This window comes from Heterodontus francisci, unplaced genomic scaffold, assembly GCF_036365525.1.
Source record: "Heterodontus francisci isolate sHetFra1 unplaced genomic scaffold, sHetFra1.hap1 HAP1_SCAFFOLD_319, whole genome shotgun sequence".
NCBI classification, from domain to species: domain Eukaryota; kingdom Metazoa; phylum Chordata; class Chondrichthyes; order Heterodontiformes; family Heterodontidae; genus Heterodontus; species Heterodontus francisci.
Genome location: NW_027142010.1, coordinates 1,156,234 through 1,228,322, shown reverse-complemented (window position 1 = coordinate 1,228,322; position 72,089 = coordinate 1,156,234). Strand labels below are relative to the sequence as shown.

General features: G+C 43.6%; 2 protein-coding genes across 2 annotated transcripts; both read left to right on the top strand.

Moving 5' to 3' along the window:
- The first annotated feature begins 20,989 nt into the window (after positions 1-20,989).
- On the top strand, positions 20,990-50,486 carry LOC137366195 (deleted in malignant brain tumors 1 protein-like). Its single transcript, XM_068028186.1, has 9 exons — positions 20,990-21,078; positions 29,832-29,864; positions 31,201-31,515; positions 39,988-40,020; positions 40,774-41,082; positions 42,541-42,795; positions 45,835-46,149; positions 47,094-47,408; positions 50,356-50,486. Exons 1-9 carry the CDS (start codon positions 21,033-21,035, stop codon positions 50,475-50,477), a joined length of 1,743 nt encoding a protein of 580 aa, XP_067884287.1. The 5' UTR covers positions 20,990-21,032; the 3' UTR covers positions 50,478-50,486.
- LOC137366196 (scavenger receptor cysteine-rich type 1 protein M130-like) lies at positions 50,486-64,892 on the top strand. Its single transcript, XM_068028187.1, has 11 exons — positions 50,486-50,669; positions 51,762-52,079; positions 52,163-52,219; positions 52,300-52,617; positions 52,770-52,811; positions 53,209-53,319; positions 55,273-55,380; positions 56,591-56,701; positions 62,007-62,138; positions 63,930-64,086; positions 64,357-64,892. Exons 1-11 carry the CDS (start codon positions 50,660-50,662, stop codon positions 64,358-64,360), a joined length of 1,368 nt encoding a protein of 455 aa, XP_067884288.1. The 5' UTR covers positions 50,486-50,659; the 3' UTR covers positions 64,361-64,892.
- The last annotated feature ends 7,197 nt before the right edge of the window (positions 64,893-72,089 follow it).

Sequence of the window (72,089 nt, the reverse complement as noted above, 5' to 3'; positions counted from 1 at the left end):
TGCAGAGCATCTGCTCTCTGCAGCCTCTGCTCCATTTGTTGGTCATATTACAGACCCAGAGACACAGAAACTACAGTCCCCATAACTGGTCCAGAGTTGGAGTATCAAATCCTCTGTCCTCCCTGAATATCTGCATCAGCTCACAACACAACCAACCAGAAAACCATCCACAGCACCTCCACTAAGTTTACAAAAGCAGGAGCAGGACGAAAGTCACTCACCTGTAATTTGGATGACTGGTCCTTTTCAATAACACTAGAGGGGGCTCCTCGTGCAGTTAAGCGAACGTTCAGCTGAGAGTGACTAACACAGGCAGCCAGTGGACACCCACAGTCCAAGTTTCAAAGACGTGTATCGAAATTGTCTGAATTGTACATTCAAGCCCCTCCTCATATGAGCAACGCACACATGGTACGACTGGACGATCGCCCTGCCCAGCATGGGACACTGTGCAGACCACACTAGATGTGGCTGGCCATGTAGATCACACCGGCAACACATGTCCAGTGTAGCCAGGCTGGACCTCTGCCCAGCATGTGTCACTGTGCAGATCACACTAGGAGTGGCTGGCTTTGTGTTTTTCATCATTTTTTGGATCCTTGCTTCCATACCATCTGCGCCAGTGGTGCTACAGAGTAGAAAATTATGGCTCAGGACAGAGGGAAAGATATTCACTTGAGAAAGAATATTGACAAACATATTGAAAGCAAAAGATTTTTAGGAATATTTAAATTGAAAGGTAAATAGGACTAATTAGAGGGTGAAGTCATGGAGGGATTCAAACACAAGAATGAGAATATTAAAATCAAGGTGCTGCCAGACCGGGAGCCAATGTAGATCAGTGAGCACAGGGTGATGGGTGATCGGGTTTTGGTGTGAGGTAGGATAAAGGCAGCCGAGTTCTGGATGGGCTGTGGTTTATCGAGGTTTATAACTGGGAGGATGACCAGGATAGAATTGGAATAGTCAAGCGTGGTTTAACAAAGGCACAGATGAGGGTTTATGTTGCAGATGGGCGGAGGCAGAGTGGAAATAGGCAATACTACAGAGGTGGTAGTGGGCAGTTATGGAGAGAATATGGAGATGATTTCAGCTCAGGTTTAAATGGAACACAGATGTTGTCAGCAGTCTGATTCAGCCTCAGACATTGGCCAGGTAGGGGTATATGTTTCACAGATCCGGGGTGGAGTTTGTGATGGAGACTAATGACACTGGCTTCACTATTCCCGAAAATTACATAGCATAACAGTATTACAGAGAAACAGGGTTTACAGATCTCCTAGCTGGAAATAGAGACAGTCGCAGCAGCAAAGATGAGACAGCAAATTACAGGAACTGTAATATAGTTAACAATAGTTTATAGAGCTAATAGCTGGAGATAGAGCTTCACCAGGGATTACAGCAGCAGCAAGGATGGCAGAGTAAATAACAGGAACAGCAATGCAGTTAAACATGGTTTATAGAATCAATAAAGGTCTAGAGAGACTTATCAGGGACACCAATAATGGCGAGGATGGGATAGTAAATGTTGCTCGCAATCTAGTGTGATGCAGATCCGAGTTGTTAATGATAGCCAATCATAATATGTAGAAATATAATGAAGATCCGAGGAGAAACTCCTGTCCATTGTTTTAACATTCCAGACTATTTTTCTCAGGTTCTGACCCATTGTTGCAACATTTCAATCAATTGCGCTCAGATTGTGATTCTGATCTATCCACTCCCTCTCTTTGCAGCCGCTGGTCACTGTTTATGCTGGGGGTGATAATCCCGCTGCTAACATGCAGAACAAATTGAAAAGAATGCTGAATTAATAGAAGATAGAAAGCCTCCAGAGATACAATTAGTGTCCATGAAGACTGACATTAATTACAATCACTGAACAAACAGGTTCGGTTCACGCCATTCAAAGCAACACTTTTTGTACCACAATAAATTGGAATATGACCCGGTCTGAATGGAATGTATGAGGGCTACTGAGGGAAGCAATGGTACACATAGCAGAGGAACTGGCCAGAATCATCCAATCCTCCTTAGATATGGGAGAGGTGACAAAGGACTATAGGGTTGCAAATGTTACAGTCAGACAAAAAGGTCAGATGCGGCAAAGCCTGTAATTACTGACCAATGAGACTAGTGTCACTACTGGGGATATTTTTAGAGGTGCCAACGAAGGGGAAAAATATTTGTTGCTTGGAAAGACAGTGGCTAGCAACACAGTTATGCTAATGACAAATTATGGCTGGCAAACTTCAACAACAACTACTTACACTTTTCTAGCGCCTTTAACGTTGTAAAACATCCCAAAGTGATTCACAGGACACTGAGACACAACAAGAGATATGATTTCAGATGACCAACAGCTTGGTCAAAGAAGTAGGTTTTAAGGGGTGTCTTAAAGGAGGGATGTGAGATGGAGAGGCAGAGAGATGTAGGGAGGATATTACAAAGCTTGGGGCCCGGCAGCTGAAGGCACGGCCGCCAGTGGTGCAGTGATTAAAATCCCGGATGCAAAATAGAGCAGAATTAGACAAGCGCACATATCTCAGTGGGTTGTGGAGCTGGAGGCGATTACAGAGATAGGGAGAGGCGAGGCTGTGGATGGATCTGAAAACAAGGATGAAAGTTTGAAAATTAAGGCATTACTTAACAGGGAGCCGAAGTCGGTCAGTGATAGATGAACAGGACTTCGTATGAGCTAAGACATGGGCAGCAAAGTTCTGGATGACCTCATGTTTACAGAAAGCAGTATGTGGGAGATCAGCCAGGAGTGAATTGGAATAGTCACATCTGGAGGTGACGAAGGCAGGAATGAGGTTTCAGCAGCAGATGGGCTGCAACAGATGTCAAGTCGGGCGCTGTTGCTGAGGTGGAGATTGGCTGTTGTAATGATATGCTGAAAATGTGGTTGTAAGCTCATTCTGTGGTCAAAGGTGACATCAAGGTTGTAAGCAGACTGTCTAAATCTCAGACTGTTACCGGGGAGGGGAATGGAATGAATAGCAAGGGAACAGAGCTGGAATGGGTAGTGAAATCAATGGCTTCAGTCTTCCCAATATTTAATTGGAGGAAATTTCGGCTCATCCTGTACTGAATGTCAGATAAGCAGTCTGATAATTTGACAACAGTGGAGGAGTGGAGAGAGGTGGTGGTGAGGTAAACCTGATGGAGTTCTTTGATTAAACACTTGAGAGTGTTGATGAGGGTGGTGTGATTGAAGTTATATATATGAACTTTCAGAAGGTGTTTGATCAAGTGACATTCAATGGAAAGGTTAGGAAAACTGAACCCTATGGATTAAAGAGTGGATATAACATTGTGGATATAACAGTGTGGATATAACATTGGCTAAGGAACAGACAACAGAGGGAAGTGGGGAAAGTTTGTTGTTCAGACCCGATGGGAGTATGCAGTGGTGTTCCCCAGGGTTCGGTATGAGGACTACTCTCTTTTTGCTCTTGTAAAACCAGGGGTGGGTAGGGAAGAGCCCCCTCCTCCTGCCTCTTTACAGAACCTCCCCTCTCTGCAGCCTCTGTTCCATTTGTTGGTCATGTTACAGACCCAGAGACACTGAAAATACTGTCCCCCATACTTCGCCCAAACTTGGGTCGCCAAATCTTCTGTACTCCCTGAAGCAGCTCACAAGAAAACCTCCAGAAATCTATCCACTGCACCAACACTAAATTTACAATAGCAGAAGAAAGTCAAAAGCCTTCACCTGAAAGTTGGATGCCTGGTTCTTTTAAATAACACTAAAGGGGGTTCCTCGTACTGCTGAATGTATGTTTAGCCGACACTGACTTACGCAAGTGGTCAGTGGACATGCACAGACCAAGTTTCAAGACTTGTGTTAAAGCTGTCGGAATGGCTGAATGATTCCATAGTCGAACCCTTGCCATACGAACAGAACCTACCTGATATGACTGGTCTCGAGACTTGTCCAGCATGGGGCACTGCGATGACCACACTGAGGACCTGCCCGGAATGGGACACTGTATGACCACACGACAGCGCTGCTCAGCGTGGGGCACTGTGCTGATCACACGAGAGCCCTGCCCAGCATGGGGCACTGTGCTGAACACTCTAGAGCCCTGCCCAGCGTGGGGCACTGTGCTGACCACACTGGAGCCCTGCCCAGCGTGGGGCACTGTGCTGACCACACGAGAGCCCTACCCAGCATGGGGCACTGTGCTGACCTCACTAGAGCCCTGCCCAGCGTGGGACACTATGCTGACCACACGAGAGCCCTGCCCAGCGTGGGACACTGTGGTGACCACACTGGAGCCCTGCCCAGCGTGGGACACTGTGGTGACCACACTAGAGCCCTGTCCAGTGTGGGAAACTGTGCTGACCACACTAGAACCCTGCCCAGCATGGGGCGCTGTGCTGACCACACTGGAGCCCTGCCCAGCCTGGGCCTTGTGTTGACTTCACTCGAGCCCTGCCCAGCGTGGGGCATTGAACTAGCAATACTAGAAGTGGCTCGCTGTGCGTTTCACATAATTCCATGGATCCCAGCTTCTGTACCGTCAGCACCAGTGATGCAGCAGAGTTGAGTATCATGGCTAAGGACAGACACAGAGGGAAAGAGATTCACTTTAAAATGAGAATTTTAAAAAATGAAGGCATAAGATTTGCAGGAATATGGGAATGGAAAGGGGATGGGACTAATTGGCGGGTGAAGCCATGGAGGGATTCAAACTCAAGAATGTAAAGATTAAAATTAAAGTGCGGCCAGACCGGGAGCCAATATAGATCAGTGAGCACAGGGGTGATGGGTGATCGGGATTTGGTGTGAGTTAGGTTAAAGGCAGCAGAGGTCTGAATGGGCGATGGTTTGTGGAGGTTTATAACTGGGAGGGTGACCTTGATAGAATTGGAATGGTCAAGTGTGGATTTAACAAAGACACGCATGAGGGTTTATGCAGCAGATGGGCTGAGGCAGAGGTGGAGATGGATGATATTACAGAGGTAGCTGTGGACAGGGCTGGTGATGGAAAGAATATGAAGTGGAAAGTCAGCACAGGTTTAAATAGAACACAGAGGCTGTAAACAGTCTCAGACACTGGCCACGAAGGGGTAAATGTTTCAGAGATACCGGTTGGAGTTTGTGATGGAGACCAACCACACTGGCTTCAGTCTTCCCAAAATGTAAATTAAAGAACAATATTTCAGTGAAGCAGGGTGTACAAATCTGCAATATTCAAAGCAAGATACTACAGATTCTGGAAATCTGAAATAAAACCAAAAACGTGCTGGAAATGCTCATCAGATCTGGCTGCATCTGTGTAGATGGAAGCAAAGTTAACCTTTCAGGCCAGTAACCTTCCATCAGAACTGACAAAGGTTAGAAATATAATAGGTTTTAAGCAAATAAAGTGGGAGTCGAGCAAAAGATGAAAAAATTAATCAAAACAGTGGGCAAGCACACGGCAGAAAAGTACAATGATGAAACAAACCAAACTAAAATGAAATACAAATAAAAAATACAAAGTTAAACTAAAAAAAAGTGGCGAGGGGGGCGCGCAGTCATGCTCACAACTTACTGAACTCAGTGTTCAGTCCAGTAGGCTGTAGTTGCCTAATCGGTAAATTAGATTAGATTAGATTAGAGATACAGCACTGAAACAGGCCCTTCGGCCCACCGAGTCTGTGCTGACCATCAACCACCCATTTATACTAATCCTACACTAATCCCATATTCCTACCAAACATCCCCACCTGTCCCTACATTTCCCTACCACCTACCTACATTAGTGACAATTTATAATGGCCAATTCACCTATCAATCTGCAAGTCTTTTGGCTTGTGGGAGGAAACCGGAGCACCCGGAGAAAACCCACGCAGACACAGGGAGAACTTGCAAACTCCTCACAGGCAGTACCTGGAATGAGATGCTGTTCCTCGAGCTTGTGTTGATGTTCACTGGAAAACTGCAGCAATCCCAGGACAGAAATGTGGGCATGAGAGCGGGGCTGTGGGGGGGAGGGGGGGGAATGGAGTTTCGGTGAGGTGTGTTGATTTGGCAAGGGTAGAGCTGTCGTTGTCTGGCATACCGACCTCGACCTTGCAGAGCCTCAGCGCCCACTCTCACACACTTCGTTGCACCTCCCCCTGGACCATGACCCCACCACAGGTCTCTCACTGACCTCATCTCATCCAGAGATCTTCCTTCTGCAGCTTCCAACATCATAGATCTGCAATCCTGGACAGCCCGCGTCTACCTCCTTCCTAAAAGCCACAAACAGGACTGTCCTGGTAGAGCGAACATTTCAGCCTGTTCCTGCCCCACTGAACGTATTTCTTTCCGTCTTGACTCTCTCTTTTCTCCACTGGTCTAGTCGCTTGCAACCTACATCCGTTACTTTTCTGACTCCCTCCGTCATTTTGACAATTTCCAGTTTCCTGGCTCTAACTGCCTCCTCTTCACTATAGATGTCCAATCTCTCTAAACCTCCATCCCCCACAAGGACAGTTTGAGGGTTCTCCAGTTCTTCCTTGCACAGAGACCAAAGCAGTCCCCATTCACCACCACCCTCCTTTCATTTAGTTTCGAGATACAGCACTGAAACTGGTCCTTCGGCCCACTGAGTCTGTGCCGACCATCAACCACCCATTCTCCTGGATGAACTTGTTCTCACATTGAACAACTGCTTCAACACCATTCACATCCTTCAAATAAAAGATGTTGCTATGGGTTCTCTGTACGGGTGTTAGTTATGCCTGTCTTTTTGTGAGACATGTCGAACATTCTTTGTTCCAGTCCTACTCAGGCCCCATACCTTAACTCTTTTTCCAATGCATTGATGACTGTATTGGTGCCGTTTCTTGCTTCCGCCCCAAAGTGCAAAATTTTATCAACTTTGCTTCCAATTTCACCATTCTCTGATCTTTGCCTGGTCCATCTCCAGCACTTCCCTTCCCTTCCTCGACCTCTCTGTCTCCATCTCTATGGATAGACTGTCTACTAATATTCATTAAAAGCCCACTGACTACCACAGCAACCTTGACTACACTTCTTCACACCCTGCCTCCTGAGTTTCTCCAACTCCGATTCATCTACTATGATGATGCAACCTTTCACAACTGCACTTCTGATAATTCTTTTTTTCCCATAACCCAGGATTAACCCCCACCCCCCGCACCCCACTATTGTTTACAGGGCCCTCAACCATGTCCAGTCCATTTCCCGCACCTCTACCCTCTCACTTACCCCTCCCTCCCAGAACTGCGACAGGATTCACCTTATCCTCACTTTCCTCCCACCAGCCTCCACATCCAAAGTATCATCCTCTGCTATTTCTGCCTCGTCCAGCGTGATGCCACTACCAGATGCATCTTCCCCTCGCCTCCCTTGTTTGCATTCCGAAGGGATTGTTCCCTCTGTGACGCCCTTGTCCACTCCTCCATTATCCTGACCTCTTGGGCCCTTCCCAGGTCACCTTCCCATGCAATCACAGGAGGTGTAATACCTGCCTTTTACCTCCTCTCTCCTCACTGTCCAAGGCCCCAAACATTCCTTTCACGTGAAGTAGCGATTTATTGTATTTCTTTCAATGTAGCATACTGTATTCGCTGCTCACAAGGTGGTCTCCTCTACATTGGGCAGACCAAACGCAGATTGGGTGACCGCTTTGCAGAATGCCTCTGCTCAGTCTGAAAACATGACCCCGAGCTTTGTGTCGCTTGCCAGTTAAACACTCCCCCTGCTCCCATTCCCACTTGCCCATCCTGGGATTGCTGCAGTTTTCCAGTGAATATCAACGTAAGGACGAGGAAGAGCACCTCATTTGACAATTAGGCACACTACAGCCTGGCCAACTGAGCAGCGAGTTCAATAATTTTAGGGCATGACGGCCCTCCTGACCCCCCTCCCCCTTTTTTTATAATTTGAAAACTTTTTTTTGTTTTGCTTTGTATTTTTCATTTTTTTATTTCAATTTATTTCAGTGTGTTTCTTCATTACACTCTGTCTTATCATATGCCTGCCCATTTTTTCGTGCGAAGTCTTTCATTATTCTATCATTTAACACCCTCTCTGCACTAACGCTTTGTATTTCACCATAACCATTTAACACACTCTTTTTTTTTTTGCCTTTGCCCCATGACTTCCTTGACAGTTATTCTCTGTGACCCTCTGTCCTATCAACACCTTCCAATTTGTTCTCTTTTGTCCCACTCCCATTTTATTTGCTTAAAACCTGTTACATTTCTAATATTTACCAGTTCTCATGAAAGATCGCAGATCTGAAATGTTAACTTTGCCTCTGTCTCCACGGATGCTGCAACACCTGCTGAGTATTTCCAGCACTTTTTGGTTTTATTTCAGATTTCCATTACCTGCAGTATTTTGCGTTTATTTTATGTTAGCACTCCCTTTCGGTCGTATCACTGTTATTTAATAAAACTGGAATTAAAAGCAAGTCTAATGGTGACCATGAAATCATTATTGATTGTTGTCCTTTCGTGAAGAAAATCTGCAATACCTACCGGTCTGGTCGACATGAGACTCCAAACTACAGCAATCAGGTTGGCTCATAAAATATCCTCTGAAATGGCCTAGCAAGCTACTCAGTTTTATCAATCCTCTATTAAGTCTAAGGAAAGGAACGAATCCAGACGAACCACCCAACGTTGACCTATGCACTGGAAACCCAGCCCTATCGACCGTGCAAAGTCCTCCTTACTAACATCTGGGAGCTTGTACCAAATTGGAAGAGCTGTCCCACAGACTAGTCAAGCAACAGCCTGACATAATTATACTTCCGGAGTCATACATTACAGGCGATGTCCCAGAGACACCACCATCAGCATCCCTGGGTATGTCCTATCCCACTGGAAGGATCGACTCAGCAGAGGAGTTGACATACTGGTATACAGTCAGGGTGTGGTTAGCTTGGGAGTCCTCAGCATTGACTGTGGACCCCATGATGTCTCATGGCATTAGATAAAACATGCACAAGGAAACCCCCTGCTGATTACCACCTACCAACGCCCCCAACCTCGCCTCCCCCGTCCCCCACCATTGGCTGATTTATCATTGCTTCCCGATGTTGAACACGAATTGGAGGAAGCACTGAGGATGGTAAGGGCACAGAATGCTCTCTGGGTGGGGGACTTAAATGTCCATCACCAAGAGTGACTCGGTAGCACCACTATTGACCGAGCTGGCTGAGTCCTAAAGGACATAGCTGCTCGACAGGGTCTGTGGCAGGTGGTGAAGGAACCAACAACAGGGAAAAGCCTGCTTGACCTATTAATCACCAATCTACCTGTTGCAGATGAATCTGTTTGACAACATTGGTCGGAGTGACCACCGCAAAGTCCTTGTGGAGAAGATGTTCTGTCGTTGCATTGAGGTATACCCACTATTGTATTGTGTGACCACCGTGCTAAATGGGGCAGATGTCGAACAAAGCTATCAACTCAAAACTGGACATCCATGAGGAAATATGGGCCATCAACAGCAGCAGAATTATATTCAACCACAATGTGTAAATTCATGGCCTGGCATATCCCCCACTATACAATTACCATCAATCTGGTGGATCAACCCTGGTTCAATGAGAGTGCAGTAGGGCATCCCAACAGCAGTGCCAAGCATACCTACAAATGAGGTGTCAGCCTGGTGAAACTACAGCACAGGACTACTTGCATGACCAAAAGTGGTAGCAGCATGTGATAGACAGAGCTAAACAATTCCACAGCCAACAGATCAGCTCCCAGCTCGATGCCTCCCCACCCATCCTGCCAGCCCTCCTGACTTCTAGGCTATCTCCAAATGACTTGAAACATTCAGCCTGTTGAATCAGGAAAGGCTTCCAGCCACATGACATACCAGATAAACTAAATTGTAGATAGAACAGGTAAGTTTTCTGGTCGATTAACTCCATGTTCGACCACAGTTCATATAAAACTACTCCACCCCCACCCACTAGCTTTTTGTACTTTCTTCAACCTACAAGCTAACAGTTAAAAGTCGTTCTTCATACTCTCACCACTCAATTGTCTGGATGAGTGCAGCTCCAACACCACAGAAGAAACTGTACAGTCCTTCTGCATCCAATCATGAATGGTGGTTGACAAATTAACAACTATCAGGAGGAGGAGGCAGCACAAGTAGTAACATCTCAAAAATGGGGGAGGCCAGCATCTCAGTGCAAAAGAAAATTCTGAAACATTCACATCCATCTTCAGCCAGAAGTGGCGAGTGGATGATCCATCTCGGCCTGCTCCTGAGGTGCTCAGCATCACAGATGTCAGTCTTCATTCGTGATAGCAAGAAATCGCAGAAGGCAGTAGATACTGAAAAGATTATGGGCTATGACAATATTCTAGCAATAGTACTGAAGGCCTGTCTACCAGAAGTGACCAGTCCCCGAGCCAAGCTATTCCAGTACAGCTACAATACTGACATCCGCCTGACAACGAGGAAAATTGACCAGATATGTCCCGAACACGAATTGCAGGACAAATCCAGCCCGGCCAATTACCACTCTATCAGTCTATTTTCGATCATCAGAAAAGTGATGACAGGCGTCAATGTCAGTGCTATCAAGTGGCGCTTGCTCAGTAATAATCTGCCCACTGAAGTTCAATTTGGGTTCCGCCAGAGCCACTCAGCTCCTGAACTCATTGTAGCCTCTGTTCAAACATTACCAAAAGCACTTAACTGACGAGCCGAGGTGAGAGTGACTGTCCTTGACAACAAGGCAGCATTTGACCGAATATGGCATCAACGAGCCCTAGCAAAACTGGAGTCAATAGGAATCAGAGGGAAAACGCTCCACTGGTTGGAGCCATACCTAGCACAGATGAAGATGGTTGTGGTTGTTGGAGGTCAATAATCTCAGTCTCAGGACATCACTGTAGTAGTTTGTGAGGGAAGTGGCTCGATCCAACCATCTTCAGCTGCTTCATCAATGACCTTCCCTCATTATAATTCAGAAGTGGGGATATTCGCTGAAGATTGCAGAATGTTCAGCACCATTTGTGAGACCTCATATACTGAAGGAACATGTGTTCATATGCAACAAGGCCTGGGCAACATGCAGCCTTGGGGTAGAAACTGGCAAGTAACATTCACGCCACACAAATGCCAGGCAACAACAATCTCAAACAAGAGAGAATCTATCCATCTCCACTTGATGTTCAATGGCATTATAATTGATGAATCCAGCGCTATTAGCATCCTGGGGTTACCATTGACCAGAAACTGAACTGGATCAGTCACATAAACACTGCAGCTGCAAGAGCAGGTCTGTCCACCATCTACAAGATGCAATTCAAGAGAGTGACGGAATACTCTTCATTTGCCTGAATGAGTGTCGCTCCAACAACACTCAGGAAGTTCAACACCATCCAGGACAAACCAACCCGATGAACGGCACCCCATCCATACTTTCAACATTCACTCCCTTCACCATGGATGGCAACACAATGGCAGCAGTGTGTACCATCTATAATATCCACTGTTGCAGCTTACCATGACTCCCTCGACTGCAGCTACAAAAACCGTGAGCACTACCACCTATTAGGACAAGGGCAGCAGATGCACGTGAACACCACCACCTGCAAGTTCCCCTCCAAGCCACACACCTCCCTGACTTGGCACTATGTTGTCGTTGCTTCTCTGTTGCTGGGTTAAAATCCTGACACTCCCTTCTTTACAGCATTATGCGCTACACCCCAAAGACTACAGCAGTTAAAGAAGTCAGCTCACTGCCAAGTTCTCAATGGCCATTAATGATAGGCAATAAAAGCTGGCCTAGCCAGTGACGACCACATCCCATGAATGAATAGTAAAAAATCATCTCTCCTGCTCTCCATCCTATCACACAACTTACCTTTCTTTCTTCTTTATCCCTCCTTTTCACTTGCTGAAAACCCTTCTCTGTTCTGATGAAAGGTCACAGACCTGCTATGCTGACGCTGTCTCCACAGATACTGTCACGACTCCTGAGTATTTACAGCACTTTCTGTTTAACGTCAGTATTTATTGTGTCACCTTAACGTCACATTATTAACAGGAATTCCAGGAAATGACAGTGTTGGCAGAGAGAATCTCAGATCTCTACTTTTATACTGCATTCTCTTAGGTATCTGAGAAATTATATATTATATATAGCTTCTTTGCTGAGTATCAGTGATTGCTGAAAGTTTCTTGCTTCGTGTTACCATTTTCACTATGTTCATGTGTAAGTGTCATTGTTTACAGGATTGATTAGCTCCTCACAGAAACAAGAGATTGACTCAAAGACCTGAATGCTCCACCATTCTGGGTGTGCATTTCCAGTTTCTCCTACAACCGGTTGCTGTCAACGCCCATGGCTCATACTGAAATTGTGACACTGTGGTATCTGCAAAACACAGCTCAGGGGGACGGGTCAATCAGATTGGGAAAGGACCGGATACACCTGCAGAAACCAAAGAGTGTGAGAAAGAGTTATGGGGGGCTTTGCCTTGTTTCAAATGATTTTCGTCTAGTTTGACAATACAGTTCGTGGAATTGTTTATTAAATGTCCATTTCTGGAGGGCTTTTATTTCATTCTACGTGGCATCTGGGGAGTGAATTATTTGAAGGTGTTCTTACTGTGCTAACTTTATCGTGGCATCTCAGCTGTGTTCATTTATTGACCTGTTTTAGTTCTTCAGACTTTTTCCATTGCCAGATCTACATTCAATCCCAGAGAAATTAGGCTGACATTCAATGTTATTTATTGAGTTACAGTGGACAGTTTATTGAAGCAACCGTTTACCTTCAGATCCCCTCTTTGAATTGAATCACAACTGACATTGACACAGAATGCATTTCCGAAGATCGGATCACAGCGAGTTAACGATTTACATTTACACAGTTTCAATCCTCCTGATTGTATTTGAATCCTAACAGTATTCCTGCAGCCTTAACCTATACAGGAAATAGCCTTAATATCCCATGCGTTCTTCTATTTTACTGTAAAATCACAGGGAGAATTGATGCTCCTGGTGGATCTGACTTTGCTGATTGATTTGGACTAAGCCGACTTTATCTCGAACTGCTGATATTTTGTGTTATACATCAGGGAAAGTGTACACAGATTACCGTAATTGTCTACTGTTATTCAGTCTTTGTGGTAAGTGATACGTTTATGTCAAACCTTTCCAATAATTATTGATATTGCACAGACATGCTTCCCCCGATACTGGATTTTATGCAGCAAAGTTCAAATTCTGAGGTGAAATATACTGTTGCAGGATCTTGATATTGCAGAGCAGCAGGCAAGAAAAACAGAAGCACAGAACTAACAACAACATGCCAGGTGCTTCCTGTCAGTTCAACAGAACGGAAAAACACGCAGTGACTGTTCTGAGGCTCTGCAGACTGTGAGCTGCTTTCCCCATATTTCGGTAATGGAAAGCCGTTCTTGACTCCAAATGGTCTACCTTCAAGAAAACAGACTACTTTTTCTTTTAGAGGGAAAACTTCACATTCCTCCCCATGTCGCTCAATTGTACAAAATCGAAACTTGTGATTCCCAGTCAGTCTGTCTGTGTGTTCTGCGTCTCTCGACAGACTCGATCAGTGATCACATTTCCTCACATATTTGGCAGGTTTCCCAATAAAGCTACACAGTCCTTATATGGAGTGTAAATGTGCAGCATTTTTGAGAGTTATGGCTCAGACACTCTGCCGCTCTACGGAGGGCCAATACAGCAAAACCGGGCAAGAAAAACAACGATTGCTGTTTTAGTGGTAGCGGTGGGAATGGTAATCGAGTTGACTGTCCTCACCATCAAGGCAGCATTTGACCAAGTGTGAGCCTAAGGAGATCACTTTCCTAATCCCATCATATTACCTTTTGCCAGCCTCTTCCAAAGTTATTTAACTATGTTGTGTATGTCTTTGTCTTTTCATTCAATTACGACCTCACCTCATTTATCAAAGACATCATCTTCTTTAAAAGGCAAATACTGTGAATGCTGGACATCTGAAATCTGAACAGAAAATGCTGGAACTACTTGGTAGGCGAGACAGCATTTTTAGAGAAAAAGACTTAAACATCCCGGCTGAAGAATATACTTCCGAACTGGAAAATGATGTGCTGTGACTGTGTTTAAATAAGCACAGAGGCTGGGAAAGGGGGACAGGAGGAAGGATTGAAAGAGAGAAACTGTGATCGATTGGAAGGGAGAGTGGTTAAATGAAAAGCAGGATCATTCCCAATGCCTGCTATCAAAAACAAATGGGAGCAATAGTTAGCAGCTTTGTTTTTGGTTTTGAAGTTGACGCTGAGTCAGGAAGATGGAAACAGTGAAGGAGAACGAGAACCAAGAGATCAGTTGGGAGTGGGATAGGGAATTAGAATGGCAAGTGACCGGAAGCTAAGAGACTTAATGTCAGTGCTCATTAAAGCAATTGAAGAAAGTGTGTTTGGTCTCCGCTGTGCAGAGGACAATGCATTATTAAGAATGAATACAAGGGATTAAATAAAAGGCACAAGTAACTCACTGTTTGCGAGCCTGACGGTTTAAAGAGAGGAGGTGAAAGGGCAGTTAACGCATCTCCAACACTTGCATTGGAAGGTGACAGTGGAAGAGTAGTGGGTGTTTTGAGTGAAGGAAGAGTGGGTCAAGCTGTACCTTCAGAAGTCTGAAAATGGAGAGGAGGATGTCTGGTGGTAGAATTGTGGTGAAGTTGGCAGAAGTGGCGGAGGATAGTTCATTGAATGTAGAGGCCAGTGGCGTGAATGTTGAGGATAAGGGAAACTTTATTATAGTGAAGGGAAGAATGGAAAGAGTGAGAGTGGAACTGTGAGCAATGGAATGGAGAGGTTCAAAGGCCCTTTCAACCATGGTGGAACATAACTCACAGGTGAGAAAAAGGAAGTCACATCAGAAGCACTGCAGTGAATGTTCAGCGTTGTAAGGATAGAGGTGACAGAGATGGAGAAGCTGGGAGAATAGAATAGAGTCCTTACAGGAAGCAGGATGTGAGCAATTGTAATCAAGGTAACTGTGACAATCAGTGGCTTATAGCACAGATTGCTGGCAGATTGCTCCAAAAATGAAGACATACTTCCCTCCCTTCCTTCATTTCTGAGTCCCCATTCTCCCAGTGTTCTCTGTCCCTGTCGCACCTGTTCTGGTGAAGCCGCCACCAAACACATCTTCCCCTCCCCTTTACTTTCCTTCTGAAAGGACAGTTCTCTCCGTGACAGCTTGGCAATTTTCCAACAACCCAAATTCTCACAAGCCTTTCCATGGCATCATCCCATGCAATTGCAGGTGATGCACAACTGCTCTTTTGGTGCACGGGCTGTATCACTGTCCTCATCTTCCCAACACAATCTAACAGGAAGAACTATCTAGAGAAAATGGCATGAGCTGAAATCTTTCCTGCAATCTCCCTCACAATCCAACAAGAGCTAAATACACTTCATTCTAAAGCGCACTTATAACTGGAGAAGAATAATCCCTTTTGCTTTACAATGTCTGTTACATTTCGAGTAAGATGTCATTCTTATACAGGCTTGGGCAGATAAGTGGTAAATAACATTCGCGACACACCCATGACAGCTAATTGCCTTCTCCAACAGGAAAGAGTATAACCAACGCTTCTTTACATAAAACGACGTTAACATCGCCGAATACGACAACAGTAGCATCCTGGGGTTTACCATTGACCAGACTGTTTACTGGACCAGGCATTCAAATACTGTAGCGACAGATGTAGGTCAAATACTAGGTATACTACGGACAGCAACTCATCTATCGGCTCCGCATTCATTTCACCATTAACATAGCACAAGTCAAGAGCTGGGAGAATACTTCCCACTTGTCTGCAGAGTGCAGCTTAAACAATTTACAACAGCAAGATGGATGACACCCATCCCGCGGTTCTGTGTAACTCCATCCATCTTGATGAAGGTTGTTGTCCCATTTTATGGCTAAAGGGAAACCACTTGTGTTTTGAGATGACAGGCGCTAGCAGTGGTAGCACTCTTAGTGCTCTGTTCTGGGAACCGAGCCCAGTCTGCTGGTTAAACTGCAGTGGGACACTGAAGAAACACAAAGGTCCCAAAACCTTGGTTCTATCAAACTGCACCTAGCCTGTCTGCAGTCAGGTCAATACAATCTGTCTGCTAGAGAGAGTTTTGGAAAGCACATCTCGACTTGTACTTCTTTTCATCTGATTTACTGGAAACATTGATCACTCATTTGTCACTTCCCCATTCTGAATTTTACCACTGTCTCTCAGACACTGTCGTGCCCAGCTATAAGTGAGATTTAACGGTCGGAGTTCCTGCAAAAAGCTGAGACATACGAGTTTATGCATTATTTTCCCTCGATATGTTGCATTCCTTTGTGTGGAGTATTCCTGAGAATCACACTAATTGGAAAGGGTCACTGGGTTTGAAGGCTCCTGTTCCACTGTTGTGTATGTTTGGGAGATTGAGTAGTTGTGTGAAACTTGATTTCACTCACCTGTGATTTTAAATGTTATTGTTCTGTTGCAGGTACTTTACAGGGAGGCAACTGGGATGGGCAATAAATGTTGGCCTAGGCAGAGATGCCTTTCATCAGTGAAAGAATTTGAAAAAAAATTAAAAACTGGTATTTCGTGTTGAATATCCGTAAGAACGATGACAGCACGAGAGAATGCAGACAGAGACAATTCCAAGGCACTGTGCGGGGCTCGGCTGTACAGGAGGGCACAAGAATGGGTAGCAATCCATTTGCTATTGGGGATTCGATAGTAGGGGTGTAGAAAGGTGTTTCTACAACTGCAGACATGAGACTGGAATGGTCGATTGTCTCCCTGGTGCCAGGGTAAAGAATATCACTGAATGGGTGAAGAACATTATGTGGAGGATTGGGGAACAATCAGAAGTCCTGGTCCATATGGGAACCAATGACACTGGTAGGGAAAGGACTGAGGTCTTACAGGCAGAAAAAGATGAAAGAGCAGGACCTCAATGGTAATAATCTGTATTACTGCCAGTGCCACGTTCCCGTGAATACAGAACCAGACGATAGTGCAGGTGAATGTGTGTCTGCAGAAATCGTGGAAGGAGGAGTCCCGGGGAACTACGACCAGATTTGGACCAGGAAGGACCTGGACAAGACACAAAAGTCGCAACAGCACAGGGCTAGGACCAATGTACTGGAGGGAAGTTTAACTAGTGTTGTGAGGGAGAGTTTAAACTAATATGACAGGTTTGGGACACCAGACTCAACAACAGAGAAGGAACAGGGTACATGGATAATTAAAAGGGAGAAAAAAGCAACAACACAAAGAATAGTGCAGTAAGAGCGGGAAGTAAAAGGCCAAAACGCAAAGCCAACTAGCATGGTATGAAATGCATGAGGGTTAATGAAAGAAGTGGCAGAAATAGGATTGATGAGCTTTCATCCGCAAGTTGCCACATAGTGTTATGATAAAATAGGTTTGACGGAGATCTGTCTTAAACATCAGCAGTATCAGGAACTAAACATTGTGTTCAGCAGGGATAGAGAAGGGGAAAAGAAATAAGTGGGAGACAGCATTGATCTGGGATAATATTACAATTCTAGAGAAGAACAAAATACTAGGGGATTCAACGATTCCCTCATCCATTCAGAAAACGATGCGTTAAATAGCTCAGTGTTTATTTTGCACACCCCCTAACAGTGAGCACTCGATTATGGAGTTATTCTGTCACCGAAGTTCAGAGAAATATAGAAATGGTTTCACCTTCAATTGCGCTAATGCAGTCTGTGACAAACCATAGTAAAAGGGGAAAGAGGAGAAACAAGAGCAACAACCTGTTATTTATGTAGTGTCCTTAACGTAGTTAAAATATTCAAGTTGTATTATCAGACAAAATTTGATAGCGAGCAGCGTAACAAGATATTATGGCAGATGATCAAATGCATTGTCAAGGTGTTAAGTTTTAAGCAGCATCTGAAAGAAGGAAAAAGATGTAGCGAGGCAGAGGTTTATGGAGGGAATTCCAGAATTTCGGATCTTGACAAATGAAAACAAGACCATCAGCGATGGAGCGATTAAATTTGGGAATGCTGAAGATTTCAGAATTGAAGGAGCACAAATATCTGATAGGGCTGAAGGAGATTGCAGAGGTAGGGAGGGAAGCGGTCATTCAGAGATTAGAAAATATGTGTGGGAATTTCAATATTGTTAAGATGCATAACCAGAAACTAATGCGAGTGCAGCAGTGATGGATGAATGGGACCTGGTGTGAGTTTTAAATAGGCAGCAGAGCTTTGGATGTCCTCGACTCAACTAAGGATGCAAAGAGGGAGACTAGCTAAGACTGCATTGGAATAGTCAGTCTCGAGGTAAATATGGAGCATTACATGCTAAACTGTCTGGATGAAAAAAAAAGTGTTGTCAGTTAAAGTAAACCAGAAAGAAGAGATTCATTACAAATGCCATATAAAGAATATAATCTAAAAACAAACAGAATGCAGAGTGTGTCGGAGAAATAGTAAAAGAATACAAGAAGGGCAAAGAAAGGGTATAAAAAATGAACAATTAACAGAAAAGGGGATCACAAATCTTGTCAAATATGTAACAGTAAAAGGGATAGTTAAAGGAATGATGGGGCAGATTATGGACAAACAAGTAAATATTCCTGTGGAGGCAGAGGGTATGACTGAGGTACTGAATGAGTAATTTGCATCTGTCTTCACAAAAGAAGAGGTTCAAGTTAATGTCGCAGTCGAGGAGAGGGAGGTAGAGATCTTGCAGAGGATAAAATAGATGGGAAGGCGGTGACAAAAAGTTTAACATCACTAAATGTCGACAATTCCCCTGGTGCAGATTGGATGCATCCTAGGTTGCTAAAGGAAGCTAGGTTGGAGATAACAAAAGCTCTGACCACAATGTTACAATACTCCTTGCATATTGCACTGGTGTCATAGAACAGGAATTCTGCAAATGCTAAACTCCTGTTAAAAAAAAAGAAAGAGGAGAGTGTAAGCCTTGCAACTACAGCCTAATCAGTCTAACGACAGTGAAGATTGAGAGAACAGCGAGAGACACTCATCAAGGGCAACAATTGATTCTCACTTGCAGAAAAATTACCTGATTGAGTTATATAATGAAGTAAGAAACTACAGTAGGCCTTGTGTATGTGGCATCCAATTTTGACCAAGTATCTCACAACAGACGTATTCAGAAAGTAGGAATACATATTATTAAAGGGGCGATGTCAGATCGAGTAGTCGATTGGCTATGAGATAGGAGGCTGAGACCAGTAGAGAATGGATGTTCTCCTGACAACAGAGAGTGGGGATCACCCGGGGGTTGGGTTTAAGACTACAGATTTTTCTTGTTTCCTACAAATGACATAGACTTGGGGAGAGAATGTGTAATTTTGACATTTGCGGATGGTACAAACTTGGCTCTGCAGTAAATCATGAACATTATAATAGCAGACTTCAGGAGGGCATGCACAGTCTGGTGAAATGGGCAGATCCATGGTGGATGCAATTTATTGCGGTCAAGTCAGAAGTGATTCTCATTGGGAAACATCATGTCAGTATAATATGAATGGTACCATTTTCAGGGGATGCACGATCAGAGGGACCCGGGGAATGCATGTCCATAAATCTTCGAGCCTTGCATTGCAAGTAGCGAAGCTGATTGAGAAATTGTATGGGATACTTGTTTTGAAAATCGAGGTATTGAATGTATAAAGGAAATCAAAGTAAACCTTTACAAATCAATTGTTATGCCTCAGCTGGTGTCATGTGTGCAGTTCCGGGCATGAATACCTTGGAGGAATGTCAAGGCCCTGGAAAGGGTACAGAGGAGGGATAGTAGGAAGACACCATGGGTGAGGGATTTCATTTAGGTGACAGAATGGAGGAGCTTGGATTGTTCTCATTACAGCAGAGAAGTTTAAGGAGATTTAACAGAGTTCAAATTGATGAGGGGTCATGATAGAGTAAGAATGGTGAAATTATTTCCCGTCACAAATGAGTCGGTCATCAGTGATCACGGCCGGGATTTTAATGGCCCCCAGAGGCGTGAACGAAAGCCATGAGGGGAGAGGGTAGTGGGCATGGAGAAATACGGCGGGTGGCAGGGGATGTGACAGGATGAAGATCCCATTGCCAAGTTATGGGATCCTTCCACCGCCACTGGGATCTTACCAGTGGCGGGGTCCTCCGCCACATGGAGAGGAGACCTTCTGAAACAAAGCACTCTCCCTGCGGCCTTGTCGGTGGGGTGGGGCGCTGCCTCATTCTTGGGAAATGAGTGGCCCACAGAGCACCCCCACCAGGAGCCACATCATTCCCCGGGACCTCACTCCGCCGGGACCACAATAACACCACCCAAACCCTCTCACTGGGGCCTTACGGGCTGGCTCCGTGACCCCGACTCATCTCGCTCTTCTCTGGGGTTCCAGCGCTGGGCCTGGGTCCGAGGCCTTCTGTAGAACCGGTAGAATAACTTAAGGGATGATGAACAGACACTTGTTCACACAGTGGCTTGTTATGATCTAGAAAGCACGACCTCAAAGAGTGATGAAATTAGATTCCAGAGGAACTTTTGAAAGTCAATTGAACAAGTCCTTGAAATAGACTAACTTGCAGAATTATGAGAAAAAGCTACGTATGTGACAATAGATTAGACAGCTCTTTCAAAGGGACGACTCTGACTAAATTAGCGGATTGGTCTTCCTTGTGCATTTATGATTCTATGATCTGGACGCCAGATCAGTGACTCGTTTACTTTTCACAGTGTCACACATCATTGACCTCGCAGGATAGGCTGTTAGTTGAAACATGGATTTATTGTATCCATTAATGGTCACATTTCTTCTCATTGGTGCATTTTACCAGACTGTAATTCACAGTTCACGCAAGTTAACATCTATTCGTTATTTGGAAGGAAACATTGGTTTCTGTAGAAACTTCTATTAAAGGATTAACTACCACAACAGCCGGAGTGTCAGAAGCTGCTAGTGGGAGTTTTTAGTGTTTGAGAACAGCGTTCGGTTAATGTTCTGGACTCATCGCTATACCCAGTGACAGAACGATGCTGTGGTCCTTCCTAACCCTGTTTCTACTGCAGTTTTTGAACTGTGAGTTACGGATTATTGAATGTATTATGTTATTTACTGAAATAACTGATTATTTCACTGAAAAAATGATTATATACTGATTATTGTTGAACGATGAGCATCATTAATATGATTAGCGTCTTTACTACAGAACATAGTCAGGTGATGTAGAAAGTAATTAATGCTTTATACATTTTAATGTCCTTGTGCAGAGTTTAATGCAATATCGGAACTTGTTAATTGCCTTCTACTTGCCGCTCGAACAGACAGAGCAGACTGGAGTTGAAAATCTAATGGGATTATTTAAACGGAGTCTGTTAGAAAAAGAGCCGCTTCGTTGTTAGAATAGAATCTGTCAGTGTCTGCGATCAATTTGCAGAAAACGGTTCTATTTTATTTACAGTTGTGATTCATTGGGAAGGTATGAAATGGATATTGAAATGGTTTATTTAATTTGTAGAAGTTTCATTTGATACACATTTTGTTTCCATTTTAAGCTCTATCAGTCACAAATAGGAATCACCCACCATTTATATAAAAATGTCTTCCGTTCATACAGCGCATTTCACGACATCAGGACGTCCCAAAGAGCTTTTCTGTCAATTCTGTACTGTTTTGTAGTGTTGTCCATACTGTAATGTAAAAAACGCGGCAGCCAAGGTCCACATAGCAAGTTCCTACAAACAGCAATGTGATAATGACCAGAATAATATATACATTCGTTTGATGTTGGTTGAGGGATCAACTTCTGCCAGAGCACTAGGGATAACTCCCCTGCCCTTCTTCCAAAGAGTGCACCTGAGAGTGCAGACAGGACATGGGTTTAACTTCTCCTTCGAAATACAACCCCTTTGAACAGTGCCGCACACCCTTTGTACTGTGCTGGAGTGGCAGCCCAGATTTTGTATCAAGTCTCTGGAATTAGACTTGAACCCACCAACTCCTGACACAGAGGCGAGAGTGCTGCCAATTGAGCTGTTGCTGACAGTAATATTGTTTTGGTGACAGTAAACCAGTTTGGAATATTTTACATTTCATTAACGGGTATTTTAAATTCCCAGTTGAGATGTGTGTCGAACACAAAGACGGCAGCAGTTTGCTTTCTTTTTTCTCCTGCGTTTCTTACACTGACACAGCCAGCTGGAATTGTAATTCTCATCTGATTATTTAAAGCGAGCCTGATAGAAGTATAGTGCGGTTTTTGTTTGAATAGAGTACATCAGAGTCTGGGTGTAAGTTTACTTACTGAGTGTAGAACACCAGTTAAAACTACATCGACTGCCGACTGAACCCCCACACACTTTTCTGTCACAGAAATTTCTCAATACAAGTGTTGCCAAACCTCCTAATGATACAGTTGATGAAACTAAATATTTTAAAATAGTTTGTTCAGTGTTGAAGTGTTATACAAAATATATAAAAACATCTCACCTGGAGATAGAAACAATATTTTTCAATTGGTTTTAATTATTAGTATAATTATGATCAAGTGCAAGCTGCAAAAATGGTGTTACTGCAAGTTTTTAAATCCTTGGGGATTTTGCTCTGTATTATTGATTATTTAGTGATTATCTTCAATATTAGCAACTTTTATATTAAAAGACATCACCCTATTTCCACCATTTATATGTACAGTGTCTAAAGTTAGTTAAGTTTTACCAATCGCATATTTTTACTCAGTGTCATGCAGCGTGCAATGAGTTAGAGATATTGTTCCTCAATATCATTCCAACGGCTCTATATATTTATTGTTTTATTCTGTCGATGACTCCATTCTGTTTTGCACTGTTTCCAGTGCGTGTTTGGTTCCATTTATTTATCTCTGTCTTTTAAAATAAACATTATTGGTTTATTGACAGGGCAACTTTGCCCCAGTGTTATCAGATACGTTATGTATTTAACGAATTATATTTCCGTGAATGTTACCTAATTGGATTTTAAAATCCTGTTCTGTGAATTATTTAAAGAACATTTTATTCAAGCCACAGAAAAGGGAAAAATGAAGCGCACATGATTCCCTGTATCCTTTTCTCAAATCGCAAGTTGCTCAGAATCATTGTTATAAGCAAGCATGCTTTTTAAATTATTAATTGCTAGAGTATGAAGTGAATATTGAAATAGTTTATCTGATTTATAGAATTCACATTTAATACGGATCTTAAAAGCAAAATACTGTGGATGCTGGAAATCTGAAATAAAGACAAGAAATGCTGTAACCACTCAGCAGGTCTGGCAGCATCTGTGGAAAGAGAAGCAGAGTTCTGCTTCTCTTTCCACAGATGCTGCCAGACCTGTTGAGTGGTTCCAGCATTTCTTGATTTTAATACGGATCTTAGGTTGTTGGTTTGATTTTACATTCTATCAGTATTAAACAGGGAACTATTATCCATTCTGTTGCTTTTCGAAAACATTGTTTTTGGAAAATGTTGCATCTTATTAAATTCCCAGGTCGTACATGTGAGAGATTTTGATTTAATTCCAAAATTGAACACAAATACTGCCGCAATTTGTTTTATTTGGTTCTCTGCAGCGCTTGAACAAACACAAAGGACTGCAGTTGAAATTCTAAGGAGATTTTTTAAACACAGTAGTCTGTGTTCGATGGTAACACAGGGATTTTAGAACTGCAGTCAAAGCTAAATCTACTGCCGACTGAACCCACACGGGCATTTCTGTCCAAGTTCTTTCACATTCGAAGTGTTGACTGACCCGGTGTGGTATACTGAATGAAATAAAATATTTCAAATTGTATTTTCAGTGTTAGAGTGTTGCACATGATCTATAAATATTGTATAATATATTAACTAGAGGCAGCACCAATATTATTTCATCGAGCATTAATTATTAATGTCATTGTGAAGAGTCTCTGCAAAAGATGATGTTGCTGAATATTCTAAGATTTCCGGAGGATTTTCTGCTTATTGTTGTTTACTTAATGATGAACCTGAAAATGGAGAGCTTTGTTTCGTAAATTAATCACCTTATTTCTCATATGTACACTATCGAGTAATAATTAATGTGACACAATCTCCTTCTACATGCGCCTTTTATGTAAAGCATAGTGAAGTGTTTAATGAGATATCCTGAATAGTCTCCTTCCACCTTTTCTATATTTTTGTGGAGTTTTTCGGTCAATGGCTCCATTCAGTTTCCAGTGCTGGTTTGGTTAAATTTATTATTGTCTATCGACAACAAATGCTGGTTAACGACAGGGAAACGTTCCCTTAATGTTATTAGATATTTCCGTGATGAATTTTCTTTTGTTTTTGTAAAAAGCGATTCGATTCTAAAATCCTGACTTTGACGGTAATTTAAGAATATTTTCTGCAAGCCATAGAACGGACAGAAAGTATGAAATGCATCTGACTCCCTGAATCGTTTATTTTACCAATCGGCTGCTGATCAAAATCAATTTGTAGGAAATGTGCATATTTATAAAGTGAATATTGAAACAGTTTCTTTAATTTATAAATGCATCATTTAATACATTTTGTCCTGTTTTACTTTAACTTCATCAAACTCACGGAGGGAACTGTCGATGACAGTACAAACGTATCTAATATTAATCATCTGATTAACATTTAATTGCATTTTCGGAGGCGATTTGAGTTAAATTTAGGTTTATTACCATAATTGGACATAAATACCGCAACAGTTGGTTTTATTTTGTTTCCTATGGCTCTGGTAGAGACGCAGCAGACAGCAGTTAAAATTCGAATCAAGCGTTTAAAATGGAGCCTCTTGGAAGTAGAAAGTGGTCAGTGTTACAGTTGAGTGTATGGGAGTCAGAAATGCAGAATACAGGTATCTGCATCTTGCCGACTCATCCCACATTGAGATTTCTGTCCCGGAATTTCTCAGTGAAGTGCTGTGTGACACAGAGAATTAGATTAAAACGTGTGTACAGCATTTGGAATGTTCGGAAAGGACTATAAATATTGTATAATATATTAACTGGAGGTGGAAGCAATGTTGTTACATTTGTACTGATTATTAATAGAATTATCAATTACACTCTCCAAAAATGATGCTACTGATCTCAGAGCGATTTGCTGCATGAGCAGTTTTATTTAGTCCGTGATAATCTTCAAAACTAAACTTTTTTACATTAAGTCATGCTTTCTATTTCATATATTTATATGCACGGTGTCGTGTAATAATTAGTGTTTCTCAGTCTCTTTCTACATGATTCATACATTTGATGCAGCATTTAATATCCAGAATTGTTTATGAATTTCTTTCCACATTCCTCATACTTTTGTATCGTGCTATACAATGTTTAAGGGGAGATCCGGAGTTGTTTCCCAATCTCTGGGGAAAGGCCGGGAAAGTGGATTTGGGGCAGTAGATCAGTCATGATCTTATTGAACGGCGGAGTAGTATGAGTAGGCAGCATGAACTACTCCTACTCCTATTAAGTCCATTTATGTTATTCCACATGTCCCATACTCTGGACATCTTGTGGAACAAATTCTGAATTCGTTTGCAAATTGAAATTCAACAGACAGTGCCCAGAACAATTTGTTTCGGTTCTGTAAATGTTCGGTGTGTGTTTGGTTATTTCTAACACTGGTAATGCTTCTTCAGGCACTAGCTGATGTGTTATGGAGATAGATTGTTAAAATTTACTGATAATGCTATTGACGTACATAATCCGATTGTTTGATGTGAGTTCCTTCTGTCCGGTGCTTTGCCTGTGGTTTGAAGCTTCGCCTTTGGCCTCCTTGTCTCGAGAGACAATGGGTAAGCGCCGAGAGGTGGTCAGTGATTTGTGGAGCAGCGCCTGGAGTCGCTATAAAGGCCAATTCTAGAGTGATATACTCTTCCACAGGCGCTGCAGATAAAATTGGTTGTCGGGGCTGTTCTACAGTTGGCTCTCGCCTTGCACTTCTGTCTTTTCTGGCGATCACTGGCAACTGACTCCCACGACTTGTGGTCAATGTCACAGGATCTCATGTCACGTTTGCAGACTTTATAGCAGAGACATGGACAGCTGGTGGGTCTGATACCAGGGACGAGTTCGCTACACAATGTGTCCTTGAGGATCCTACCATCTTCCATGTGGCTCACATGACCAAGTCATCTCAAACGCTGCTGGCTCAGTCGGGTGTATATGCTGGGGATGTTGGCCACCTCGAGGACTTCTGCGTTGGAGTATGGTCCTGCCACCTGATGCCAAGGATTCTTCAGAGGCAGCGAAGATGGAATGAATTGAGACGGCATTCTTGGCTGACATACGTTGTCCAGGCCTCGCTGCCATCGGGCAAGGTACTGAGGACACAGGCTTGAAACATTCGGACTTTTGTGTTCTGTGTCAGTGCGTCATTTTCCCACACTCTCTTGGCCAGTCTGGACATAGCAGTGGAAGCCTTTCCCATGCGCTTGTTGATTTCTGCATCTAGAGACAGGTTACTGGTGATAGTTGAGCCGAGGTAGGTGAACCCCTGAACCACTTCCAGAGCGTGTTCGCCAATATTGATGGATGGAGCATTTCTGACGTCCTGTCCCATGATGTTCGTTTTCTTGAGGCTGATGGTTAGGCCTAAATTCGTTGCAGGCAGCCACAAACCTGTCGATGAGTCGCTGCAGACACTCTGCAGTGTGAGATGATAATGCAGCATCGTCAGCAAAGAGGAGTTCCCTGAGGAGGACCTTACATACTTTGCTCTTCGACCTAAGACGGGCAAAGTTGAACAACCTGCCACCTGAACTTATGTGGAGGAAAATTCCCTCTTCTGAAGACTTGAACGCACGTGAGAGCAGCAATGAGAAGAAGATCCCAAACACTGTAGGTGCGTGAACACAGCCCTGTTTCATGCCACTCAGGATAGGAAAGGGGACTGATGAAGCACCACAATGCTGAATTGTTATGGAATGAGGTGATGATACTTAGTAGTTTTAGTGGACATCTGATCTTTGCTAGTAGTCTGAAGAGACCACGTCTGCATTCGAGGTCAAAGGTTTTGGTGAGATCAATGAAAGTAACGTAGAGAGGCATCTGTTGTTCAGGGCATTTCTCCTGTAGCTGGCGAATGGTGGATCTCTCTACTCGAAAGCGGCACTGTACCTCAGGGTCGACATGCTCAGCCAGCTTCTGGAGTCTGTTTAAAACGACTCGAGCGGAGGCTTTCCCCACTATGCTGAGCAGGGAGATTCCATGGTAGTTGTTGCAGTCACCACTGTCATCCTTGTTCTTATAGAGGGTAATGATAATGGCATCGCGCATGTCCTGTGATACTGCCCCCTCATCCCAGCACAGGCAAAGCAATTCATAGAGTGCTGAGTGTATAGCAGGCTTGGCACTCTTGATTTATTTCAGGGTCAATGCCGTCCTTTCGGGGGCTTTACCACTGCCTATACAATCAATGGCATCACGGAGTTCCGATTTTGTTGGCTGTTCGTCCAGTTCATCCATGACTGACGGAGACTGGGCTTCTTTGAGGGCGGTATCAGTGACAACATTTTCCCTGGAGTATAGTTCCAGGTAATGCGACAATAACTGTGATTCTATCAATTAATATGCTTCTGAATCCACAACATCTCGCTTAATTGTGAAATTAATTCAAATTAGACCTAAAATAATTTTAGATAATATAATTAAATTAAGTAATATAATTAAATGCAATAATCTGCCATGAGAAGCATGTACTTATAAACTCTCTGTATTGACTGTATTTTATAATCCCTAAACCACGCCTGTCTGTGGTTTTGTAAATCATTCAAGAGGTTAAATTCTGGGCTTTGGATGTTCCACATTTGTCCCGTTTCAGTTCACCTCATTGGAGTGTATTGTTATTTGTAATTAATATTTCCATATTACTGTTTGTGGTACTGCCGTACAATAGTAAGTTAAGTGGAGTATAAAATGAGAAATTAACTTGATACATTTATTTATCTAAACATCAGGAAAGTAACTTTGTGATGGTACACCAAGAAATGCATTCAAAATGTTTCGTGAACAGCAATGAGAGCAGTTAGAAACTGTGAGGAAGGATGAGAGGGAAAATCGAGGGATCAGCAGATATGAGGAGTAGGGTAGATAAATGGGAAAATAGTAATGATTGAGAAAGGGGAACGACTGAACATTTATCTGAGACAGTAAGAGATAAATTCGATGAACAGGCAAGTATTGGAGTGTCGGTTACAGATTGTTTAGATTCATTTTCGGGATTTGAGCTCACTGGCTAGGCAGAATTTACTGAACAACCCTACTTATCCAGAGAGAATGGCGGGGTGTTTTCTTAAACCACTATCGTCATTTGGCGATATTGTTCTGCACCCATTTATTGTCCATCCCTAGTTTTCCTAAGAAGGTATTGGTGGGCTTTCTCCTTGACCCATTGGATTATATGGGGGCGGGGGGGGGGGCGGGGTGGGTGGGGGGAGATGGTGGTGGAGGGGCGGGAAGGAAAAAGGCGTGACCTGGGTGGTTACAGGCTAACATGATAAATGTATGAAGATTACAGGAAATGACTGAGTGGATTGATGAAGATTCACGGACTCTACTGAAGCACTGAGGTTGGAACCATTTTTCAGTAAATACAGAAAGATTATTCCAACTCGTCTGTCATTTGGTCACTGGAAAAGGGGAATTTGCGGGAGTTGACTATTATCCAGGGATGTTGGTAGGAATTCTGAGGCTACAGGACTGGGCAGAAGTCACACACTATTTACATTGCGGAACTATCTGCATAAAGAGACCTGTGAGATTATAGTTGGGAAACTGTAACGCATTTAAGTTTACTCGGTAAGCACAGCTGAGGACAGGAATCGATTTCCCGTTGTCTATAGTATATCAGCAGAATATACAAAGAGACAACGATGCATGCGACACATATCAACACCAGGGGGATAGGGAACAGGTCAACCTACTGACTGCATTCTTAAAAATGAAGAAACACTTAACCAGTAAACCGGAAAACGATAGTTTGAACATCATTAGTGGGTAAAAGAATAGGGCAAGTCGGCGAGTATAGGTGACCAGATAATGACAACAGCAGGAACTTAGTAATACTCAGTCAGCACGGAGTTAGGACGCTGACAGACCGTTCATCTTGTTTTGTTTGCTGAAGTTATAAATTAACTAAATGGTGGAAAAACCAAAATACACCTTTACATAAATTTGAAAGTTCCAATGGGAAGAATTTTCAGTTAACTAAAAGGCATCGAGATCGATTTAATTTAATTTATGTTCCCATCCCGGCATGAACATTGGACCAGAAAGCTGAATTCACTGAGACTGCCATCACAAGCGGGTTTAAAAGCGGATCCATCGCTAGCCTCTTCTCAGGGCACCTACACACATGTCATCAATGGTCAGAGCATCATCAGCACAAATTTACAGGGCGATGGGGAAAGGGAGTGAGACTAATTAGACAGGTCTTACAAAGAGACACCATAGACAACATGGGCCGAATGGCGTCTTTCTATGCTGCTTCATTGGAAGATTCTATAAGGGAGAGGACCATCACCACCGCCTTCTCAGACTAGTAATACTTTCACACTGGTAATACATGGGGCCCACCCACCGTCAGACAAGGAGTGAGAGAGGGTGTGTGTTTATGTGAAAATAAATCTCGATTTTTTTTTTTGGCCCATTACCAATATTAATTTGTTGCAGCAATTGTATTTTCGGTTTTCAGAAATGAAAACAGATCCCGGTATAACTTCTTCCGTAAAGTGACCCTGTCATTATTTGCATTTGAGTGTTTTTTTCTGACAGTTTCATTCATTTTGTGCCCCAGTGAACATTAATTCTCAACTTGTCATTTCAGGCAGACCTGGGAACAGTCAGCCTGACCCGTCAGGTAATCGGTCTTTATTTTCACACTCTCTGCTATCTCTCTGCTTAAATAAAAACCATTAAATATTTAGCCTGGGTCATAATCTCAGCGTCTTTTTGATCACGGATCAACCCGCTGCCCGGTTGCCAGTCAGATAGGGAGTGTGTCCCTCACAGTGTTAATAAAGACCTTTCATTCCAGCTGATAGATTGCTGCTGCATTCATGCGGAGCGACAATAACAGAGGGTCTCTGAAGATCAGAGTGTGAATGATCAGCTCCACTCACTCTGTTACCTAGCTGAGAGCCGGGTGCTGCCTTCATGTGGAGGTACAATAACAGAGGGTCTCTGAAGAGCGGAGTGTGAAGGATCAGCTCCACTCACACTGTTACCTAGCTGAGAGCCGGCTGCTGCCTTCATGTGGAGGTACAATAACTGAGGGTCTCTGAAGAGCAGAGTGTGAAGGATCAGCTCCACTCACGCTGTTACCTAGCTGAGTGCCGGCTGCTGCCTTCATGTGTCAGTACAACAACAGAGGGTCTCGGAAGAGCAGAGTGTGAATGATCAGCTCTACTCACACTGTTACCCAGCTGAGAGCCGGATGCTGCCTTCATGTGGAGGTACAATAACAGATGGTATCTGAAGAGCAGAGTGGGAATGATCAGCTCCACTCACACTGTTACCTAGCTGAGAGCCGGCTGCTGCCTTCATGTGAAGGTACAATAACAGAGGGTCTCTGAAGAGCAGAGTGTGAATGATCAGCTCTACTCACACTGTTACCCAGCTGAGAGCCGGCTGCTGCCTTCATGTGGAGGTACAATAACAGAGGGTCTCTGAAGAGCAGAGTGTTAATGATCAGCTCCACTGGCACACTTAATGCTCCCAAAGGCCCAGCTCACCAATCAGCAGTGACATCGACATCACATGACCATCCAGCCGGGTTTTATTGGCTGTGGTGGGTGAGTTTGCAATTTCTTCTCAACTCTCCTGGTGCTGGGATCTCACAGTGTGCGGCCAATCAGTAAAGAGCACGGTAAACATGTGGCCATTACAGCACCGCCGATATGCCTGCTTCTGCAGGTTAAATATATTCTGAACCGATTGCCAACCGGATCACATTGGAGCCGCTGGGTTGGTGGGAATTTCCGGCTGTCTCCCGGTTCCCTGCTCGTTTTCACAGTTTCTTAGAATTTCCCTCTTCTTTTTGCAATTTTTAATAGTTGCTCCCTGTTTTATTCAGGTTCTGGACACAGTCTGACACTGATTCCCCTCTGGCCTGGTGGATGGGGAGGGTCGATGTGCTAGGAACCGGTGGGTTTAATAGACTGTAACCGCATGATGATATTTCTGATGTTTTACAGAGACAGTGAAGCTGAGACTGGTGAATGGCGGTAATCGGTGCGCTGGGAGAGTGGAGATTCACTACAGGGGACAGTGGGGGACTGTGCATCATGATCTGTGGGACCAGCCGGACGCCGCTGTGGTGTGTCGGGAGCTGGGCTGCGGGACCGCGGAAGTTGCACTGGGCTGGGCTGACTTTGGGGAAGGCTCCGGTCCCGTTGTGACGAGTGATGTCGAGTGCGGCGGAACCGAGGCCGCTCTGCGAGATTGCAAGTCATATCAATGGGATCACTATTCTGAATCACACTCCAATGATGCCGGCGTCATCTGTTCAGGTAAAAATCTTTCTCAGTCTCTCAACTCCTGCCGCAGCTGATAGAATCCATGTAAAAGCGGAAGTAAATTAATCTGGAACTGTCAGTACCCGGAAAATCAGATGATAATTCCAGTAATCTCGGGTTAAAAATTATGTTATTTAAAATATTAGGATCACTGTTTGTTAAAAATATATCTTTGGTATTATATTTAATACACATTCTCCACCAGGTGCAGAATATACCTGATACTCAGCATATTTACAATACAGACAGAGAAGTTGCCAATGAGATTTTCCCTAAAGCCGCACTGAATGAGCGGAACTGCTGGAAATGTCACAATCTCAATTCAACTCTCCATTCATCAACCCTGCAGCCGCTACCAAGCATGCGCTGTCAGCTCGGCTGTATGCCTGCACTGCTCGCTTGGCCTCAGATCTCATATCTTAAACATGTTGTGAAGCTGAGACTCGGAAGCAGGGTAGGGAGCGTTCTCAGCATGGGGGGAGCTGGAGTTATGTGTCAGCGGTTACTGTGTAGCAAGGGAGAAACTTGCACAGTAAAATCCCACTGCTACGGAATGTCAATATGGAAACAACTCTGACAGAATCTCAGGCTACAAGAACTGGAAATAGTTCCAATCAGTTAAGAAAATCCTTTGGAACTGGTCGATAAGGAACAAATCTGACCCATAGTTCTCGCCTGGTCACTATCAAAGCACATTAATTGGCTTTTACACAATTTGCTTGTTGTGTGATATTGTTCCAGGCAAAATGGCTATCCGTGAAAAATGCCCGTATTTAGTAATGTGAATTGACATTAATATCCCTGGTGACTATTTTAGAACAATTCTCCTTCCAAGTAAGTACCCGGATGTCCAGGACCGGCAAAAATCTGGGGACCTGCTGGGGATCACTGATTGTCTCTATCCTAATTTCTTCAGGTCTTTATCCATATTGCCATTGAATTTTCAGAATCTGATGACTTCGTAACTCATGATTCAGTTTAAGTCTTATCATTGTTTGATATGCTAGAGATTAGTCTGTGTGCCTGAGCTAAACACCTAACCTGCACACAATAAATAGACGTGTCCTCTCGCTTGTGTCATTTCGATTTAAATTCATCAACATTTGACATTCTGCTTGCTGATTATGTTGTAGTACCTGAACTCAGTTTTCAAATGAAAACCAGAAAATGTGCGAGATTATCTTTGAAAATAATTGACAATTTACATTGCCACGAGATAGAAATTGATAACATAAGTACTTTACCTCAGATGTGACATGTGGGTACAATATGATCACAATGTTTAGGGCTCTATCAGCTGACTATAAATAAACAGAGAAATCGGATTATTGATCAGATTGCGGAAACTCCAACCAACTTTTAATATCAAGCACCTTAAAATGCTCACTGCTAACATATAGTTCCCAGGAAATGCCATGCTCAGACCGGTGATTGACGCAGCCCCTCATAGAGTCATCGATTCATATAGCACAGAAACAGGCCCTTCGGCCCATCGTATCTGTGCTGGCCATCCAGCACCTACAATTCTAGTCTCATTTTCCAGCACTTGGCCTTGTATGCTTTGGCGTTTCAAGTGCTCATTTAACTACTTCTTAAATGTTGTGTGGGTTCCTGCCACTACCACCACTTCAGGCAGTGTATTCCAAATTCCAACCACCCTCTGGGTGAAAATTATTTTCCTCAAATCCCCTCTAAACCTCCTGCCCTTTACCTTAAATTTATGCCCCCTGGTTATTGACCCCTCCACTAAGGGAAAAAGTCTCTTCCTATCTAACCTATCAATGCCCCTCATAATTTTGTATACCTCAATCATATCCTCCCTCAGTCTTCTCTGTTCTAAAGTAAACAAGCCTAGCCTTCTCAGTCTCTGTTCATAGCTAAAATGCTCCAGCCCAGGCAACATCCTGGTGAATATCCTCTGCACCCTCTCCAGTGCAATCGCATCCTTCCTATAGTGTGGTGCCCAGAACTGTACACAGTGCTCCAGCTGTGGCCCAACTATCGTTTTATACAGCTCCATCGTAATGTCCCTGGTGCTGCCTTCCGTGATCTATGGAAAGGTACACCAAGGTCCCTCTGACCTTCTGTACTTCCTAGCGTCCTACCATCCATTGTATATACCCTTGCCTTGTTAGTCCTCCTAAAATGCATCACCTCACACTTCTCAGGATTAAATTCCATTTGCCACAGCTATGCATCTCACCAGCCCATCTGTATCGTCCTGCAATCTAAGGCTTTCCTCCTCACTATTTACGACAACACCAATATTCATGTCATCTGCGAACTTACCTCCAATAATCATTTCTAAATCATTAATATACACTACAAACAGAAAGGGTCCCAGCACCGATCCCTGTGGTACACCACTGGTCACAGGCTTCCACTCGCAAAAACAACATTTAACGACTACCCTCTGCCTCCTACTACTGAGCCAATTGTGGATCCAATTTGCGAAATTGGCCTTGATCCCATGGGCTCTTACCTTCTTAACCAATCTCCCATGCCGGACCTTATCAAAAGCCTGACTGAAGTCCATGTAGACTTCATCAACTGATTTACGTCATCTACACATCTCATCACCTCCTCGAAAAATTCAATCAAGTTGGTTGGACAGGATCTCCCCTGACAAAACCGTGCTGATTACCGCTGATTATACCCTGCCTCTCCAAGTAGAGATTAATCTTGTCCCTCAGAATTTATTCCAATAGTTTTCCAACCACTGATGTTAGACTCACCGGCCTGGTCCATCCCTGCTAACCTTCTTGAATAATGGTACCTCATTCGATATCCTCCAGTCCTGTGCGGGCAGACTGGAGATTTACTGGAACGGAACCTGGGGCACAGTTAGCTTGACCTGGTCGTTACCGAATGCGGAAGTTGTCTGCAAAGAGCTCGGTGGTGGCTCTGGAGTTGCAGCGCCCCTTTATGCTCAGTTTGGCGAAGGGTCAGGGCCTGTTCTCAGTCCGGCTGGCTGCGGACTGCAGAGTGACGTTGGAGTAATATGTTCAGGTACAAACTCCGATAGTAATGGAAACAAAGTGGTTACCTACAAATATCGTGCTGCCGCCTCTGATAGACAGTGACATGTTAGAAACATTCCCATGTTCAGAAAGGGAAGGCTTTTAAACAGCGTTTCATGTTACATTTCTTCACTTTTGCAGTGACCAGGCTGAATGATCGGCACAAAACTAACAAGTGCGCGAGTACTAGGTGGTATTTATTCAAAGGTGATAAAGAGGATATTGGGACTGCTGAATGTCTTTGTCTTGTATTTGGTTCACTAACCCCCTGGGAATTGCCAGAGATCTCTGAGGCAAAGTGACCTGCCTCAGATAGATTGCAATCGGAAATTGACAGATCAAACATTACAGGTATTGTATTACAGGTATTATTACAATTGGCAGGTAAGACAATAAATGCGATTTCAAATGGGAAATAATTTGGATACAGACTAGACACATTCCCACTCGGGGGAAAAGGAAGGCGATTCAAAGCCAGATATTCCCAGATTACTAAAGAAATAGGGTTGAAAATAAAGCTTATCATAAAGGTCACGTTCGGAATTCAGTGGAAATTCAATCTGAATACAAAAACTACGGGGAGAAATGAATTGGGACGTAAAAGAGTCCTACGGAGTTTGGAAGAATAGATTTGTGTTTAGCATAACAGAGAACCCAACTGTCTTTTTATAAGCATGTAAAAAGGAGAAAAGGTAGTCAAAAGAAGTAAGCGATGAGGGGTACACCCTGCAATTACAGGGCAGTGAGTCTAACGACACTGATGGAGAACAGATTAGACAGAATAAACTGGCTGAAAACTAATTGTCATTTGGAAGACGATGTGTTATTAAATTAAAGTCTGCATTTATCAGTTAAAGGTAAATTGACTTAATAAGGTTGATTGAGTTCTTTGAAGCACCGATGAGCTCTGCTGAGAGTTTTGCAGTTGCTATTATGTACACGGACTTTAAAAAGGCGTTGGATAAAATATCAGGCAATGAGTAGACTTATTAGTAATATTGAAAACATTAGGATTGAAAGTTGAGTGGTTGTGTGGTACGAAATTGTCCAAGGGAATGAAAAGATCATTTAGTTGTGAACGACGTTTTTGGAAACTGGAGGGAAGTGTGTCGCGGTGTCACATTGGGTCGAAATTGGAACGACTGCTCCTTTTAATATATATTAATAACCTGATACTGTTATACAATGCTTCATTTCAATGTCTGAAGATGACACGGAAGTGGGAAATGCAGTAAATAGTGACAAGAATAGGAATACATTTCAAGACATGGACAGACAGGTAACATAGAACATTGAACAGTACAGCACAGTACAGGCCCTTCTGCCCAAGATGTTGTGCCGACACTTTAACCTACTCTAAGATCAAACTGCCTACATACCCTTCATTCTACTATCATCCATGTATCTATCCAAGAGTCGCTTAAATGTCCCTCCTGTATTTGCGTCTACTACCACCGATGGCAGTGCATTCCATGCACACACCACTCTCTGTGTAAAGAACCTACCTCTGATATCTCCCCTAAACCTTCCTCCAATCACCGTAAAATTATGCCCCCCGGTGATAGCCCTTTTCGCCCTGGGAGAAGGTCTCTGGCTATCCACTCTATCTATGCCTCTCAGCATCCTGTACACCTCTATCAAGTCACCTCTCATGCTTCTTCACTCCAATGAGAAAAGCCCTAGCTCCCTCAACCTTTCTTCATAAGACATGGCCTCCAATCCAGGCAGCATCCTGGTAAATCTCCTCTGCACCCTCTCGAAAGCTTCCACATCCTTCCTATAATGAGGCAACCAGAACTGAACACAATATTCCAAGTGTGGTCTAACCAGGGCTTTATAGAGCTGCAGCATAACCTCGTGGCTCTTAAACTCAATCCCCCTATTAATGAAAGCCAACACCCCATAAGCCTTCTTAACAACGCTATCAACTTTGATGGATCTATGGACGTGGACAACAAGATCCCTCTGTTCCTCCACACTGCCAAGAATCCTGTCTTTAAGCCTGTATTCTGCATTCAAATTCGACCTTCTAAAATGAATCACTTCACACCTTTCCAGGTTGAACTCCATCTGTCACTTCTCAGCCCAGCTCTGCATCCTGTCAATATCCCATATAAACATACAACAGTCCTCCACACTCTCCACCACTCCAGCAACCTTTGTGATATCGGCAAACTTACTAACTCAGCCATCCACTTCCTCATCCAAGTCATTTATAAAAATCACAAAGAGCAGAAGTCCCAGAACAGATCCCTGCGGAACACCACTGGTCACCGAGCTCCAGGCTGAATTCTTTCCATCTACTACCACCCTCTGTCTTCTATGGGCCAGCCAATTTTGTATCCAGACAGCCAAATCTCCCTGTATCCCATGCCTCTTTACTTTCTGAATGAGCCTACCATGGGGAACCTTATCAAACGCCTTGCTAAAATCCATATACACCACATCCACTGCTCTTCCTTCATCAATGTGTTTTGTCACATCCTCAAAGAATTCAATAAGGCTTGTGAGGCATGACCTGCCCCTCACAAAGCCATGCTAACTATCTCGACTCAAACAATGCTTTTCGAAATAATCATAAATCCTGTCTCTCAGAATCCTCACCAATAATTTGCCCACCACTGACGTAAGACTGAGTGGTCTATAATTCCCAGGATTATCCGGATACCCTTTCTTGAACAAGGGAATATCATTTGCCACCCTCCAATCATCTGGTACTACTGCAGTGGACAGTGAGGTCGCAAAGATCATCGCCAAAGGCGCGGCAATCGCCTCCCTTGCTTCCCGGAATATCCTTGGGTATATCCTGTCTGGCCCCGTGGACTTATCTATCCTCATGTCTTTCTAAATTTGCAGCACATCCTCCTTCTTAACATCAACTTGTTCGAGCATATCAGCCTGTCACACGCTGTCCTCACAAACGAAAAGGTCCCTCTCATTAGTGAATACTGAAGCAAAGTATTCATTTAGGACCTCCCCTACCTCCTCCGACTCCAGGCACAAGTTCCCTCCACTATCCCTGATCGGCCCTACCCTCACTCTGGCCATCCTCTTGTTCCTCACATAAGTGTAGAACGCCTTGGGATTTTCCTTAATGCTACCCGCCAAGACTTTGTCATGTCCCCTTCTAGCTCTCCGAAGTCCATTCTTCAGTTCCTTCCTGGCTACCATGTAACCCTCTAGAGCCCTTTCTGATCCTTGCTTTCTCCACCTTAAGTAAGCTTCCGTCTTCCTCTTGACTCGCTGTTGCACATCTCTTGTCATCCAAGGTTCCTTCACCCTACCATCCCTTTCCTTCCACATCGGGACAAACATATCCAGCAGTCGCAGCAAGTGCTCCCTAAACAACCTCCACATTTCTTTCGTACATTTCCCTGAGAACATCTGTTCCCAATTTAGGCTCCCCAGTTCGTGCCTAATAGCATTGTAATTTCCCCCTCCCCCAATGAAATATTTTCCCATCCCGTCTGCTCCTATCCCTCTCCATGACTATTGTGAAGGTCAGGGAGTTGTGGTCACTATCACCGAATTGCTCTCCCACCGAGTGATCTGCCACCTGGCCTGGTTCGTTGCCAAGCACCAAATCCAACATAGCCTCCCCGCTAGCCGGTCTATCTACATATTGAGTCAGGAAACCTTCCTGGACACACCTGACAAAATCTGCTCCATCCAAACTATTTGCACTCAGGAGGTTCCAATCAATATTAGGGAAGTTGAAGTCACCCATGACAACAACCCTGTTACTTCTGCACCTTTCCAACATCTGCCTCCCAATCTGTTCCTCCATGTCTCTGTTGCTATTGGGGGGGGGGGGGGGGGGTCTATAGAAAACTCCCAATAATGTGACTGCTCCTTTCCTGTTTCTGACTTCCACCCTTATTGACTCAGTAGACAAATACTCCTCGACGACCTCCCTTTCTGCAGCTGTGATACTATCCCTGATTAGCAATACCACTCACCCACCTCTTTTACCTCCCTCGCTATTCCTTTTGAAACATCTAAACCCCGGAACATCCAACATCCATTCCTGCCCCTGTGATATCCAAGTCTCCGTAATGGCCACAACATCGTAGCTCCAAGTACTGATCCATGCTCTAAGTTCATCACCCTTATTCCTGAAACTTCTTGCGTTAAAATAGACACAGTTCAACCCATCATACGGGCTGCAACTTTGCCCTGTCAACTGTCTAACCTTCCTCACAGACTCTCTGCACTCTGGATCTGCCTGTTCAACAGCTATCCCATCCACTGATCCGTCACTCCGGTTCCCTCCCCCCTGCCAAACTTGTTTAAACCCTCCCGAAGAGCTCTGGCAAACCTCCCGCCCAGGTTATTGGTGCCCCTCCAGTTCAGATGCAACCCGTCCTTCTTGTTCAGGTCCCACCTTCCCCAGAATGTATCCCAATGATCCACATATCTGAAGCCCTCCCTCCTACACCAGCTGCACTCACTCCCTGTTTCTAGCCTCACTCGCACGTGGCACCGGTATCAAACCTGAGATTACTACTCTGCTCGTCCTGCCTTTTAGCTTCCAACCGAAATCCCTATATTCACTTTTCAAGTCCTCATCCCTTTTCCTAGCTATGTCATTGGTACCGATGTGTACCAAGACGTCTGGCTGCTCCACCTCCCCCTTAAGAATCCCGTAGACTGGACCCGAGACATCCCTGACCCTGGCACCCGGGAGGCAACATACCATCCGGGTGTCTCGTTCGCGACCACAGAATCTCCTGTCTGTTCCTCTAACCATTGAATCTCCTATCGCTATCACTCTCCTATTCTCCCCCCTTCCCTTCTGAGCCACAGAGCCAGGCTCAGTGCCAGAGACCTGGCAGCTGTGTCATTCCCCTGGTAGGTCGTCCCCCCAACTCTATCCAAAACGATATACTTATTATTGAGGGTAACGGCCACAGGGGATCCCTGTAATGTGCGCCTATTCACTTTCCCTCCCCTGACGGTCACCCAGCGACGTTTATCCTGTAACTTAGGTGTCACTACTACCCTATAACTGCTCTCTATCACTCCCTCAGCCTCCTGTATGATCCTAAGTTCATCCAGCTCCAGCTCCAGTTCCCTCAAGCGGCCTGTGAGGAACTGGAGTTGGGTGCACTGCTGACAGGTGAAGTCAGCAGGGACACAAGTGGTGACCCTTACCTCCCACATCCTGCAAGAGGAGCATGCAACTGCCCTAGCTTCCATCCCCTCCGCTCTAAATTAACATTGGCAGATACCTCACAGATCAATGTTTCCGCAGAATAGAGTGAAGTGATTCATTTTAGTGGGCAGAATGAGGAGAGTCAATGTAAATGATAAAAATGTACAGGTGTTGCAGGAACATCGAGAGCTGAGGGTGTACGTGCAGTTAGTTGCATTTGTGTCTTTTCTTTCTGACAGTTTCATTCATTTCGTGCCCCAGTTAATTCTAATTGTCAACTTCTCATTTCAGGCAGACCTGGGGACAGTCAGCCTGACCCATCAGGTAATCGCCCTTTATTTTCACACTGTCTGCTGTTGCTCTGCTCTTATTAATCTCATTAAATATTAAGCTTGGGCGACAACCTCAGCGTGTTTTTGATCACGGATTAACACGCTGCCAGGTTGCTAGTCAGAAAGGGTGTGTGTCCCTCACAGTGTTCCTAAAGATCTTTAATTCTAGCTGAGAAATGGCTGCCGACTTCATGCGGAGGGATAATAACTGAGGGTCTCTGAAGAGCAGAGTGAATGATCAGCACTACTCACGCTCTTGCTGCTCCCAAAGGCGCACTTCACTAATCGGCGCTGACATCGACGTCACATGACCATCCAGCCGGTTGTTTATTGGCTGTGGTGGGTGAGTTTGCAATTTTTCTGATCTTTCCTGGTGCTGGGATCTCACTGTGTTCGGCCAATCAGTACAGCGCACGATAAACATGTGAGCAATGCAGCCACGCCCATCTGCCCACTTTCAAGAAGTTAAATATATTCTGAGCCTATCGCTAACCGGAACCCATCGGAGCCGCTGTGTTGGTGGGAATTGGCGTCTGTCTCCCGGTTCCCTGCTCGTTTACACCGTTTATTATAATTTCCCTCTCCTTTTTGCCATGTGTAGTATTTACTCCATATTTTATTCGGATTCTGGACACAGTCTGACACTGATTCCCCACTGGCCTGTTGAATCGGGAGGGTCCATGTGCTGGGAACCTGTGGGTTTAAAAGACTGTAACGGCTTGATGATTTTTCTAATATTTTACAGAGACAGTGAAGCTGAGACTGGTGAATGGGGGCAGTCGGTGTGCTGGCAGAGTGGAGATTCATTACAGAGGACAGTGGGGAACTGTGGAACATAGTCTCTGGGGCCTGCCAGACGCCGCTGTTGTGTGTCGGGAGCTGGGCTGCGGGATCGCGGTCTCTGCACCGGGCGGAGCTCACTTTGGCTCCGGACCCGTTGTGACGGCGAATGTAGAGTGCCGCGGGACCGAGGCCGCTCTGCGAGACTGTAAGACATTTCACTGGGGTCACTATCCCACTTCACACTCCTATGATGCCGGCGTCATCTGCTCAGGTAAAAATCTTTCTCAGTCTCTCATCTCCCGCCGCGGCTGATGGATTCCGGGAAAAAGCAGAAGTAAAATAATCCGGGATGATCCGTTCCCAGAAAGTCAAATGATAATCATTCCAGTATTCTCCGGTTAGAATTAATATTATTTAAAATATTGGAATCACTATTTGTTAAAATTATACCATTAGTATTATGTTTAATCAAAATTCTCCAACGGGAGCACTAAATACTTAGTACATTTACAATACAGACAGAGCAGTTTCCATTGAGATTTACCCAGTGAATGAGCGGAACCGCTGGAAATGTCACAATCTCAATCCAATTCTCCATTCATCAACCCAGCAGCCGCTTTCGGGCATGCGCTGTCAGCCCGGCTGTGCGCCTGCGCTGCTCGCTTGGCTCCAGATTGGATATCGTAAACATGTTGTGAAGCAGAGACTGAGGAGCAGCGGAGGTTTTTTAGCATCGGGGAGTAGCGGAGGTTTTTCAGCATCGGGGAGCTGGAGTAATGGATCAGCGGGTACTGTGTATCACGGGAGGAAACTGCACAGTAAGATCCCATCGCTACTGTATGTCCCATTCTTTTGATCACTGTTGAAACAACCGTGACAGAATCTCAGGCTTGAAGAACTGCAAATAGTTCTAATAAATAAGGAGAATCCTATGGAACTGCTCGAGAAGGAGCGGAGAATTAATTCTCCAGCAATTCTGACCCATAGTTCTCGCCCAGTCACTATCAATGCCTATTAATTGCTTTTTTAAATGCTTGCTGGTTGTGGGATATTGCCCCAGGCAAAATGGCTATCCGTGAAATATGCCCGTATTTAGTAATGTGAATTGACATTAATATCCCTGGTGACTATTTTAGAACAATTCTCCTTCCAAGTAAGTACCCAGATGTACAGGACCAGAAACGGTCTGGGAACATGCTGTTCCTGGATAACTCATTGTCTCCATCCGAATTTCTTCAGGTCTTTATCCATATCGCCATTGAATTTTCAGAATCTGATTACTTCGTAACTCACGATTCAGTCCAAGACTTCTCATTATTTGGTATGCTGGAGATTGGTCTGTGTGCGTGAGTTAAACAGATAACCTGTCCACAATAAATAGACGTGTCCTCTCGCTTGCGTCATTTCGATTTAAATTCATCAATCTTTGACATTCTAGGTGACCATTATGTTGTAGTACCTGAACACAATTTTCAAATGAAAACCAGAAAATGGGCGAAATTATCTTTAAAAATAATTTACAATTTACATTGCCACGCGATAGAAATTGATGACGTAAGTACTTTCCCTCACATGCGACATGTGGATACAATATGGTCACAATGTTTAGGGCTCTTTCAGCTGACGAGAAATAAACAGAGAAATCGTATATTGATAAGATGACGGAAACTCCAACCAACTTTTAATATCAATCGCCTTAAAATGCTCACTGTTAACATATAATTCCCAGGAAATGTCAAGCCGAGACTGATAAATGGAAACAGTCCCTGTGCGGGCAGACTGGAGATTTACTGGAATGGAACCTGGGGCACAGTTTGTGGTAATGGGTCCTGGTCGTTACCGAATGCGGAAGTTCTCTGCAAAGAGCTCGGTTGTGGCTCTGGAGTAGCAGCACCGCTTGATGCTCACTTTGGCGAAGGGTCAGGGCCTGTTATTGGTCCTCCTGGCTGCGGACACCAGAGGGACGTTGGCGTAATCTGTTCAGGTACAAACTTGATAGTAATGGAAACAAGTCGTTACCTACAAATTTTGTGCTTCCATCTCTGATAGACAGTGACAGGTTAGAAACATTCCCAGTTTAATAAATGGGAAGTTTGTTAAAACAGCGTATCATGTTACATTTCTTCACTTTCGTGGTGAACGTGCTGAATGTTCGGCTCAAAACTAACAAGTGCACGAGGACTAGATGGCATTTATTCAGAGGGGATAAAGAGGATATTGGGACTGCTGCCTGTCCTTGTGACGGTTTTGGTTCACTAAACACCTGGGAATTGCCAGATATCTGTGAGGCACAGTGAATTGGCTGAGATCGATTGGAATCGGAAATTGACAGGTCAAACATTACATTCGTAATAGGCAGGTAAGACAGTAAATGTGAATTCAAATAGGAAATAGTTTGGATTCAGACTTGACACATTCCCACTCGGGGCAAAGGAAGGCAGTCCGAAACCAGAGATTCCCGGATGACTAAAGAGATGGAGTTTAAAATGAAGCAGAAACAGGAAGCGTATCATAAAGGTCACGTTCGGAGTTCAGTGGCAATTCAATCGGAATACAAAAACTACAGGGCGAACTGAATAGGGAAGTAAAAGGTTCATACAGAGTTTGGAAGAATAGATTAGTGTACAACATAAAAATGAACCCACATGTATTTTTATAAACATGTAAACAGTAGACAAGGGAGCCAACAGAAGTATGAGATGAGGGGTGCACCCTGCAACTACAGGTCACTGAGTCTAACGACACTAAAGGAGAAAATTGCAGAGACTAATCCGGCTGAAAAATCATTGTCATTTGGAAGAATATGTGTTATTAAATTAAAGTCTGTATTGATCAGTAAAATGTAAATTGCTTTTAATTCACTTGATTTTCGTGGGCAGAATGAGGAGAGTTAATGTAAATGAAATTATAAAAATTTGCAGGTATTGCAGAAACATCGAGAGCAGAGGGTGTACGTGCATTTCTCTTTGACTGTGGAAAAAACGGGAATGTTGTTAAAAGGCATAGGAGTTCCTGGACATTATTAATAGAGTCAAAAAAGTGAAGTCATGGTGAACACTTATAAAAGAATGATAAGTCCAGCAGGAGCATTGTCTCAAATTTTAGAGAGAACATTTTAGGAATTACATCAAGTCCGAGGAGCGTGCAGAGGCGATTTTCCAGAGTATTATGTTTAGGCGGGGATTGCAGTTCTGTGGGGAGACAAGAGAATCTGGACCTCTTCCCCTTAGAGCAGAAAATGTTAAGGGAAGATTTGGTATCGTTGTTCAGCATCATAAAGAGTTTGTTAGAGTAACGAACATTGTATTGTTCCAGTGAACAAAGGATCAGTAATGAGCAAACACAGATTTAAGGTGATTCACTACAGATCCTGAAGGGACATCAGGGAATAAAAGTTTGCAGCTAGCTGTTCTGATCTGGATTACACTGCTGGAAATGGTTGTGGAAACAAATTCAAAAATAACTATCACATTCAAAAGGAAATTGAATAAATAGTTGAATTTGAATCATTTCAGCGCTATGAAGAGCAAGGAAGTGGGACTATTTGCATTTCTCTTTCAAAGAGCCAGCACAGACATAATAGGCCGAATGGCCTCCTCCTGTGCTGTATAATTCTCTGATTCTATTAAAGCATAAAATGTGCCATTGAATTTTTAAGGAATTTCCTAACAAGGAGGATAAGTGAGTGTCTTCTGATGTCCATATGGACTTCCAAGAGGCAATTGATAAGGTTCCACCGAAAGGATCATTGGCAGAAATATATATAGTGCACGGGATTAAAGGTGGCCTTGTTACATGGGTTGGTAATTTGTTAAAAGGTAAAACACAGGGATTACGGATAAAGTGAATAACTGATTGGAAGGGTGAGACAAGTAATGTTCTTCAGAGATCTGTATGCGGGCTCAGCTTTTCATCATATTAACTGAAGATTGAATGGATACAGAGTCAGGTGACCAGGTTCACCCATATAAATAAGTTTGGAAGCACAATATGTTGTGTAGATGCAATTATGAAGTTACAATGGGGCACAGACAGATCAAATGAGTGGTCGAGTCTGCGGCAGGCCGAGGTCAATGCGAGAAGTGTGAAGGCATACATTATGGATAAAAAAAAATCACTGAAATATTTTCCTAATGCTGTGAGTCCAGTAACTATAGAGGAGCAAATGGGTTTGGGTGTTCAGGGATAAAAGGGTTGAATTGTGAGGGCAAGTTTGAAACATGGAGATTGTTTACCCCTGAATTTCGAAAGTTGATGGTTTTGCAATTAGAAAGATAAAGCGATAATATAATTCGATGAGTAGATACCAAGAAAGTATTTCCTGTGGTTTCAGAATCCAGAACATGGAGAACAATCTTCAATCGGAGCCAGGCCATTCAGAAGTGAAATTAGGAAGCACATTTACCTTAAAAAAAGAAATAGCGGAGGTCATGCATTTCCTTCCCCAAAAGGCAGCTGTAAATTTTGAGGCTGAGATTATTTGGTTCTTATTAGGAAAAGGTATCAACAGATATCGAGTAAAGGCAGGGAAATGGAGCTGAGATACTGTTCAGTCATGACCTAATTGTTTGGAGGGACAGCTTCAAGGCACAATTGTTGTTTTCTGTAACTTTGTTCCAGGTACTAGTGATAGGAGTAATGGTAACTATAATAGTAACAGTAATAGTAACAGCAATAGTTGCAGTAATAGCAGTACCAGTAATTCTGGAGCTAACAGGAGTAGAAGCAGCAATAGTATTAACAGCAGTAATAGAAGGCGTGTGATCGCAATAGTAGCAGCAGTAAAACAATAAAACATATTAGCAGTGATACAGGTAATAGTAGAAGTTGTGATTTAGCGAGTAGTAGCTGCAGAAGTAGTAATAATCACAGTACTGGTAGTAATAGCTATTGCTCCAATTCAGCTGTAACCAGATAAAATGTGAATCCACCTAAAATTATTTTCAGTGTAACTAGGCTAATTGCGGCATTATTGTTATTTGTTAATACAATTATTGTTATTATTATAATTATTATTAATTAGATCACAAAGCACTCAGACTGGTATCTGAAGTTGCCCGATGCTCCGGCCGGGTGGAAGTGCTATACAGAGAGCAGTGGGGGACGCTGTGTGCTGATTATTTTGGTTTAGAAGACGCCAACGTGGTCTGTCAGCACCTTCAGTGCGGCACAGCAACCGCAACCCCCGGAAGAGCTCACTTTGGGAAAGGAGCCGGTCCAGTGTGGAAGGAGAACTACAGGTGCCGGGGGAATGAGACCCACTTCTGGGATTGTCCTGTTTCGTCCTGGGGTCAGTTCAGCTGCTCACATGAAAATGACGCCAGTGTTATCTGTTCAGGTGAGTCATCTCAGACTATTGAACTGAAACGAAACTGGACTGAGTTGTTTTGTCAGCCGATTTATTTTCATGTCAATTAGCACTAAAGTAAGAAGTATCAATGCACCACTTGTTTAACAAATGAATGTCTCTTGTATCTCTATTCTCTGAATTCAGAGCCTTATTCAGAGTTCGCTATACGAGCAGTTGGCAGAAACGCTCAAACAGTAAAATGGGGACCATGATATACAATGGGAATGCTGCACCTCTATTTCTTTTTTTATTTGTTCATTCACGGGATATGGGTGATGTTGGCAGGACTAACTATATTCCCTGTCCATAATTACCCTTGAAAAGGTGCTGGTCAGCTGTCTTCTTGAACGGCTGCTGTCTGTATAGTGCTCCTCCAGGGCTGCACAGAAGGGAGCTCTGGTATTTTCTCCCTGCCACAATGAACATGAGAACATAGGAAATAGCAGCAGCAGTAGGCCATTCGGCCGCTCGAACCTGTTCTGTCATTCAATAAGATGCCCATCAACTGCTTGGCATATCGCAGTGTCTACAAATCAAAAGTACTTCATTACTGTGAACTGCACTGGGACGTCATGGGAAATGTTCTGTCAATTCAAACCTGTCTGTTTCTCCCCGGATTGGATAAGATGATCTGTGAACAATAAGAATCCATTTGAAAGCCCTGCTCCTGTCTTCCATCACAGCACATTCAGAGCAGTCTGGGCCATTCGCCCGCAGTTCACTTTAAGTTGTTTCTCCAGAATAGCCTGCAGAAGTTGCTCAGTATCTCTCTAAAATCGATTCACTTAGAAAAGGAAATGGTAAAGAGCAACTGTCTACATAACAGAAACTTTAATTATTAAAATTACTAATAACTAACCGAGTGTGAGGCAGTATATGATGGGATAGTTTGGCTTCAGTTTAACCCGTCCTCAATGTATTTCATGTTGCAGATGAACATTGGTCACTAAGACTGACTAACGGGGGAAGCCGCTGTGATGGGCGAGTGGAGATTTACTACAAGGGCAGCTGGGGGAGACTGCAGGACAGACTCTGGAACCTGAATGATGCTAACGTGGTCTGTACACAGCTGGGCTGTGGTGAAGCGACAGCTGTTTATAACTATTCAAAGTACGGAAAGAGTGAAGGGCCCATTTGGGTGAATGATGTCGGATGTGAAGGAAACGAATCGCAGCTCCAGAACTGCAGCTTATTCACATTGAATTCGTCTCTGACTGATAGTATGGATGTCGGGGTCCTGTGCTCAGGTGAACTAATAGCTCACTACTTTTACAGAGCCAATCAAGTGGAATTTGTATTCTGCTGACAAAGTGATAATATAGGTCACTCTCCAAGGCATCTCTTAAACAAATCATTATACTGAGAGGATGAGTGCAGAGAAAAATGACACAGCCAGAACTGAACAGCAATGAGGATTTTCATTTTTATAGCGCCTATAACAAACATCAAAATGTAAAGGCACTTTACAGGAATGCAACAGATGGAAAATGTACATAGAACCAAACAAGAAGACAGTAAAACGAGTGACTGAAACTGGGTCACAGGCGTAGATTTCAGGAGGGCGACTTCTAAGTGGAAAAACAGAGATGTTTAGGGATGGATTTCCGATCTCAGGTCCAAAACAACTAAAGGAACGGATGCCAATTGTGGGTGGGGATAGTGAATGATGTACAAACAGCCAGAATGGAGTAAAGTAGAGGCCATGGAATGTTTAGAGCGGGAGGCGGTTATGGTGATAGGATGAGGGGTGAGAGATCCTAGAGGTATTTAAACATGATGATGATATTGTGGAGGGGAAACCAAGTAGATCAGGAACATAGGATCAGGAATACGCTATTTAGCCCTTTGAGCCTCCTCCACCATTCTATTTCATGGCTGATCGTCTACCTCAAAGCCATATTCCCACACTATCCCCATATCTTTTGATGTCATTAGCAACTAGAAATCTATTGATCTCTGGTTTGAGCTTATCAGTGACTGAGCTTCCAACTCCCTCTCAATAGAGAATTCCAAAGATTCAATACCCTCTGAGAGAAGAAGTTCCTCCTCATCTCAGTACTAAAAGAGCTGCTCTTTGTTCTGAGATTGTGTCCCCTGGTTCTAGACCCCGCATCCTTTCTGCATCAACCGTGTCTATCCCTTTAAGAATTTTGTAAGTTTCTGTGAGATCGCCTCTCATTCTTCTAAACTCCAGCGAGTAAAGGCCCAGTCTCCTCAATTTTTCCTCATTGGACTGTCCCACCATCCCAGGAATCAGTCTGGTGAGCCTTCGCTACACTCCCTCTATGGCAAGTATATCCTTCCTCAGACAAGGGGACCAGAACTGCACACAATATCCTAGGTGATGCCCCACTAATGCTCTGCATAATTGAAGCAAGACTTGTTTGCTCCTGTATTCAAATTCACTTGCAATAAAGTCTAACAGTCTGTTTGCCTTGCTGAATGCTTATTGTACCAGCATGTTAGCTCTCAGTGACTTATGAACAAGGATACACAGGTCCCTTTGTACATCAACACTTTCCAATCTCTTATCATTTAAGAAATACTCTGCCCCTCCGTTCCTCCTTTCAAAGTGGATAACCTCACACTTATCCACATTATATTCCATCTGCCATGTCCTTGCCCATTGACTAAGCATGTCCAAATCCCCTTGAAGCCTCTTTTCATCCTCCTCACAACTCACATTCACACCAAGTTTTGTGTCATCTGCAAATTTCGAAATATTACAATTTGTCCCCAAGTCCAAATCATTGATATAGACTGTGAACAGCTGGGGCTCAAGCACTGATCCTTGTAGTAACCCACTGGTTACCGACTGCCGATCTGAGAATGACCCATTTATTCGTGCGCTCTGTTTACTGCCTGTTACTCAATTCTCAATCAATGCTCGTACATTACACCCAATCCCATGTGCTTTTCTTTTGCTTGGTAACGTCCTATGCGGGACTTTACCAAAAGCCTTCTGACAGTTCAAATTCATTGGTTCTCCCTCATCCACTCTGCCAGCAGCATCCTCAAAACACTCTAACAAGTTTGTCAAACATGTTTTGCCCGTCACAAATCCTTGTTGACTCTGCCCAATCAGAACATTATTTTCGAAGTGCCCAGTAATCACATCCTTTGCAATAGATTCTAGTATTTTCCCTCCGGCCGACGTCAGGCAAACAGGTCTGTAGTTCCCCGTGTTCTCTCTGCTTTCTTAAACAACGACCACCGATTTGCTGGTGAGTGGGACCTTCTGCTGTTATGGCAAAGAGATTTAGGTGAATTGAAGTTTCTGGAGGGTGTAGGATGTGAGGCCAGCCAGCAGAGCATTGGAACAATCCATTCTGGAGGGAACAATGGCACAGATGAGCCTTTCAAAAGTAAATGGGCTGAACTAATGGCGAAATCGAACAATGATACGGAGGTGGAAGTCTTTCTGACGGATGCCATATGGCATTGCAACTTCAGGGAGAAGGAACGGGAGAGAGAGTATGATGTCCCGAAGGAAATCGCTCTCTTGAAGAGCTAGTGCAATCAAATGGCCGTGCTGTAACTATTATTTGATTCTGTGATATAATGATGTAAGTACACTAATACTCTGCACACTGGAACTCACATCAGAACTACCGCCAAAAGTCTGCCAGCACCTGCATGCTGCATACTGGAAGACAGATGTTGTGGGTTTGTAAGTGTGTACTTTGCATTGTGCAGTCTGCACAGGAAGTGATAAGTAGGCTTGTGGATAAGTCTGCGAATTAGTAAAATGTGGAGGGGTCTGGTGAAATTAACGTAAGCCTGAAGATAAATTAAATGGGAGATGAAAGTAAATATCAAACAAAAGTAAAGAATATGGGTAAGTCAAACGACAAGGAACAAATCCCCTTCTGGAAATGATTCTAAAATGCCTGTATAGCGTGAGTGGAACGTTTAATAAGAACTAATTCATTTGGCGGTATAACAACGTGCACAGCATTCAGCACAAAATGGTGGGTGTGGAGGACATAGTTCGTCGGAGTCAGAAATATCTGAAACATTTCAAAGTTGTACATTCTTTGCAATAGGTACGTGTAGAACAGATTGGATACTTTCTTATACCTAGCAGATTAAGAAAATATGATTTTAATTTAGCTGGAGAATAAACAATGACTTGGATAGTGATGTGATGAATGTGTATTGAAAATATAATCCTCCTGTATTGTCGTCCATCAGCCCACATACAGTTAAGGTTGTCTGACGGTGGAAGCCTGTGTGCTGGCCGAGTGGAAATTTATTACAATGGGACATGGGGCTCTGTTTGTGATGATTCCTGGGACCTGCGGACGCTGACGTAGTTTGTAAGCAGCTGGGTTGTGGGAATGCAGTGGACCTGGCACTTCCTGCTTCTTGTGGACCAGGTTCAGGGCCAGTTTGGTTGGATGAGCTGAATTGTTCCGGTAACGAATCATTTCTCTGGGAATGTCACTCAGCATCGTGGGGTAATCACGACTGTTCTCATAAAGAGGATGTGAAGATCATGTGTTCAGGTAAGGATACTCACAATGTACTCATTTTCTGCAGTGTTGTACATCTGACTTCACACGGAAGATATTACATAGAATTGCATACAATTTACAGCAATAATTTGGCCATTCAGCTCAAAGCTCTATGTGGGGTTTATGCTGCACACGAGTATCACCCCACATTACTGCATCTACCACGATCTGTGCATGCTCCTATTTCTTCCTCCCTCATGTACTGATCGAGCTTCACCTTAAAGGCAGCTGTGATATTCGTCTCAACTATTGCTTCTGGTCCAAAGACTGCCTGGGTAAAAACAGAAGATTTTTCTGAATTTCCTATTGGATTTATGAATGACAATCTTACATTTATGTTCCTTAGCTTTGGTCTCTGACACTTTATATGTGATTAGTTTCTCTATAGCCAATAATCTCTTTGCTCCAATACATCATTTGCGCTCTTAATTGCCTTTTTATTCTTCCTAGCAACTTCCACTACCTTCAACTTCTCTGTATTAAAGTTAATTTTCCAATTGCACGCCCATTCTGTTTTCTTGTATTCTGCCACACTCTTCATTAGTATTAACTATGCTCCGCATCACCTGTACATTTTGAAATCGCACTTTCAATTCCTAAATCCAAATCATTGATGTAAATGTTGATCAGCAGTGACACCAGAACCAATCCCTGTGGAACAGCACTTCCGACCTTTGCCATTCTGGATAACTGCCTTTAACCCTGACGATATGTTTTGTAGCCTGTTTTCAATCCATTCTTCTACTGATCCTGTGACCTCCGTCATGATTCCACTCTGTAGTACCTTTTCGAAGGCCTTTTGAAAATCCACGCACTTTTAAAAAATTGCATCATTCCTGTCTATTCTTTCTGTAACTTCTTCATAGAATTCAATATGGTTGATCAAGCGTGACCTTTCCTTTTGTAATTCATGTCGAATATTCTTAATTACAAATTTGAATTGCAGATGTTTTCTATTAGCTTTCTGAAACAATTACCGGCAATCAGTAAAGACAACTGGTGCAGCATGTGTTGAGCTGTGCAGTATGACGATACAACGAATTATCAGTCTAACCATCTGGATATTTCTTGTGTCATTGACAGAGCACAAAGAGCTGCGGCTGGTGAATGGGAAGCATCGCTGTGAGGGGAGAGTGGAAGTGTTCTACAATAGCACCTGGGGAACAGTGTGCTTGGATAAACTTGATCCACTTGATGCAGAAGTGATCTGTAAACAGTTACAGTGTGGTCTCTTAAAATCTATCGATTATGAGACAAAGTCATTTGGAGAAGGTTCCGGACCCATTTGGCTCAATGAAATTGAGTGTATGTCACACGAGTCGACCCTTTGGCAGTGCCAATCAGACCCGTGGGGTGAAAACAAATGTGAACACAGGGATGATGCTGGTGTTGTTTGTACAGGTAACACAACAAACCTCTCAATGTGAGAGTGTCATTTCAAACATTGATATCTTATACAGTCAGCATGTTTCTCTTCTCAACAGAAGCAAAAATAACTAAGGAGCAGCCCCAAAGATCAAAGGACTGCATGCGAGAATCAGGTGTGTGCTCCTCTTCATTATGCAAACTATCTAACTTGTCTTACACTACATCAATAATAGTCATTGATTCTCTTTGACAGATTCGGCACAATGGTTGCGACTGTTTGGAGGTAACAACAACTGCTCCGGGAGAGTGGAGATATTGTGCAATAACATATGGGGCACGGTGTGTGATGACTCCTGGGATTTAACCGATGCCAATGTTGTCTGCAGACAGCTGGGTTGTGGCCCCGCTTTATTGGCCCCAGGAGGGGCTACCTTTTCCCAGGGTGACGGTGTTATCTGGCTGGATAAGGTGAAGTGCACTGGAAGCGAGTCTTCCCTGTCTGACTGTCCTTCCTCATCGCGTGCTCAATCTGACTGTGACCACAAGGAAGATGCCAGTGTGATTTGTTCTGGTGAGGGTGCCAGGGTTCAGCGAGTGGGTTTAGGGTTCCTTATTCTGTTAAATTGACTCGTCGGTTCAGGAAATTAAGAACAGTATTTATCGTTTTAATGTAAAGTGCTGAAATTTCATCTTCCTGAACTTTTTGTACAATATATTCCACAGGGGTCGATGTGTTGCCAATTGCTTTCCCGGACATATCTGCAGGTACTTACTATTATTAGTATTCGAGCTAGCGTCAGTGTTTGCATTAGTGGAATGGTATTGTTGCCATTTTCTGAAGGTAATATGAGCGCTTTCGCACTGACTGGAACATGTTTTATTTTCTTTACCTTATATTTCAAAGCGTTTGTTTGAAATTCCTTTAATTCAAGTTTCTGGTTGTACCTGAACTGTCCTGTACTCATCAGAAACATGGGGGCACTGTCTCTGCAATTTAGACTGACTCACACTTTCCTCTGGAGCAATGTGCACCACACAGACTGGGAAATGTTCGGCTGAGTCATTACTCGGAAGCAGTGGATATAATTATTAATTACTTATTGTAACTATTTTCTCATGCAAGACGGACTGTGTTGAACCTTTCTGTATTGTTGTCATTAAGAACAGGGATATAAAACTACTTCCATCCTAGTCGCGGTCTGCTTTGGAGTCCTGCTAATCTGTGTGTTGATTGCACTGATGGCAGTTATACAGAAAAAGTCAACCAGAAGAGGTGAGGCTCATATCTTACCACAGAACCAACACTAGATCCCTGATATTGTATCATATCCCTTGCAAGACTCGAGTTAATTGTTAGAAATACATTGTCATATTTTTTGCTGATTATCTACATTCAATGCACTCCGGAATTTGTAAACTGTGACATTTAAAATGGAGAGTTGTTTGACGTGTTCACATTCACGGTGAGAGTTCATCACTTAGTATATGAAGAATATTGAAAGAATTTACTTGTTGCAACAATGGATCAGGAAGTTTAATTGAACATTTTGATTCCTGCATTCAGCTATTTATCTGACTGTTAATCTTCCTTCATCCATTGTTCATCAATTCCAGCCTTTTATTTTCTGGCTCTGGCCATCCAATCTCGATCTGTATAACCGTGTTCTGTCCGTTATCTTGAGAGCTGTTACTTGTATAGGACCAGAGATGATTCTACATTACAAAACAATGCTTCCACTCATATTTCACCCATCCAACTCACTCCAGGTTTATTGTAAGAAATGGGACTTTTAATAAATGAAATTTCTCATAATAATATTGTGTTCTTATAGAAATAGCTCTCTCTCTCTCTCTTATTAAGATAGTTTCTACAGCTAGGATACCACAGGCCTGTTATCTCTGCCAAGACACGACCAGCACAGAAAAAAGATTCCTAAAGATAATAAGATGGAGGCTTTTACCCTCTCTAGACAAGTGCCTGGTAGAAATCTGCAAAATATACCAAGCACCAGATAAGGTGAAAGGTGCCTTTGGGGATCAGAGTGTTGGAAAAGGGGGAGGTGACCACCCGACATCCCAGGTACATCTCCTGTATTCATTGGTTAGAAGCTTTGGAATAAGTGATTGACATAGGGTGATCTACCAGACCCCCAAGGTAAAATATATCGATGGATGCTCAGAAGAGCAGATACAGCATCCCCCTTCTGGCAGACGATAGACAGTTTCGTGGCAGCTCGGCTAAATGGAAGTGCTGAAAACAGAGAGAAAGAGAGAGAGAGAGAGAGACTGACTGCCCTTGCAGCTGCAGAGAGTGGCAACAAAATTATCTGCCATGGATCGTATACTTCTTCTGTCTATTTAGCTTATGTATCGTATCTAAACTGTAGCTTCTTCATAAGCTTGATATTTCAAAATTACTTTTTGTTTCTGGACCACGTTTGTTGGGTAAACTGTGAATCCCGAACCTAAATCTTACACTATGTACATGAGTCTTTTCTCACGGTGACGGGACATACCACAGGGCGGCACAGTGGTGCAGTGGTTAGCACCGCAGCCTCACAGCTCCAGGGACCCGGGTTCGATTCTGGGTACTGCCTGTGTGGAGTTTGCAAGTTCTCCCTGTGTATGCGTGGGTTTTTTCCAGGTGCTCCGGTTTCCTCCCACAAGCCAAAAGATTGGCCATTATAAATTGTCACTAGTATAGGTAGGTGGTAGGGAAATATAGGGACAGGTGGGGATGTTTGATAGGAATATGGGATTAGTGTAGGATTAGTATAAATGGGTGGTTGATGGTCGGCACAGACTCGGTGGGCCAAAGGGCCTGTTTCAGTGCTGTATCTCTAATCTAATCTAATACCAAAGAACAATAGGTTCCTTGATCATACTTACAACTGATACTGTCACAGAATCAGACAACTTAATCCAGCGTCTCTTCAGCTGAATTCCACTTGCGGGCCCAACTGTAATCAGTTGGAATTTGTTTTGCCTGATGCCTGGCGTTTTCCTCTTTCCCTCATTTATCCCCAGTCTGTGGCAGGTGAATATATGAGTATGCAGAAAAACAGACACATAGACATACACGAACAAACCTATTCCTTATTCACAATACCTGGCTTTGTCTCCTACTGTCTCCATCTCTGTGATGTGGATGTGTTTGCAGATAATTTACTGTTAAACGCTCCTAGGTTGGACCAAAACGGTAATCTACCCACCCTCCTTCCGACAGGTTCTGTCAGGAACGGCAAGGGTTCACGGGATGGTTTGTACCAAGCAATTTATGAAGAGATTGTGAATATTCCACCAGGCAAGGATTCCTCTCACATCCGGCGTTCAGGTCTGAGTTTTATATTTTATGCCGAATTTTCACTGGACAAATGTCACTTCCCTTTAAATATCCCATTTTAAGAGTCAGTTTACTGACTGACCGCTGTCAGAAATTCGCTCACTATCTATCTCCATGTGAAGGAGTCCTATCACAGTGCGAGAGTCTTTATATCTGTGTGCAAAGTATGACGAGCTATGGGTTTGGGAAGATTCCCAACGGTTGGTATTGCTTTAACAACGTGTAACTAGCAACGAAAATCGTTGTTTCATTTTCCCTTCCGGTTGCACACGGACTGCCTCAGATACCTGAACCCCTGAATAATAAACACATCGGTTCTTCATATTATTTATTATGTCATAGTATCTCAAAGAGCAACGGAATGTCATAAATCGACTGAAACTCTCTTCAATCTTTCATTTATCGTCACATCCTTGATAACATTGTCTGTGTCTGCTGCCGTTGCAGTCTCTGTCACTATCATTTCATTATATTCTCTTTAAATTAGACCATAAATAATCACTGCTCCCATGAGGAGAGAGTCACATTCACTCAGATTTTATTTCTCTAGGGGACTGGATTTCTGGATCAGAACACGTTCCCATCAGGAACACTTTACCTGAAAACTGTGGCTTCTACAAAAACGTATTCTAACAGTTTCTATTCTGAGTTGAACATTAATCTACAAATTCTGCTTCACCATACTGGAGCAACAACACTACCGAATCGATAAAAGTTTTGTCTTGCGCTAAATTTGGGAAGCGATTTAACCATTGAGATAAATTTCTCGGTTTAAAGCAAAACGCATCCAGAAGAATAAATCCGATATTCGTCTCCTTGCTCTCCTTTCTGGCCCTTTTAGAGTCACCGGCGGCCGTTTGAGACTCTGAAAGGAAGACAGACAGGGACAGGGTGGACAGATACTGGATTACGAAACTATGCTAACCGCCTATGTTTTGCAATATTATCTCTGCTCTGATGTCTGAAATCTGACTCACCAGCTGTATTGAGTATTGTTCGGACTGCTCGCTGGCTGATCCAACATTTATGGTCCATCCCCAGTTGCTCTTGAACCACTGCAGTCCCTGCGATGAATGAAGTTCCACATTCGTGTCTGATACAAAGTCCCAGGACATTGTCACCAGATGATGACAATATGATGTTATCTACTCGAACGTCCCAATTCATTTCTCCAATAACCATCCATGTTTGTGTTTAACAGTTACTGATTCCATTGAGTCCCTCAATCAGATTGAATATTACACCAGCCACAGTTTGGGTGACACGGATCCTGGATCAGAAAATCCTGACGGGAACTCCTCCAGTATTCAGGGTGGGTACAGTTTTACTTGTTACCATCACGCTGTCTGCTTTCCAAAATCAACAGCTAACTACATCAGAACTTATATGCCATAAAATGATGATGCCGAAGACGCGTAGATTTGCCTACTAATCTCAATGAAAACAATTGAGAAATAATTTGGACTTTTACAACATAATACCTGTTGCCCCCAGCAGTATAATGGAATGAAACATTCAATTCATTATGTTTTCTGACACTGTTGTCTGGGTGGTCAAATGTAGAAATTGTGCACATGTTGGATGGGTGATTCAAAGGGATATATGTGACTTTAAAACGGAGGGCAGAATTTTGTCACAGCAATGGCGAAAGACTGGGAGGCAAACTTCCGGTTGATAACGGTGCAAAGGAAACCCGACGTCTTTGCAACACTAGTTGATATTCCCGGAGTCGGCCAAGCTGGTGGGTGCAGGCCGCACTCTAAGGCGGCGGGCAGGTAACTGAGCATTTAAAAGAGGAAAATCATGACAAATTTCCAAGCTTTTCACAGCTTTGTGAACGGTGCTTGAGAACAATGGAGTTTCAGAGACTCGCCACCAATAAGGAGGCGGAAGAGACGACCATTAGACATACGAATTAAAAACAGGAGTAGGCCACTCGGCCCTTCGAATTTTCTCTGCCATTTAATAAGTTCATGGCGAAACTGATTATTCCACATCTACCTACCTGCCTAACATTTCACCCCTTTGCTTATCAAGAAACTATTTACCTCTGCCTTAAAAATATTCAAATACTCTACTTGCAGCACGTTTTGAGGAAGATAATTCCAAATACTCACGACCCTCTGAGAGAAAGATATTCTCCTCATCACTGTCTTAAATCGGCAGCCCCTTATTTTTAAACAGTGACCCCTAGTTCTAGATTCTCCCACAAGGGTAAACATCCTTTCCATATCCACCCTGTCAAGACCCCTCAGGATCGTGTATGTTTCAATCAAGTTGGCACTTACTCTTCTAAATTCCAGTGGATACAAGCCTAGCCTGTCCAGTCTTTCCTCCTAATATAGTCCACCCTTTCCAGGTATCAGTCTAATAAATATTAACCGTACTGCCTCCAAACGCATTGACAACCTTCAATGAATAAGGAGATCATTTCTATACACAGTACTCCAGATGTGGTCTCACCAATGCTATGTATTACTGAAGCACAACCTCCCTACTTTTGTATTCAATTCCCCTAGTGATAAGCAATAACATTCTATTATCTTTCCTAATTACGTGCTGAACCTGCATACTAACCTTTTGTGATTCAAGCATTAGGACACCCAGATCTCTCTGCATCTCAGAGCTCTGCAATCTCTCACCATTTAGACAATATGCTTCTTTTTCATTATTGCCGCCAAAGTGGACAATTGCTCACTTTCCCACATTATACTCCATTTGCCAGGTCTTTTCCCAATCACCTAACCTATCGATATATATTTATACCCCCAATGTGTCCCATTCGTAAGTTACTTTCCTACCTATCTTTGTGTCATCAGAAAATTTAGCAACCATACCTTCTGTCCCTTCATCTAATTCATTTATATAAATTGCAAAAGTTGAGCCCCCAGTACTGATCCCTTTGGCACACCTTTCGTTACATCTTGCCTTTCAGAAAATTAGCCATTTCTACCTACTCTGTTTCCTGTTAGCTAGCCCATCTTCTATCCATGCTACTATGTTACCCCCTATACCACGAGATTTTATTTTAAGCTATAACCTTTTATGTGGCACCTTATCAAATGCCTTCGGGAAAACTAAGTACATTACATCCACCAGTTTCCCTTTATCCACAGTAACTCCCTCAAAGAATGCCAATATATTGGTTAAACACGATTCCCTTTTTACAAAACCATCTTAACTCTGCCTCATTACCTTGATTTTTTCTAATTGCCCTGCTATAATGGCTTTAATAAAAGCTGCAAACATTTTCTCTATGATAGATGTTAAGCTAACTGGTCTGTAGTTTCCCGTTTTCTGTCTCCCTCCCTTTTTGAAGAAAGGAGTTACATTCACTTGTACTTCTTTCAATGTAGTATATTGTATTCGCTGCTCACAGTGTGGTCTCCTCTACATTGGGGAGACCAAGCGCAGACTGGGTGACCGCTTTGCGGAACATCTCCGCTCAGTCCGCAAGCAGGACATTGAGCTTCCGGTTGCTTGCCATTTCAACACTCCCCTTTGCTCTCATGCTCACATCTCTGTCCTGGGATTGCTGCAGTGTTCCAGTGAACATCAACGCAAGCTCGAGGAACAGCATCTCATCTACCGATTAGGTACACTACAGCCTGCCGGACTGAACATTGAGTTCAATAATTTCAGAGCATGACAGCCCGCCATTTTACTTTCATTTTTAGTTATTTTTTCTTCCTTTTTTTTTACATTCTTTGTTACATTTTTTACAATCTTTTTTGGCATTTATTTCATTTCATCTTCGTTTGTTCAGTTTGCTTACCCACTGTTTTTTTCAGGTTGTTTTTCTTCAGGTTTGCACTTGCTGCTGTTCAATATTCAGTTTATTTACACCTAATCTGTACTGATGCTTTGTCTTTCAACACACCATTAACATATTGTTTGCCTTTGCTCCGTGACCTTTTGGTCAGCTATGTGGCCTGGTCCAATCTGCACCTTCTCCTTTGCTATCTCTTGCCCTACCCCCACCTCACTTGCTTATAATCTGTGACTTTTCTAATATTTGTCAGTTCCGAAGAAGGGTCACTGACCCGAAACGTTAACTCTGCTTCTCTTTCCACAGATGCTGCCAGACCTGCTGAGTGATTCCAGCATTTCTTGTTTTAGTTACATTCACTATTTTACAATCTAATGGAACCTTCCCTGAAACTTGGCAATTTTGGAAAATTAAAACTAACTCATCAACTATCTCAGTAGCCACTTCTTTCAACATCCCAGGATGAAGTCCACCAGGACCCGGGGACTTGTCATCCCGCAGCTCCAACAATTTGTTGAGTACCACTTCCCTGGTGTTTGTAATTTTCTTGAGTTCCTTCCTCCCCTCCATTTCCTGACTTGCAGCTAATACTGGGATGTTACTTGCTTCCTTAATAGTGAAAACGATGCAAAATATCTGTCCAATTTATTTGCCATCTCCTTCGTATCCATTATTAATTCCCCAGGCTCACTTTCTATCGGACCAACGCTCTCTTTGTTTTCTCTTTTCTTGTTTAAATATCTATACAATCTCTTACTAACTGACTTTATATTTCTGGACAGCGTTCTCTCGTACTCTAACATTCTCTTCATTATTAATATTTAAGTCATTCTTTGCTGTTTTTTATCTTCTGTCTAATCCTCTGCCCTGCTTCCCATCTTTGCACAATTATAAGCTTGATCTTTATGTTTGATACTCTCTTTAACTGTTTTAGTTAACCACAGAATTTTTATTTCTCGTTGAAATGTATCTAATCAGTGTATTCTGAAATATCCCCTTAAATATCTGCCAGTGCATCTCTATTGACCTATTCCTTAACCTATTTTGCCAGTTCCACTTTAGTTGGCTCTGCTTCCATGCCCTCCTTTAAGTTTAAAATACTAGTCTTGGGCTCACATGTCTGACCCTCAAATTGAATGTAAAATTCAGTCGTATTATGATCGCTGCTACCTCTCTAAGTGAAAGGCCAGTTCTGGCTGCAATCAGCATCGTGGCAGTGTAGTGATGGTATAGAGACATACTGAACCATAGTATGGACCATCTGGAGACTGACCAAACAAGGCAAACACATCGGAGGTATTCAGGTTGAGTGTCCACTGTGACTAGCAACTGATGTATAAAGAGTAAAAAGGATGGAGTCCTTAAGAAATGAGTGCATCAATTTACAATAGGTCTCATCCACTCCGGTTTTGAGGCCTCCCATTGTGGAGGAGCATCAAAGTTGGAGAGAACTGCAGTCTCTGGCAGTTGGGCTGCAGCACCCAGAGAGGGACAAGGATCATGAGGCTGGAAGAGAGAGTGGATGACCAGGACACACAGTAGCACCAGAGAGGGACAAGGATCATGAGGCTGGAAGAGAATGTAGATGAGCAGGGCGTTCAGAGACACCCAGAGAGCGACACGGAACATGAGGCTGGAAGAGAGTGTGGATGACCAGGGCGCACAGTAGCACCAGAGAGGGACAAGGATCATGAGACTGGAAGAGACTGTGGATGAACAAGGCGCACAGTAGCATTCAACATGCTTCTTTAGTGCAGAAGATGTTACCCAGTAGAGAGGAGTTACCATCAGAGGCTCTACTTCCTGCAAATGTCGGAGCAGCAGTGTCACTGAAGACTGTGCCTCTCAAGGGCGGAGGTCACTGAGCTGTGCATTATGATGGAGGAGGATCTGAATCCAATGAATGGTGGAACCTCTTCTCCAATTTTATTTTCATCCTTTGTAACATTTAATGCTGCGCGTTTAATGTTAGGCCCTGCACTCACCTTGCCATATTACATCAGGGAATTGATCTGGGTTCTGCACTGCACTCACCTTGCCATACTACATCAAGGCATTGATCCGTGTCCTACACTGCACTCACCTTGCCATACTACATCAGGACATTGATGCGGGTCCTACACAGCACTCACCTTGCCATACTACATCAGGACATTGATCCTGTTCCTGCACCGTACTCACCTTGCCATACTACAACAGGGCATTGATTCTGTTCTTGCACTGCACTCACCTTGCCATACTCCATCAGGACATTTATTCCTGTTCTTGCACCGTACTCACCTTGCCGTACTGCATCAGGGCATTGATCCTGTTCTTGCACTGCACTCACCTTGCCATGCTATTTCAGGCCATTGAAATCCTGTTCCTGCACTGCAGCCCCTTACATGGGACCACCTCAAGGCTGTTCACCTCCTCCTCAGTCTCCTGCCATGCCCTCTTTGCCTACTTAGCCAGCCTCCTACACCCAACACGAGGGAAATGCACTTATCTTATTACCCTTGCTGCCTGGAGGGGGACTTCCAGGTAGGCATGAGAAAACCTGGGCGCCACCCTTGCTCTGGCTGCTGCCATCTGCTAAACGCACCAGTTGTCAGTCCTACCACCCAATGCCTTTTAGTGATCCTGTCTTTCAATCCATTGCAGGATGTCTTTTTAAGTATGGTACGGGCCTAGGAAGTCTCATCTACCGCGCCAACACATGGTCCTACTATTCCCCAGTCTCTAATCTCAATACACCTGAAGATCACTGTGTACCTTGGCCGGATCGGGTAGATTGATTTCTAATAATATAATTCTAAGTATTCAGTGTCACCTTCTGATTCGAGTGAAAATCATTATTTCCACTCAGGTCTTGTTCCGGGTGATTATGATGATGTTGAGACTGGAGCCATTGACGCTCAGACTGATCACTTGTTGCTGGACAGTGGGCCTGATGATCTCTTCACACTGACAAGTTCCAGCGGTGATCTTGCCAATCTTGGTGAGTTCAACTCACAGTCACCAGCTCTCTGCCATTACTTTGAATTTCTTTCCAATCGGAGATGTCGTGGTTGACTTAAATTCATGTTGTGATTGAAGGAAATTAGTTTAAACGAAGTTTGATTTATTTGAGAAAAGGCGTCCTGATGTTATCCAGTGCGTGGTATCTCTCTTGTTAACACTCCCACTGAAAATCATTCAAGTGTTCAATCTGAACATCCTGATTCAGGGATAGCCGATCCACTTCATCTGCTCTCATCCAGCAATAAAACACAGCATGCAGAATGGAGCTGGAAAACATTCAGAGGTCAAGAAATTCCTGTCCCCTTTTACATTATTGAGATTTACATCGATGACTGTATTGAAATCCCTTCCAGCAGAATCATTAATCCATAATCTTTCTTTCCACAGTAGATAGTTCTTAGACCCTCACTGAACCCGCCAAAAGTATAATCATTAATTTACAATCATTCTTTCCACAGGGTCCAGCTCTCAGACCCGCACTGAATCCGCTTTCAGTCCAATCATTAATCCAGAATCTTTCAATGCACAGTATACAGCTCTCAGACTCTTATTGATGCCGCTTTCACTCCAACCATTAATTCATAGTTTGGAAACTATTGGAGAAAATTCTGAAGGAGAGAATCTATCTCCACTTGGAGAGGCAACATTTGATTAGGCATAGTCAGCATGGCTTTGTCAGAGGGAGGCCCTGCCTAACGAATTTAATTGAATTTTTTGAGCATGTGACCAGGTCTGGAGATGAGGGTAGGGCAGTTGATGTAGTTTACATGGATTTCTGCAAAGCCTTTGACAACGTCCCACATGAGAGACGTAGCAAGAACGGAAATACACATGGGATACAGGGTAACTTGATAAGGTGGATTCAAAATCGGCTTAGCTGTAGGAGACAGAGCGTGATGACAGATGACTGTTTTAGTGACTGGAAACCAGTGTCCAGTGGCGTACCACAGGGTTCTGTGCTGGGTCCCCTATTGTTTGTCATTTATATTAACGACATAGGTGACTATGTGGGGGGTAGGATCGCGAAGTTCGTGGATGACAGAAAGATTGGCCGAGTGGTTAACAGTCAGGTTGAGTGTCTTGGGTTACAGGAAGATATAGATGGGATGGTCAAATGGGCAGAAAAGCGGCAGATGGAATTTAACGCTGAAAATTGTGAGGTGATACACTTTGGAAGAAGTAATGTGACACGGAAGTATTCAATGAATTGCCCGACACTGGGAAGTTCCGATGAACAAAGGGACCTGGGCGTGTTTGTCTATAGATCTCTGAAGGCAGAAGGGCAGGTTAATAGGGTGGTGAAAAAGGCATATGGGACACTTGCCTTTATCAATCGAGACATCGATTATAAATGCAGGCAGGTCATGTTGGAGTTGGAGAGAACTTTGGCAAGGCTACAGCTGGAATACTGTGTGCAATTCTGGTCGCCACATTATAGGAAGGATGTGATTGCATTGGAGGGGGTGCAGAGGCGATTCAACAGGATGTTGCCTGGGATGGAACATTTAAGCTATGAAGAGAGGTTGATCGTCTTGGGTTGTTTTCACTGGAGCAGAGAAGACTGAGGGGTGACCTGATCGAGGTGTACAGGATTATGAGGGGCATGGACAGGGTGGATAGGGAGCAGCTGTTCCCCTTCGTTGAAGAGTCAGTAACGAGGGAACACAAGTTTGAGGTGAGGGGCATTCTTTCCACAGGGTACAGCTCTCAGACCTGCACTGAACCCGCTTTCAGTCCAACCATTAATCTATAATCTTTCTGTCCGCAGTATACATCACTCAGACCCGCACTGACCCCGGTTTGCCGGGTCCCTCCATTCCTGAAAAGAATGAGGATGTTCACTGTGACACGTTCACAATGCCAGACATTCCGCCGCCGATGGGCAGTGACTGTATGGTTCAACATGTCACGTCTACTTCAACCCGGTAAGACCAATGCTTTATTATTTGTTCCAATAATTTATGCTGGCAGTGTGCAGTCCCGGCTGGCTCTGATAGTAATATGATAATGAGTGGTGCTTTCAACTATCAGTGACGACTAGGTATCAGAGAGAACATTCTGTGTATTTACTATTGAAATAGAAGGCTTATTGAAACTGGAATATTCTGATAGAAAACATATACTGTATTTGATTTGTTTGTTTTGGTGGTGCGCATTGTTTCAACACTCTCAAGGTAGTTTTGTTTTCCTTTCAGGTAAAAATCAGCCTCAAATCCTGTGTATGATGTCTGTAGTCGGAGCAGAGACTGGTGGAAAATATTCTGAGTTAGATCTGAGACTTTTCCAACAATGTGAACATACTGAATGTGCTTTGCTTCACCATATAAAGATTACTTTATTTTAATCAATCATCATATTACTGTGTGTTGAAATAGCTGGATTTGACTTTTCTCCATATTTTGTCTGAAAGTGTGTGTTTTCTGTTTAATTAAGTACAAAACAGAATTGATTTCGGATCATGTCTCTGTCTATGCTAATACTGAGATACATTGATCTGCATGGAATAACCAAGTCTTCTAGTGATTAAAAGCATTGTTTATTAATAAAGAGTTTATATAAAGTTGGCTGTGTAATATGCTTCACTTTTCCATATCCTGCTAAAGAATATGTCAGGCAACAAATATACGGTCTGTCTCTTTTATCTGCATTGATTGTAACTGCTTCCTCCACTGCTATATGCTCGATGTGGAAAAATTACTGCAGTTTGTAATGTAAGTGTTAATGTACAATGGAAATAACGTTAAAATAATAATAAAGAATTTATTCAATGTTTTAGTTGGAATTTGTGCCTTTGTCTATATTAATGCCTATATTATGGTTCAAGTACTAAACATACACTAATTCCTAGATACAATACAATGTTGTTTCACTGCGCTACATTATCCCTGAGGATTCCGGTGTATGGCGGGAGAGCAAGAGAATCTGATCAGAAATCAATGCATGATCAAGTTCGCCTTGTCCACACTTTCCACAGCAACACCTTCACATTCAACGATTTTCTGCAATTTCTGCCAGCTCCAGAGCCATGTGACCACCAAAGGCATCATTCCCTCCCCGCCCTTTCAACAATTCAAAGGGACCGTTCACTTTGTGATGCCCTAGTTGACTCCTCCATCAATCCCAGAATCACTCCTCTTCCCACAAAGAACATCTCATGCAATTGTCAGATGATGCAACACCTGTTCTTTCCCCTCCTCGCTTTTCATGGAGAGTGTCCCAAACATTGCTTCTGGCTGAATCAGGCATATAATTGTACTTATTCCAACTTAGTATATGGCATTGGCTACTCCCAATGCAGTTTGCTCTGCAGAGAGGAAACAGAAATTGGATAATGCTTCGATGAACATGTCAACTTTCTATGGGCTCTTTTCAGCCTTAAAAGCTCCCCTGTGTTTTTGAATAGTGGGTATTGGCAATGGACGAGCATGTTGAATTGAAGGAGGTGTGGGTTCCTGCTCCGTGAGGGGATCCCCTATCGAGACAGGAAAGTATCATTTACGCTGAGATCAACCTTCCTCTTTCCTACCACATTGGCGGATGGCAAGAGCCTTCTCCTCTTTGACAGATTTTCCATATTTCCCTCCCACTGCACTGTGTCAGAAGCCAGACCTGGAGCCCGGACTGATGCATAGCTCTGTCGTGCCAGTCACTGCACTGTGTCACCAGCCAGACCGGGAGCCCACAGTGAGAGATGGCTCTGATGTGCTAGTCACTGCCGTGTGACATTTGAGGCAGAATTGGAGAACACACCGAAAGCTGACATGTGTGCCTGTCATTGCATTGTGAAGCAGCTTGTAACAGGAGAAGTCGAAGAACAATTGATTAAACATTGGTTGTTTTGAAGTGCTGCCCACACCTCTCCCCCCTCCCCCTGCACCCAGGGATACACGAAATAAAGCCTCGCTCGGGGATGAATTTAAAACACGTTCTGGGCCAGACCCAACAAAAGGCAACCCAAACCCGACCCGGATCCGAGGCCTTTAATTTATGGTCATGCCCAACCCGACCCTAAAATATCAAACATATTATTGAAACAGACAAAAAATGTTGCGAAAAAAATAAAACAATACCACCAGCTGATGGGAACGGCAGGTAGTCGTGCAATTGGGAACTTTACATTAGTAATACTGTGTTAGAGAGTTCCAAAACTCTGCTGGGGTGCCTGAGGTAGACATGATAAGTCATCAAGTGTGAGGATCAGCCATCCACATTAGTCTTGCATAAGCAGACAGTTCAGGAACCCAGACATGGTGCTCTCAGAAAGCATAACCAACTTGTGTCTGCTTTCCATCCTCTGCTACTTACTTCTTTGTCGACAACATTGAGGAAGGAAGTACTGACATCATTTGTTGCATTAAGGTCTCTGTGCAATCTGAGGAGACGTAGAGGGAAATTTCTAGCTTATGAACTTCTGAAAATGAGGCAGGAAGACTAGCTGGCCCATCAGGAATGCCCCAGATCAAGATAGCTGGGCCATCATGGCTAAACGATTCTACCCTTTCCCCAATTCGCATCTGAATCCACGAGGAGTGGCAAAAAAACATAAAAACCCTGGGACAATGTGGGGAAAAAACCTAGTAAATTTCTTCTCCAATGACCAGCTCCCCTGACACTCAAACACTTTTCCAGGAGATATCATAGATAACGTGCTACCTATAACCAAACGTACCTTCTATACGACACAATCTTTCTCACAGTCAGGAACTGATGGAGCTCCCTCTTGAAGCCGCTGAGAAAGTCAGTATGCACGGCACCAGCTGACAATGTATTCCAGAGGCTCTGCATTTTCTGGGGGGGAAAAAACACCTAACAACCTGTTTATTCCTACATGTACATGGTTGAATATACATTTATTTTAGATAAGCTCACAGATGGTTTTGTCTCTGCAATATTACTTGTCTGTGACAGTGAAACAATCAATTGTCAATAATGGGGCAAAGTCTTGCTTTTGAAAATCAATCAACATTACTTCTCCAGCCATTATAACTTGTTTGAAATTATTTATATTTGATGGGAAAATATTGCATTAATAATGCTACACTGCTTAATGTCTTCAAAATGGTTTTGACATGAACCAAAGTTTCTAGAGATAGCCAACTCTCTATTCACTTCCATGGAACATAACACCTGCACTTTTGGATCAGAGGAATACTTCATTCAAGGAACACTAGCTATTAGGTTGACTAATATAGACTGTAACAGCAGATTAATATGTCAGGGTATTTTAATTCATTACTGTGGAAGAATAACATTTACGGTTGGATAGCCACGGTGATTATTCAACCCCCACCCTCTATATATGAAAAAAAAAACAGTGGCACAATGCCAATTAACGTCTGGAATAGATCCAATAAATATTGTTTCTACGCATTTTTAATTTTAATATTTGCATTTGAAGCACTGGATTATCAAAACTAAGATAACTTGGGTATAAGTTAGTCTTTAACCAACTCAGTAATGAGAATTAAGTAAATTGGATCCCGTGTTTTGCCTTATCTCATAATTCCGAGTGGATTCTGTCGGCAAGATCCATTGATGTGGTCAATGGCACTCGCTTTCAACCATAATGTAGAAGCTTTCCAAATGTAAATCACACAACAGCTACAACATCACTTTTTACATAAACAATCCCATCATGGAATTCCGTGGTAGATTAATTGCTTTTGTCCTCTTTCAATAATTGGCTAGATCTAATTCCTGATTTAAAAAAAAGTGAAGACAAATCATCGATATGCTTACAACCAGAGTCGTCTGGGCAGGGCATGAAAGCTATTTCTCCAAGTCTGCAGTTGCAATGTTGTAACAAACGTTCATCATGTGGGGTGCAGTGTGCTCAGAATAATACCCTGAATTGTCCCAAGGAGGGGAGAGTTTGTGATGACCCTGTGGACTTCAGTGTGTTCAGTATCAGACCACGTACTGTCCCAGGGAGGGGACATTTATTGATGTCCCTCTCGGGTGCAGTGCGTTCAGTGTCTGACAGGGAGCTATCCCAAGGAAGTGACGTTTCGTGATGTCTCTCTCGGGTGCAGTGTGTTCAGCGTCTGACCCTGAGCTATGCGTGGGGACATTTTACGATGTCCGTGTGGTGCACAGTGCGTTCAGTATCTGACCCTGAGCAGTCCCAGGGGGGTGGGAGTTTGTGATGTCCCTGTGGGGTGCAGTCTGTGAAGTATCTGACCCTGAGCTATCCCCAGGAGGGGCCACTTTGTGATTTCCTTGTGGGTACAGTGTGTTCAGTGTCTGACCCTGAGCTATCAATATTGGCGACCACGCTCTGGAAGTGGTTCAAGAGTTCACCTACCTAGGCTCAACTATCACCAGTAACCTGTCTCTAGATGCAGAAATCAACAAGCGCATGGGTAAGGCTTCCACTGCTATGTTCAGACTGGCCAAGAGAGTGTGGGAAAATGGCGCACTGACACGGAACACAAAAGTCCGAGTGTATCAGGCCTGTGTCCTCAGTACCTTGCTCTACGGCAGCGAGGCCTGGACAACGTATGCCAGCCAAGAGCGACGTCTCAATTCATTCCATCTTCGCTGCCTTCGGAGAATACTTGGCATCAGGTGGCAGGACTATATCTCCAACACAGAAGTCCTTGAAGCGGCCAACATCCCCAGCTTATACACACTACTGAGTCAGCGGCGCTTGAGATGGCTTGGCCATGTGAGCCGCATGGAAGATGGCAGGATCCCCAAAGACACATTGTACAGCGAGCTCGCCACTGGTATCAGACCCACCGGCCGTCCATGTCTCCGTTATAAAGACGTCTGCAAACGCGACATGAAATCGTGTGACATTGATCACAAGTCGTGGGAGTCAGTTGCCAGCATTCGCCAGAGCTGGCGGGCAGCCATAAAGACAGGGCTAAATTGTGGCGAGTCGAAGAGACTTAGTAGTTGGCAGGAAAAAAGACAGAGGCGCAAGGGGAGAGCCAACTGTGCAACAGCCCCAACAAACAAATTTCTCTGCAGCACCTGTGGAAGAGCCTGTCACTCCAGAATTGGCCTTTATAGCCACTCCAGGCGCTGCTTCACAAACCACTGACCACCTCCAGGCGCGTATCCATTGTCTCTCGAGATAAGGAGGCCCAAAAGAAGACAGTGTGTTCAGTGTCTGACCCTGAGCTATCCCAGGGAAGGGACATTTTGTGATTTCCTTGTGGGTACAGTGTGTTTAGTGTCTGACCCTGCAGCTGTATTGCGTGCAGTTCTGGTCACCGCATTATAGGAAGGATGTGGAAGCTTTGGAAAAGGTGCAGAGGAGATTTACTAGGATGTTGCCTCGTATGGAGGGAAGGTCTTACGAGGAAAGGCTGAGGGGCTTGCGGTTGTTTTCGTTAGAGAGAAGGAGGAGAAGAGGTGACTTAATAGAGACATATAAGATAATCAGAGGGTTGGACAGGGTGGATAGTGAGAGTCTTTTTCCTCGGATGGTGATGGCAAACACGAGGGGACATAGCATTAAGTTGAGGGGTGATAGATATAGGACAGATGTCAGAGGTAGTTTCTTTATGCAGAGAGTAGTAGGGGCGTGGAATGCCCTGCCTGCAACAGTAGTAGACTCGCCAACTTTAGGGGCATTTAAGTGGTCATTGGATAGACATATGGATGAAAATGGAATAGTGTAGGTCAGATGGTTTCACAGGTCGGCGCAACATCGAGGGCCGAATGGCCTGTACTGCGCTGTAATGTTCTATGTTCTATCCCAGGGTCTTGGGATGTCTTCAGTATCATACACTGAGCTGTCCCGGGAAGGGGACAGTTTGTGATGGCCCTGTGAGGTGCAATGTGTACAGTGTCTGATCCTGAGCTGTCTATTTAAGGGGACAGTTTATGATGTGTCCGTGGGGTGCAGTGTGTTCAGCATCTGACCCTGAGCTATCCCAGGGAACGGACAGTTTGCAATTTCCCTGTGGACTGCAGTGTTTTCGGTACCAGACCATGTGCTTTCCCTTGGAGGGGACAGTTGGTGATGTCCCTGTGGGGTGCAGTTTTTTCAGTATCGGAAACTGATCTGCGCCAGGGAGGGCACAGATTGTGATCTACCTCTGGCTTGCAGTGAGAGGACAGTTTGTTGTCTCATTGTGGGGTGCATCGTGTTCAGTGTCTGACCCTGAGCTCTGGAATTCCCTACCTACACCTCTTTTTTTTATTCGTGTGTGGGATATGGGCATCGCTGGCAAGGCCTGCATTTGTTCCCATCCCTAATTGCCCTTGACAAATGAGTGACTTGCTGGGACATTTCACAGGGCAGTTAAGAGTCAACCACATTGCCGTGGGTCTGGAGTCACATGTAGGCCAGATCAGGGAATGACAGCTGATTTTCTTCCCTCAAGGACATCAGTAGATCCGATCGTTTTTTTCCAACAATCGATGATAGATTCATGGCAACTACTGAGACGAACGTTCATTTCCAGATTTTTACTAATGAATTGAAACTATTAATTGATTGAATTTTAATTCCCACTTGCTGCCATGTGGGATTTGAGCCCAGGGCATCAGCCTGTACCTCTGGATTGCTAGTTCAGTGACTTTGCCACTATACCACTTTCACTGCCTCTATGCCTCACATTCCTCCCTTAAGAATCTACTTAAGACCTTCTGCTTTGACCAAGAAGTGTAAGTTGTTGTTGAGCTTTGACAGATATGATTTGTCATTACCATATCCCTGATGCCGTCCATTTATTGTCCCGTGTTTTTTTCAAGCAACGAATGCTTTTGTGCTGGGTTGTGAACTCTATAAATTTCCCACCAGCGACGTTAGACTGACTGGTCAGTAATTACAGGGTTTGCTCCAACAGGGTGTAACATTTACAACCCTCCCATCTCTGGCATCACGCCCATATCCAATGAGGATTGAACATTCTGTCCACTGCCTCTGCTATTTTCAACATTCCTTCCCTCAGCATCCCCCGCACATCCCATTCAGACAGGGTAAATGGTCTACTTTATTGTGGCACAAGAAGAGTTGGATTGAAAGGGGTTAACTGAACCTGTTTGTTCTGTGATTGTAATTAATGTCAGTCACCATGGACCCTAAATGTGTCACTGGAGGGTTTCCCTCTTCTATTAATACAGGTCTCCTTTCAATGTGTTATCCCATAGTGTCAACAGCAGCATCATCCCGGCACTATCAAGGATCAGCAGCCCCAGTGAGAGAGAGGATAGTTCAGAATCGGAGAACAATAGATTGGAATGTTACAATAATGGGTCAGAACCTGAGAACAATAGATTGTAATGTTACAATCATGGATCAGAATCTGAGAGCAATAGATTGGAATGTTACAACCATGGGAAGCAGGAGTTTCTCCTATTGGTTTGGCCTAGTTACTGCAGATTATTTTCGGCTAACATTAGATGATCGGATCTATTATGCACTGAAGATGATTCAAACGATTTATTACCCAATCCTCGCTATTATTGGTGTCCCTGGTGAGTGTCTGTATCCAATTTTTGGAACTATAAACCATATTTTACTGATTTAATGTTCTTGTCATGTCATTCTTGGGGAGTTTGAAGCCATTGTCTTCAGTCACCATCACAAACTCCATTCCCTATCCACTGTCTGCATTCCCCTCACTGCCCAGTGTTTGGGGGCTGAAACAGACTGTTTGCGACCTCTGGCATCCAGTTGACACTGAGCTGCGTTCATCTCCATATTCTCTCCATCGCCAACCCTGCCGACGACCACCTCTGTAATATGTCCCGTCTCCACTTCTGCCTCAGACCATCTGCTGCATAATCCCTCATCCGTGCCTTTGTTAAATCCACACTTGACCATTCCAATTCTATTCTGGTCACCCTCCCAGTTATAAACCTGCATAAACCACAGCCCATCCAGAACTCTTCTGCCTTTATCCGAACTCACACCAAATCCCGATCACCCATCACCCCTGTGCTCACTGATCTACATTGGCTCCCGGTC

Excerpts from the sequence above, each read along its gene's own strand:
- LOC137366195 (XM_068028186.1), top strand. The coding sequence starts at position 21,033 with ATGCTGTGGTCCTTCCTAACCCTGTTTCTACTGCAGTTTTTGAACT. Across the intron at positions 21,079-29,831 it reads TCTACTGCAGTTTTTGAACT|GCAGACCTGGGAACAGTCAG; the intron begins GTGAGTTACGGA and ends TTGTCATTTCAG. Across the intron at positions 31,516-39,987 it reads TGCCGGCGTCATCTGTTCAG|GCAGACCTGGGGACAGTCAG; the intron begins GTAAAAATCTTT and ends TTCTCATTTCAG.
- LOC137366196 (XM_068028187.1), top strand. Across the intron at positions 52,618-52,769 it reads TGCCAGTGTGATTTGTTCTG|GGGTCGATGTGTTGCCAATT; the intron begins GTGAGGGTGCCA and ends TATATTCCACAG. Across the intron at positions 55,381-56,590 it reads CTCTCACATCCGGCGTTCAG|TTACTGATTCCATTGAGTCC; the intron begins GTCTGAGTTTTA and ends TGTGTTTAACAG.